The sequence below is a fragment of the Liolophura sinensis genome, chromosome 9, assembly GCF_032854445.1.
Source record: "Liolophura sinensis isolate JHLJ2023 chromosome 9, CUHK_Ljap_v2, whole genome shotgun sequence".
Lineage (NCBI taxonomy): Eukaryota > Metazoa > Mollusca > Polyplacophora > Chitonida > Chitonidae > Liolophura > Liolophura sinensis.
Window position 1 is genome coordinate 35,860,952 of NC_088303.1, and position 72,089 is coordinate 35,933,040.

The window sequence follows — 72,089 nt, forward strand, 5'->3', positions numbered from 1 at the left end:
TAAGTATTTCTAGACCAGTGATCTCTAATAAATTGTAATTAACATCACTGTATATTTTTAGTTATTTCTGCTTAAGCCATGGCGCTAGGGGCGTGTAATTTGCTATACTCTTCAACCATTTGCATGAACAGCTAGAATAAGTTCTAACTGAGGTAAACTGGCAAGAAGCCATATTGGTCTGGTTTTACTCCCATTGCTTTACGTCTTTAACTATATCACAGGCTATATTGTGGATACACGTTGGTTTCATTCATCGCGCCCATCATTGTGCCAGTGAGAAGCCGTATTCATTCACCTGCATAATATCAAAATGTGTTTTTCAGTTTGGTATGTGGACATTTGTTAAACGTGATATTATATTAAACAATTTTTGGGATATTTGTGTTGAAATTATTTTAAGAATGTCCAGATACATTTTTAACTATTACATATGTGCTACAGACATATACTAGTATGTATGTTGTCTTTAGTCGACTATTGCATAAACGTCTGCAAGGACATGGTTATATAAGTTGTAGCGCTTACCACCAAATCCTTTTGATGAAGTTTCAATAAAATAAGTTTAAGCTAAGCTAAATTAAACGATGTTTTCAAGGTAGTCTTCACAAACGGCAACATATACAGTATTGGGACGTCCACACATATCCTGATAACCACAATGCCGGTTACTGCAGCCTAACTTTTACATAACTAAGACTTCAAGATTTTGAAATTCATACGTGTTAATAGTTTTATCTTTTATTTATCGATGGGGTGTGCTGTCTTGTCTACACAGAGTCTATGCGCACTAACCCTGTAGTTTCGCTTATATTCCACTTAAAGTGTTGTTTTCGTAATTTTCAGCCGCTTGCAGTATAAGGATTAAGGTGGCAACCTCTGTTCCAGTTTTTGTTGGATCTGCTGCGTCGGCAAGGGACGGGGTTTGTCAGGTACCCGGCGAAGAGCGTTGGTTTTACTTCAGGTACCCGGCGAAGAGCGTTGGTTTTACTCCGGGCACTCCAGTTACCTCCGCCGGAGAAACTGGCCGCCTTCGTATGTAAATAAACACATGCTTGAGTACGGCATTAAACTCCGATCAAATGAGTAAATAAAGACAAGCATAAATATAGTATTACTTACAACCCATGGTCAACTGTTACAATCCATGATCAATTGTCACAGTCCATGGTCAATTGATAGCCTACAGCATATGTTCAGTTGGTACAGTCCGTTATCAATTGTTACAGACCATTTAAAATTGTTACAGTCCATGGTCAGGTGGATTTTACAGCCTATGGTCAATTGTTACAGCCTATGGTCAATTGTTACAGCCTATGATCAATTGTTACACCCTATGGCCAATTGTTACACCCTAATGTCACTCATAATACATAACCTGTATGACCGACTTCCTTGTATGATTTCAAAATAATCAATGACGGACAGTCTCTAGAAAGACAGTAATTTCAAACAGGCCTAAACAACATGAGGTCTCAATTATTCCGTTATGATCTGTTTTAATTTGTTGTAATTGTCTTGGTTGGTAATGGCCTTCAGGTATAACTTGACCTTGGGTCAGTACGGAAGCAATGTAGAGATAGCAATTAACAATCAATAACAAATGGTTATCTTGTGCCAAACTAACCTCAGCACCCACGTGTATGTGTGTGTCTTTTTCTGGTGCTTTGGGAAACACTGTAGAATTGAACCGCATATTTAATTCATTTATTCATTGCATTATTCTTTTACTGACAGTTCTCGAGAATATTTCAATTATATATTGCACTTGTGAAGTTAACAGGTGGGAGAATCTGGCTTACACAGACGGGGGTTGGGGGTGGTTACACCGTTAATACAATTCCTTTCACACCAATTTTCTATATCGTATCCGTGTTAAGAGATACACAAACGTTCCAAACGTAAACGTAAATTGATAAATTTCATAACCAAATACGCAACGAAATAACTGACGAATTTGTCTGTGCATAAATAAAATAGGTAATACAGCTTAATGAGAAATCTTTTATTATAAAGGAAAATAATACAGTACAACACTTGCACCTATATATGTGTGTATCGAGGTTTATATGCACAAAGTATATAAGGATAACAAAATTACAAATAAGTTATCATTAATTATCGAGATTAATCCGATCAGATCCAGTGCTGAAAGGTTTCGAGAACAGCATTTTAGGAAATCAGTTACTTTCACCGATGTATCGTGGCTAAAGTGTGATAAATTTAAAGGGTTCGATCAAAGACTCGAAATCAGCCTACTTCAGTCAAGATTTAATATGGCTGACCTGGAATAAGACAGCATTAGTTGTGTATATTGTGGTTCATTTCTGTTTAAAGTAAAAGATGCGGTCGCTGTGAGCTCAAGTCGGCTTCCTCTCCGGTCGTACGTGGCAAGGTCTGCCTTCCTGTGACGTCAGGGTTCCTGGACTCTGATGGTATGGTCCATAAAGCTCACCTTAGAATTCAGATGTTTGAATGCCTTTAACTCTCTTCACATAGAACTTTAAAAAAAATAAATGAAAACTTATAAAATAACAACTTATAAAATGTCGTGTTACACAGTTTGAATAATGATTTCATTTAAGTGCTTAAATAATTCCTTGGGTCTTTCCGGCATCATCAAAAACTGTCGACTGTTTCTTTTTACATGGTACTGTCCCAATTTCTTACTATAAACTGTGTGTTTTACTACTTCTTACGTGGCTTTTGTTGAACATTTCTTTGAGATTGGTATTGTGATCATTGACCTGGAACGTTCAGTACGGTTCCTGATTGGTATACGAATGTCTGTTATGAGGTTTATTCAGAATATGAATGCCTCTCTTATCAGATTTATAAGGAATACGAATATGTGTTGTGAGGTGTATAACGGATATGAATGATTCTCAGATGAGGTTTATAACACCCTTTTCAAGAACTTGTCTCAAAAAGGGCGGTGTCCAGATCTATGTTTCCAGGAATACTGCCGGCCAGGCGTTGACTATACACGCACGTACATATACGGCCTTTCGTCAGGTAAATGATGTGACAAGCCAACTAGCCGCTTTCAACATCAATTGTGAAGATTCCATATTCTAACATGAAGAAAATATTAGGTTTTCCCATAAATATATGCTGAAATATTGGCGTTTTGAATAACATACATGTCCACAGGACGTCTCCACAAATCCTTCATTTGAACTGTTTTTAAGTTTGCCTACTATTGAGAATGGTGCCAAAGAGCAAAACGTCCTTGGATTTGCCTTGGATCTATACACTCAGTGTTACGTCATCCCGCTGTGTAGCCGGCACCAAATAATGGCCCTGCATGACTTCAGCGGCTTCATGCGCAGTCGCTAGGTAAATACCTTACTCTAATAGACGTTGCCCACAGGACACCACACCAGAGCAAAATTAATTCTACCTAAACCTTTATCCAGGGCTAACCGAGCGGAATCTGACATCGACCATCTTCTACCCGATTGAGTCTACTGGAGCTATAATCCCTGGGGGGGTCCCATTCTAAAACGCACGTGATATCATCCTTTATATTTCAATAATTTCCGAGTGACGAAACTACAAAACTTGTAGACTAACTTTATTGTGAAATATAGCTCTGTGTGCATTGTGCTCATTTTATTTAAATGATTTAAGACGCACCACTGTCAGTTAACATCTTTTAAGAAATTGGAAGGCGTTCATTTTTTTATGGTAGGCATTGCGTTTAACCACAGTCATTCATTAATTCTTTCGTAAAATTTATTTATTGACTGATATGTGTTTTATGCCGTATACTCAATGGCGTTATAATGGGCGGAACATTCTTTGGTAAAAAGTCGTCATCGTGTGTTGCATAATGTTAGACGTTTTTCTCAGACTCGAATTGGTCGCTTTGTTTAATTATAAAGCTATAAAGAGCTTTATCGTTTAATGGTTGATAAACTTATATATATTAGATCGTGCTCGAAAATCGATACGATTGAACTCCGTATAATTGACACATTTGTACAACTGATTACCTCACAAATTATAGATTTTTATAGAATTGACCAAAAGAAAAAAACATGAAAGAGTGGTCTTCAGGACCGAAGGCTTCTTTTGGTTGCACTAATTTTGTCACTTAAATATATGGCTTACATACTTGCGTTCCAAATGTCAATTATATGATCTGGTATATGAGACAGAACCACGTTAGATAGGATGGACAACTAAAGGAACAACATGTACGCATATGTTTGGGGCGGGGTGGGTGTAATTAGAGTAGAAATCACAGATTCGCTCCATAGACACGTGGTTCCGTTCTGAAATGGACAAAAGTAAATAGGTCTGTGTGGTATACGTAATATCCGTGTGTCACCATAACTATAGCAAGATCCGTCACCCCTGTTATTTCACCACCACCATCCCCACCCACCCATGTCCTCCTCTCATAACACCACTGTCAGCACCACCAACAAACTACTCCCATTTCTCCACCCAGACCGTCGGTAGGCAAATTAAAAAGGCAATAATTTACGACTTTCATCCAAATGGCCACCAACTGTTTCGACCTGCTGTCATTCCTTCGGTACAGTTATTTCCTTGTAGCGTGCATCAATTAAACAGGTTAATGCTACACATGATATGCAGTGAGGAAATCTCTAAACTGCACTATACACATACATGCATAATACACACGTCTGTATAACCTGTAATATGTCGAAATAAATACAAATTATTGGTTTATGCTATATCAATAACTAGAACTGCGTTATCAGGAATGCATATAAATATAAATAAGTAATGGTTATGAGGAATGTAATTAAAGATAGTTTGCATTTTGCTACTAACAGTGCCTGTCTCCATACATTTAGGCTACAAATATATATGGCTATGCATTCAACAGTGGTCAACACAATATAACGTACCGGTAAAGTAAGCTATCTCAGACAATGGTTCACGTTTATTATTTACGAATCTTTTGAGAATAACCTAATTTGCAATTAACGCCTGTTGTTATAACGAAAGATTCGGCATGCATGTATGCTTTTACTATTTTGGACACCTTAATTCGTCAGCTTAAGGATTGAAATCGGTTATCTTGGATATCATAAGGCGAGGTAGAAGTAAACTTGCCAAGTGTTGAATGTCCATGTTAGCCTACTACAGAGCATATCTACTCCTACCACGAGATACAGTGATACGTGACTTGGGTTCCCCCACTACGACTCCTACAAACTGTCTTGCATGCGAATTAGAACACCAGTTTGCGCAAGTTACACCGTTTATGCATAGCCATATATGGGCCTAGGCCTATAAAGAATCGTCCACAAAGTCTGTCCACTTTGGAACTTCAGGTTGTCTGGAAAGCTTTATGCAATTCCATGCGTCCACTGAATGAGGCCTATCCATAGATCTAACAGCTAATATATTCCACGTTAGAAGCTGGTCGAAGATATAGCCCTATCTAGGTATGAGGCGTATATAGGCATGAATGTGACTATAGGATATTGGACTTTTGGTTCCGGTTCCCAATATACATATACACGGTGTATAGAATCGCCAGGAATGCAGGCCTAAATGGTCCACCCCATCCGACAGGTGTTTTTACGGCTATGTCTGCCCGATGAAAGACAAAGCGTTTAGGTAAACACGAGTGTTGAGCAGAAAGATAAAGATAGCCCGGTGACTATTGTGCGTCTACGAAGACTGTTGAATAAACTGGTCGCGGCGACTCTGGAATGTGAAGGAATGGTGGAGCCCTAGGCCGAATCGAGGCGCCACCTATCGCTATCAGCGGAGATTCGCGACACGCAAATCTACTCTCCGAATTTAGGAAGTTGCCTGTGCCCCAGAGTGATGACAACACAGACATTCGCCTGACACAGTCCACTGCATGACCTAAATGAAAGAATTCTAAGGTAAGTTAACCGATGTATTAGTCCATTTAACAGGCACCAGGTAAGTGCCGAGTGGTCTAGTTGGATAGAGGGACAAACTTTTGGAAACTCTCAAGTTCTCCGATCGGCAACTCAACTCGAAGCCACGGCATAAAGTTTCGGGCTCGCGCTGAGATTCTTCGCTGACAAAATGGCGGCCAGTGCCATGCGTAAACTTTGGTTCTCGTCAACTGATTCCTTCGGCGATCACACGATTCCTTCTCGCTGGGGCTTTTAATTTGGGCAAGTGAGTGTAATTAAGCTATTTTGTTACTATGGAGAAGATAAAGTTAACTGTGGGGCGGCTATATCGAGCATATGAGATGTACGGTGAGCGCTGTATTTGGAAGAGGGTGTGTGACCTGTGAGCATTGATACTGGCTCAGCCGGTCCTCGCTCACTCTTACACACTGAGGACTGCAGTCAGTCGTGTCCTATGTAACCTACATTTCACCGCCAACCACCGGCGCCCCATAGCAATCTACCTTTCAGATGCGCCCCGTAAATAGGCAGCCTTCCCTCCTGTTCATCACTATTCCATACATTTATTAAGCTCCCAAAATAGCGCCATTTACATAGTCACGGGACAATGTACTTGTTCATGGCCCCATCATCACCACAAGTCTATACATTAACGTTCAGTCTTATACTACATGTAAATCAGTGAAGTTACATATACGTCTGTGTAGGCACATACATAACTTCGTCAACACTTAGGCTCCTGCCTGCGTTGCAGTAAATTAGAAGATGACAAATGCCTTAATTAGATCTCTAAAGCTGCCAGTCAAGTCACCCAGCTAGGGTTTGGTAATAATCACATCTTAATATAAATTTTTTTTTTTTAGTTTATAGAATTTTTAAAAATTATTATCTGTTGTCGAATTTCTTGTGACTTCAGTATCTCATTCCTATTTAGTTTTTCTTTGTTAAGTTCTAGGTTAACTTATTGTCTGCTTTGGAATTTCTGTTCAACTACAATTATAAGCCACTTTCTTTGCAAATAAAATTTTCCTCCTACATTATGTTAAGTATACATTGTATGTACTTGAATTTCTTGTCACCCTTCCTGTGCAATTCTGCTAAGATGTACATTGAACTTTCAGCATTATTCACAATGTTTAAATAAAATATTAAAGCTTTAATTTGGTTCTCAAAATCTTCTGTGTCTTTTCATGTTGATCATCATGTGACGTCAGACATGTTTACATAAGTCTATTGTCTGTTGCATAAGCGCAGTAAACTCTGGTGTAGATAAGTGACAAATTTGCTGGACCACTTTTCAGAATCTATAATGTGAATCAAAACTGCCTAGAAAGTTTCCACTGAGCAGCATTCGGTGCAAGTGGGTGATATTCTACTGTATGTTTAGCTGCATTGGCTGTACCCGGTTTGTTGTAGCCCTCAGGCCTAGCAGTCGGTGCTCAGTTAAATTGGGCCATTATCAGTGTGCCACCCTACATGGCTTTGCACAGGCTGCCTTATCAGACCTTTTGAATGTCAACTGGGCCCCCATTTTGTGTGGAGAGGTAAATCCCAGCCCTGAGCAAGGTCCACAGCTCATCTCAGGCTGGCACTGTACAATGTTAGCTTTGTACGGGGTCACAGTCTAGAAGCACCTGAGATTCATACCTGTTAGGAGTGTTGCTCTAGTATATTTGTTCAGTCAGTCTGGCTATACCTGGACAGATTCTCTCCAGGCTATGGTTGGATGCTTGTAGCCATAGTGGCTGTTCCCTAGCTGGCTTCTCCCAACAGGCACTTGTACAAGTTTTGAACAGCCAGGGAAAGGCACTGCAGTATTCGAGACATCATTCAAGCGTACAGGAATTCAATATTCTATTGAAAAATGTCTCAGTAGAGTAGTTCACCATGTATTGCTTTTTTTGGCAGCAGGGATCTGGCAATTGACATTTAAGGAAACACCCATCTCAATGGCCTTTATACGATAGATATAAATTAAAAAAAAGAAAGAAAAAGAACCCAAAATTTGGTTGGACATATGTAGCTTCCTGTCATCAAGCCGTTCATCGTAAAATATGATGTTTAACAGATATACAGCACTTTTGGTGGACAGCTGAACATGCTGCAATAGCTTAGTTTCTTTAACTGTTTACTTGGCTCTATGGAATCTCGGCACATGTATAAATGTAAATTGTTGTTTCAAGAGTACTGTCACATGGCACATGCCAATTGCTACATGCACATGTCAGTATTAACAGTGATATAAAGGTCAGCAAGCAACATTAACTTTCCATGACACATAGATTTGCTTGTAAGGTACCAGTGTGGTCATGACTGTGGTCATCAACTGCATTTCCCATTCCTGTTCCTTCATTTCACATTTAGCGTATTACTTTCAAATGTTTGGAACAAAGGAAAAAGTTATATTTAGCCTAGCAATTTTTATATTGATCTGCTTGCAGTTGAAGAAGCCTGTTCGGAACAAGGAAGTGAATCTTAGATTCACCTTTGCATTACAATATTTTCATCAATACATTGATTAAAGCAACTGTTATTGATTATGAGCTGAGGAAGTACTACTGTTTACAGTCATCTAATTTTCCTCTACATTTACACATGTGTAGTTCTGTTGGTCATGAGAATTTTGTTGAAGTTGATTCAGTCAATGGAAAAATTGTATTAAAATAAATAATAATATCTGTCAGAAGTTTGTATTCCTGTCACCTCATTCTTGCTATTAGAGGAAGAATTTTTGATTCTTGGTGTTATCTTCAAAGAATATTTCCACTTGCACACAAAAATTTCGTATGCTGAAGTTGGGGAATAATTTGGAAATGAAATGTCCCATTATTTTACACCTTAAGATTCACATTTCTTGAAAGTTAGTGTTTTGGCCTTTTGTTGTCTTTTTTTATTATTAATGTTTTTTAAGATTCATGTACTAGTACATGTTGTCACTAAAGGAGTTGTTTCCTGCTCTTACTCTTTGTGGCGAACTGTGTGTTATCTCAAGACAACAACTTGCTCCACTGTCACATCATTCGTGGCTGCTGTGACAGTTTCGAAAGAGTCTAAGTCAGTCCAGATTGGGATCCAAGTCTTCTAAGTTAGCAATCTTGAAACTTTGTTGTTTGTTCTCAGCATAGTGATAGAAGCCAAAAGTACTGGTCAGCAAGTACCTTTATAATGTGACACTGGTGGTGTGTCGTGTCTGGTGCCATGACATGATGCACCAGCGAAACAGCAGAATAAGTGTAGCGGCATTCAGACACCCTGTACAAGCAAAGGTGATGGGCTGACAGAACAGAATTGAGACTGCCGTAGATATAAGATGACACCAACTGAACAGGATAGACATAGTGCTGAATGTCATGCTTTTGTAAACCTTAAAATGCAGATGTGTAGTGAAGAGATTTGTTATTGGTCTTAAAAGACAGTCAGGATGATACTCTGTAATCGAAGTTATAAGTTCAGAAGATTTTCATTAGAGATTGAAATAGAATGTAAAAAATATAATTGTAGTTTTTGTCCTTAAAACCCAGTTTAAATGATGCATGTACTTTAATATGAAATGAAAGAGTTCTTTGTATTTAGTTTTATGAAATAGGAGAAGTAAAATCAATTTTGATCAAATGTGAAGACTGAATTTTGTTCTGGGCCATAGAAGACTGCATGTCCTCTTTGACTGTGTATTGGCAGATGGAGATGCCATTATTCAGTGCTGCTTTACACTGGAATTCTCTGCCAGAGCTTATATGCACATATACATGTAAGACCTATTGAGATGAAAGGGATATCAAAGAGCAGTTTCAGGAACTTCACCATCTGTTCAAATTTACATGTAGTTTACCATGTACAGAAAAAATAATTACAGCTTTAGATTAGATCATTGTACAGACGGTATTTGTAAAATTGGAATTGGTGGACAGTGATAACCTTTGTTGTTTTTTTTTTCTGTTACACATAACGGGCAGAGTTTTTGGAGGCTATTTTTCATGATTTCTTTTTTTATCATCAGTGGTGTAATTATTTCATTCTTTTCAACTTTGAGTTATTCCTTGTGTGTGCCACTAAAAGACTTGACATACATCATACTCATGCAACCGTGCGCAGGCTATGACGTTTCCTCAATCCTAGCCGCATTTTATACATTATAAGGGTACCGTTTTGGAAGTTAAAAAATTTCCAGGGATGCTTTGAAAGAATAGGTTAATTTTCCCAAAATACATTATGATATGCAACCTGGCATCATAATAAACATTGAGGAATTATGGGGTTATACTTTGGTTACTTTTAAACAAGTCTTCAAGAAACTTACTTTTCTTGGTGCACCTACATATACATGAAGCTACATCTGTTTAGTTTAGTTTAGTTACTATATTAGTTTTTTCATTATGAAAGTACAAGTACTTAGTAGGCAATAAATTAAGAAATAGCTCTCTCAGCCAATAATGGAATATTTTCTTTGCAGTACATGTGCTTCATTTGTCATCTTTTCCAGAATCAACTGGTCAAAACTGTGGTAACTTCTTTAAATATTTACAGCCTATAAGGTTCCTAAGTTAATTCCACCATCAATATAATCCATTTGACCAGGTATCAGTCATGCGTGTGTCAGGGCGCGATGTCTTAGTTAGCAGTGAATAGATTAGAGATCAGGCTTAAGACTCTGGTCGTGTGTGAGGTATTGATACAGGGCCAGGGGATGAACAGTTATAGCACTATTAAACAGAGGGTAGGGACTGGGGAAGCCTCGGGCTGGGAAAAAGACCACATGTTGCATGGAGCAGCAAATGATGCCAGCTTGTCACAATGAGGATGTCGTCTTACATGTACACATGGTTAATTCCCTCAGAAAGACAGCTTAAGTCGGTTGTTACTACCCCAGTGTTGATGCCATTTCTGCTTCCCGCCAAGTGCCCCCATATATCTGCCTGAGAGACTGATTGAGCAGGGGCCCTTGCCTGTGGAGTGGCACGGGACAATCAATTGTATTTACTCCTGCCACGTAGTCAACACACAGCCTACAAGACAAGGCCTCTGTGAAAGTGTCACCCAATGGAAATGGTGGGCTAGATGGGCCAGGAAATTGTACCCGAACATCCTGTGTCTCCCCCCCCAATATTATAAAGTTCATATGTGCACAGCATTAGATTAACTGTGGAGGCCACTTAAACTGGGGAAGGGGGGGAAACTGGCCCTCTCGCAAACTGGAATTGCCTTTTCCTGGACTGGGAATAAATTATAGCAAGGTCTGTGGCTGACAAATTCAGGGGGAAAAAAGGTGCTAGGCACAATGTATGAATTTGGAATGATAATAAATATAAAACTTGGTGAGGGACATTTGCTGGCAGATAAACTGAATCAATAAAAGGACTGAGGTTATTAAGCAGGCACTCAGCATAAAGGATAGGCAGATTCAGATAGCTCTACAGAAACCTGTTGCTCATTGAGGCGCTCCACAGGTCTCGCAGAAGACATCACCCTCTGTCACACTCCTCTGGTCTAATATTCGCTCAGTTCAGAGAGGCTGGACAGGATGGCCTGTTTGAAGGTAGGTGTTGGAATAGTTTTCAAAACAAATTTCTGTCATTTGAAAACATTGCCAGGCTGAAGAATCCTGCTGAATGGTTGTGTTTGTTTGGGTTTGCTTATGCCATTATTTTGAGTGACAGGCTGACAATGGTGCCAATATAATACATGTATATAGTCTATGTATAGTTTGGTATGATGAAGGCATGTACACATTTCTATACAGTTGGATAATTTGGATTGGAGTGTATGTAATATATGGCAGCTATTTAGGCCATGATTCAATGTCCACAAGTTCCATTTATGCCTTGATACTTTGACACTACACATACCCACTTTCATGTTTGTTTTACCTACACACTTCTGGGTTCAAATGATATTGGCTTCATTGTTGCCTTGAATCATTTTGAATTTTTTTCAATTCAGGGACAGTAGTTAAGTTATGGACGGCAAATAGAATACATCACATAAATCAAAGACACATAACATTATTAGTTGACACTGCTGTGAACAAAGGAAATTGTATGTAAGTAAATTATAATGTGAAATAATATGGCAAAACCAATGTTTAGAAAAAGTGCAATAAGGAATATTCTGGTACATCTATTTTCCTTGATACTATAATATGTTTTTATTGTTTTAATGGGTTTGTACTTAATCATTGTGTTACTTCTCAGTGTCATTATTAGAAGCATAAATATATTTGAATACATGTTTTTGGATGGTATTTAAACTGCTTTTTCTTCTTGCTGGTTCACAGGAAAACTGCTTACACATGTACATTGTTCCTGTACATGTAGCTTTCAGGAAAAGGATTTTGTTAATTATGAAATGGTTTCTGATGTTGATGCCTATTTTATGATGATGATGTAGTTGGTTCTGAATCTGAAGCACTAGAGTTTACGCTAAAGCCAGAGTTTAAAAATAAAATATTGAATTAGTAGCTCAATAGTTAGAAATTGTCTGGGATGAACTAAACTTCAATTTCTGTTGAAATCAGGTTGTCCTTTTTTCACTTGTGCACTATTCTTGTGTATTATGAAAACTTTATCACAACATATAAGCGTTGTCTGACCTTGCCGCAGGCCTAGCTTTGGTAAAAGTTAAACTCCACGTACATGTTAAGACAGAAGTGCATAGGTACATGTATATGTACTTGGAGCAACTATGGAATTGTGATTTATATGTGAATTGTATGTTGGTATTACCACCAAGTTGTCAGTTAAAGGGCTTTGGGATTTATGATTCTCTGCACACAAGGATTGATTTTTGCCTTGGGTTTGATACCAGTATATGTTCACGTACTAATAATGGCTGTCCCTCACCGCGTGTGGGGGCCTTGGTGACAAGAAGTGGACGACAACGGCCATGTGGCCGATTGCATAGCGTAATACTTTGTGAAAGACTGTTTGTCTTAAAGAAGTATGGGGTGTATGTCACACATGGAAACGTCTGTCATTAACTTGCTGAAGGTCGGTGATTTGCCCTGGGCTCTCCAGTTTTCTCCACCCATAAAATAAAACAGATATGTAAATAATTAAAAGTGGTTAAATTCAAGAAAGGGTGGAGCGCTCCCTTCCAACTTCTCCGTCTCCTTCTCTGTCTCCCCCCCCCCCCCCCCCCCCCCCACTTCCTAAATGTAGTGCAGCTGATTGGCCTCTGACCAGTAATTGAGGTTATGGGCTCGAGTCCAGCTCTCACTGGTACAGCTGTGCTTTTAATTCCTGAGGTTTGGCAGGCGCCTGGTGATGCCCAGTGGGTAAATCTGAATATTTAATTCTTTTGAGTGACAGATTCTTGAATATGGTGCATAGAGGAAAATCTGTTCTAAAGGTTAATTGGAAAAATTAGATTTTAAGTGAAGAAATTAAAGGAAATGAAAACACAGGGACGCGAATTCTACTCCATAAGTTTGGAATATGTTTGTATTCATTTTAAAGCATTGCAAGTTATCAAGTGTTAGCAAATTATTATAGTGCAGTTGAAACGAGTAGACCTTTGTTTTTGTGGATAGATGAAGAAAATGTGTCTGAAAGTTTTTTTGGAGTTTCTTAAAGATACAGTATATAATATTAATTTCTGGAATGGCTGTTGCTTAGGTTACAAGAAGTTCAGAAAATGAGAACAGGATGTTGGAAAATCCCAATTTCTGGTGGCATTTCCATTACAGACAATATTAGTTTTTCCTGCTCTCTCTTTTAGGCCAATGTGTTACTAATCCATCTCTGTTTGGCATGGTGAAATTGGATATGTTCTGCAGGTCTGCTAGCCACAGAATTCCATCGTAGACACTCTGACTTTAGACCTGATCTACATGCACATGTACTTCCAGAAGTGCCTAAGCTGGACTGGTATTCATTGGTTGGCAGGCAACACACTTTTGGGGGTTGATTCGTTGCCACAAAAACGTTTAGGCGTGCTCTAAAGGCAAAGTCTTTGACTCCAGTCGACTTTTTTCTGTCTGTACAATGTAGGCTTCTGTTGGAGCTAGTAGCTTGTAGCATTTCCTTTTGGCCTAGGTATGCCTGGAGTTATTTTTACACATGGTGCCTCGGTGCCTCTGCCATAAGGTCCTATCTTGGATCCAGACTAGCTCTTGGAGAACTCCGAAATTAAAGATTGGTGGTGCTAGCAATGTGCGAAAAATACAGGATTCCAGACTGAACGGTTAGTCTGTGCTAGCTTCCTCCGCTGCTCTGCCCAGACATACATGTAGCTGGCACTTGGTGAGCACATGTGGAACTCGGTTCTGGAGATATGGGGGGTAGCCTCCAAAAAATTAGCCAAATACATTTGGGGGGTTTTGAGTGTTAGTAATCGACCTTAGTTTGGGTGACTTTCTAGCTGCTCCTGTGTCTCTACTACCCCCTAACAGCAGTGCTCACAGATTGACTTTTGAGGTATGTAAGGATTGTAAGTAGGTGCAGTTTAGATTTAGAATATTTATTTACATTGTTACATTATTGTCTACATAGCCATGATTTAATACATACCTGTGCAACTAACAGTGAGCATGTACTGAAGGCAGTGCATTTATTCTTGCTTTTTTATTATTTATTTCTTTTCATTATTTGCTTGGGAAGGATGTATTGATGGCGGAGGTTGAGTGTTGCAAGCATTTGCAAAAGCTCATTCTATTGGATTGTTAATGGTAATGATGGTCAGTTTTATGGCTGAAGGAAACAGTAGTACCTGAAGTAAACCACTGACCTTTGGCAAGTTACTGACAAACTTTCCTAAGTGCCATGTATAGATGAGCACACGCAAGTGGTATTGAACAAACTTTTCATAGTGCCAACAACAAGAGCAGCATTGTTGGCCACTTGTAGTCACCAAGGTCTGAAGAGCAGTGGGAATCTGAAGGGCTCTGTCAGAGGTCAGTTTTGTACCTAGTACTTGGTTTGCGATGGCAGTTGAAAAGAAACACCTTCATGATCGGTGAAAGAGCTGTTATATTTTGACCTATGTTGATAAATTCTTGATTAGTTTAAAATTATGCCTGTATTTAACATTGACATGTACAAAATCATTCTCAGACCATGTGAATACGGCCCATACTTACGGCCGTTCTTTCTTTGTAGAGTAGATTCAGTGATAAATATAGATATAATTTTAAACGAATTAAGACTTTAGTAACATAGGTGAAATGTTAGTTCTTTGAAAGGTCATAAGATGATGGCCTGCTCCCCATGAGTCTCTAACATGACTGGTACATACATAACATGCATGATACTCAGCTAAGCAGATGCCTCATTGAAAACTTGTGTACTTTATGAGGAACTCAACACTGATGTACATGGACATGTATACTATTATGTCCATGCCTTTAACAGTTGGCAGTTGGTATAATACATCTTTCAAGAATGTCACATTTTGTCGTCGTCGTCCTGTGCACAGCTTAACCGTAAACTACATTTAAGTGTTCACAATTAAATGCGACAGACGTGCGTCCGCCCATACATATATGTAGCTGTTTTCCAACATTTCCAATACCATTGTGACCAGGCATGTGTTTGGTGTGTTGAAAAAAAGTTATCCTTTACCCAGAACTGTTACATGGCGGATCAATAAAAGGCAAATAGCAACAGGTAACCAGCTCGTGAAACCGTATGAATGGCTGGTTCATGTTGTTTTTGTTGGGATGCCGTGGTCCTCGTGAAGTCGTGACCAAGATACAATATGTAATATTGTTGGAAAGGCAATATAGAGCACACACACACTGTAGTATGAGCATTGCTTCTGTGTTTTTTTTTTTTTTTTGAGGAAATCAGGGCCAGCCTTAAAAATTCATTAATTTGATGTAACTTGACCCTATCGGATAAAATAGGGTTGATTGCTTCACATTTTTTTTTTTTTTTAAATTATGGGTAGCCAGTAATGAAAGAAATAGGAAATTTAAAGAAATCAACATTGTGAGAAAGTTCTCAATCAAAAGTTTGTAGTAGGGCTTTTTTTTTCAAGGGAATCCTTCTTGTTTTGCCTATTGAATAGATTTTTGATGATGACCGTAATTGTGGAAACTTCATCGGCATGATCTCAAAATGAGCTTATGATTTCAGATAACATAAGACTTACCAAGACATTGCCTGGAAGCGTGATTAGTTTCCTGCACACATGTTAGCACTAACATCATGAAATTCTGTAGTAGAAGAAGGCAAAGAATTTTCCAAGAATGCAAGTACTTGTATAACTTAAAAACCTTTTGCCAACTTGATCAGTTTGTTACATAAGTTGGTATATATTGTCAGACACCATGTATTGAAAGTAGTTTAACTTTTCTGATGTATTGAGGTGCTAAACCATTCTGGTACAGATCCAGCAGTAGTTATAAAAGTGGGATTTGATTAATGTCGGGGTAAAGGGTAATGAGTTCACAGCTTTATTTGTATATCTGTAAAACTGCTTTACTTTAATATTCCCTCGAATCAAATGTGAAGTCAGATATGTTCCATATACACGTTTTGGAATAATTGTATGTGGTGTTTATCAAAGCTGAACTAGCTCCAGCCAAACCTGATGCTGTAATAAAGTTGGCATCTGTTCAAAATGTTAATACCAGAAGCTGTTCAGTGTGTGGGACACTTTGAGTTCTAAAGTTAACATTGATCGTCGACATCCTGTCTGTATTGATTCCTCCCGTAGCCACGGCCAGCCTGTATGTGTGAGCCAGGTACTGTCGGCGACACGGCCAGACAATGTAGCTCGTTACGAAGTCTACGCCAGGGAACCGCGAAGTCAACACACCTAGAATTCAATACTTCACATCTGTTGCTTCTACAGCCAAGACTAGCCTGCCAAAGGTGGGCTGATTTCAATAGCATGGATTTTTTTGCCTCCCTCAAATCCTTGCCCCTTGGCACATCCCCTCTCAATCACAATGAGACAGGACAAGCTCTATTGTTAGTTAAGCTGTCAGACCAGTCTATTATTCCAAGTCAGGGGCTTATGAACCATTTCATCTCTCTGTTGTATTGTCCTACCTGTAGGCCAATCCATAGTGTTTGAACTTTCCCCAGTTGGAAAGGTAATCTGAAGATGGCAACAGATGCCGACTCCCAATCTCAGTGACCCGAAGTGATATTGGAAAATGGATTTCTAGCCAAATACAAAGCCATCTATCATGTGCTTGGTTAGAAGCCGGTCTGATAGCCTCACTTATTATTGGGCCTGCATGTGTGTGGATTTTATCCATGGCCAATGGCCATGTAGCTCTTGTCAACACTACTGGCAAGTTGGAATCACATGGCATATCCTTATTGGATAGGGATATTAGATTGATTGGGAGTTCACTGCTGGGACTCAACAGTTGGCTGCAGTGTTGAGTGGCTGTGGAAAGTTGCTACAGTGAGAGGCTGGGCTCTTAGTGATTATCAGAGTAGAAGGGGTTGTTCCTGTATGGGACAGGGGAAGTAGAGTGGGAGCCAATATGGTAAGTAAAGTTTCAGCATTTCCTGCTTTGGGTTAATGACACATGGCTGGCAGGGTCACTTAGTTCTGCGCCTTAGGTTGACTGGTTCTATATACACCCTTCACATATACATGCTGTTCTGTTATCTGTGCCTATTAATTTAGATTTCCAATTAAGTAAAACTCATTTGTTTCAGATACATATGTTTGTGAATAAAATAGTACACAAGAGGCTTAAAGTTACAATATATGACTGTCCCAATAGCCCAAGCTGTAAAGCTGTGGTTCGGTGGTGATGAACCAATAAAATTGTATTTGACCGAGTAACTGTAGAAAGCATGCTTGGATGATTACCATGCATGCACAAATCACTGCTTACAAATCGGGAGGTACATGCAGTTCTTATTTTGCATTCATACATGAATTTTTGCTGATATGTGATGATCACATGGTACATTTATAAACAGCGCAGTATAGTAATTTAATTAGTCAAAGACATCCTAACTAGTATAACACTAGTACAGCAAACATGTAAGTTTGTGTTGTTGAAGAAGAAATTCTACATTATGGAGTATCTGTAGAACTAGGTCTCAGTTAACTGTACATGTGGCAACCACTGCCAACAAAATGTCCATGTTGCCTTGCACAAAAATATTTGACCGATGGACTGACTGGCAGACAGACAGACATAACAATGGATTATGTTTTGGAGAGCTGTTTGTTGATGCTAAAAATCCTGTTGTGGCCAGTATTCTCTTGGTATGGTCACGTGTCCCTTTGCAAGCAGCTCAGTGTTATAAATCTAACTTCATTAGAAGACTTCAGCTGAAATGGCAGTGCGATCAAAATGGAATTTCCACTGAACAGTGTTGATATTTTTGGTATTGAAAGAGGGCAGGACAATATGTTACCCTTGTGTCGGCTAATTGTAGATGTTATTTCAAGCTGGCACCGTTGCTGCATGTTTTATCAATTAGATCGCTGAAGCCTACATTGTACGTGTACAGTGCCAGCATGGTGCCAGCAGCCTATTTTCAGCAGCTTCACCATATTCCATGGAAATTACTGTGCGATAGGCGTAACCAGCATGTGATCTCTCACTTAACATATAATGGTGTGCAATTAATGCCAGCAGTAATTGGTTGTCCGCCCATGTTACCTTGTTGTCTCATTTGTGCTTTTTATTTTTAACCGTTCAAAGAATAACAATGGAATTCATATGTAAATCCCTTTCCTTTCTCCGATCCTGCAGTATAGATCTTCAAATGATCTGTCTTGATGAAGTGTGACCAGTCAGAGTTTGTGTGCCCACAAACGTATAGGTGTAGTAATGTTGGAATTCAGGGGCTGAAGTGTTTATATTAAGCTTTTCATTTTATAATGCATGTATATGTATGTACTTTTGACTACCTGTTTCAGAATAACTGCATGATACATATGTATTATGTGGCTGAGTAAAAGGTCTGAAAATGTGATCCAAATTTTGACCATAGCATGTGTAAACATCAGCAGATATTGCATTGATATACCAACATATACAGGTGTATTCTGACCAAAAATGTGGAAAATCGTAAGTCCATCTAATTTCAACTTCTGTAGGCTGATTAGTCTTTCCTGGCAACAACTACTTCTTTACAACATGTGATGAATAAAGTTGGTTTTGTTTTGCCACAGTTACGGTGCGACCAGTTTTTAAGGTGGAGTGGTAGTCCCAGACACTCCATGCTGGTATACCAGCATAATTAGATGGCATGAAATTCCATTTACCATCCATTTAGAGCACCAGGAAACAGGCTGAGCTCATTGTTTGCCTTGTGTCAAACTGGAAATCAAATATGGGGAAGTAAAGTGGGCAGGATTTAACACTAGGGATTGTAATGGCTTTACCATGATTCACCAACTACAGACCTCTGCATATACACACATATAGCTTTGGATTACCCTCCACTACAGCTTAAGTGGTTTTATGTGCGGCTCTGTGCTAGTCTGATACTGCCATTGTTTCCAGAAAAGCCATAAACTTTTGATCTAGTTAATGACATCTACATGCCCTGACTTCATGTTTTAGCGAAAGTGGTGTCATTATTTAGCATGTGGATGTTGGAAATACACATTTATATGTTAATATGATTAGAAGTCTGTAATCTTTAGATATTGTTCTAAAGATTGTGAACCTAGTTAAACGAAATTTTGAAAGTTTTTCTTTCTTGAATTCATCAGCAGAATTCCAGCTTTATAATCCAAATCTTCTTCATTTTGAATAACTGCATGCACTCGTATTAAAAAAAAGGTCTGGGATCGCCTGTTTTTCATGAAGTGTATCCAGTTTTGACACCAGTTTTGGGGGTCAGGCAAGGGGGAACTTTTGGACCGTTTTTATTTGGTTGTGCTGGAGCTAACTGGGCTGCATGTACACTAGTAATACAATACAATAGTTTGGGCAGTAATTCCAGCTTTCATTGGACTGGATTGTCATGCTGTGCCAGCAGATGACCTATATATATGTATATATATATATATATAGCTGTCAAACCATGCCAATAAATACTCTGCCCACTATATATATATGTAGATATTCATGGAGTTTATAGGATACAATGTGTTCTACTTGTGAGGCCAAACCATTTGCTAAACTAGGCCTGCATGTGTATGGTGGGCTGAATATTTCATCCACCCCGTGGATAATTTCAAAATGAGGGTTGCTGGTCCTTATTGAAGTAAATCTGCTAGTTGGGTGAATCCCTTCCTGCTCCAAGCCCTTGGTTTCCTCTGGCTGTTAATAACCCACTGCTCATTTTACCCTTTGTCTCCACCACTGAGTGGCTGGCACTCCTGTGCTTTGCCTGCCCCCTGGTCACTGAGCCGTGACGTCTGGAATTCATGATAAGAAGGAAATGTCTCCAGCAGGATGCACAATAGACCTGTTGAGTGGAGATACTGCAAGGCACTTATGATCCTGGCTTAGCCTGTGTTGCCCTTCTTAACGGCCAATTTCTCCCAAGCCAGATTGACAAGTTTTCTTCACAATGTAAGTCCTGAATTTCAGCTATTAATTCTCAGTTTTCTCATTTTTTTCTCAGATTTGATTTTGACCAGTTTTTCTATGGTGTCAGGTATATCTACACCTGCAGGTAAGGCACGGGAGACCACCTGTTAAGACAAGGTTCTTGTTCAACACAACGTACCATACACATTACCTGGTACATAAGCTGTTCAGCTGTCTCAAGTGCTAAACATTTTATAAGATTGAGTCTTCAATAGGGTATAGATGTTTGTTTCAGTATGGCGAAATGGTTGACAGTGTAACCATTCAGTTATTTACCATTAAATTGAAAAAATGCCTTTACAAAAAAATGTTGTATGCATACTTGTAACATTAATTAGGTAGACAATGTTATATGTGTACACTGTATATTACAGATCAGTTTCATGGATAAATTTTTTTGTATTTGAGCTTAGCCACGTTTGTTATGTCCTTCTGACTATATATGGTAGTGGGTGTGTCCTCTGTGTAGACAACTAGTCTCTCGAGTATAGGTGTGTAGTCAGACCTGTGCTTTCATACACAGACTCAACATGTGTGGTTCTTTCAGGACACGAATGACCTAATCATGGAGACAGCAATGGCAACCAGCAGTGTGGGTGGTAGCCTAGGGTCAAAGGTGAACTTAGTGTACACACCGTCATCATTGTTGAGGATGTTACTCAGTGAGGCAATCAGTACCGATAATAAAGAGTGGAAAAATCTGTATTCCCTTAGACTCCAATTTACCACATATGTAAAAACATAAAACACGAAGTTCTGGTTTGATTGTTGTTATGATTTATAAGCTTTTGTAATGGTCATATTTGTATCTATTTGTTTAGAAGATCAGACTATTAGCACACCTATGTAATGGTGCATGTATATCATGAGTTTTGTTAGAGTTGCAAATCGGCTGGTTCTTGGTACATGTAAGGTTTGGTTGTTGGAAGCTGCTTCAGGGCAAGGGAGATAACTCTTTGGTTTTAAGTACCTTGAGCGCACAGCCAAGATAAAAGCTCATATCAAGGATGTGATTACATGGATTTCAAGGAACAGGCTTAAGTGTAACAGGTTACAGCTCTATTCAGTATCCGTTTTCTAGCCATATCCTGAAAGTGAAAAGATTCAAAACTCCCTATCCTTAAAATAAAACTTTTACCAGCTGTAGGTGAAATTTGATGTTTTTTTCTAACCATATCCAGAAAGCCAAAATTTCAGAATTAAGAATTCCTAGATGCTATCCTTAAACTAAATGTTTGCACTGATTTGGGGATGGTCGTGGGTTTCCCTTTGGGGTGTCAAGTTTTCTACCACCATAATGCGGGCCGCAGTTGTATAAGTGCAGTATTCTTGAGTACAGCGTAATACATCAGTCACGTAAATAAATAAATAAAAATATATTTATTTGTTAACATACATGTAATTTACCAGCTTAAACAGACTGCAGATAATGAAATTAACAGCAGCTTTCCATACATGTACCGTCATTTTCTGTATTTTCTTTTCATGTCCCAAAAGACATATCGTGATTGTATTCTCTTTTGTACAGCATATACTTTCTAACATTTCTAACGTGTATGCTGATGCTTCTCTGTGTAGTGAAGGTATATTTAAAAGGAGATACATATTTGTAACGCCATGTTGGGTAAAACATGTTAATTACGATAGCAGAGAATGATCAGATAATAACAGACAGGAAATTTCTGGCCCTGTCTTACTATTATTGTGGAGGTATAGGACAAAGATGGCAGTAGATGCTGATAGATAGAGGTAGATGCTAGGGTTTATAAATGGCTGCGGGCAGGTACATGCTTTTATCCAGCTGAGTCAACTTGTACAAGACAGGTATGGCTAAGTCACGCCAAGTCCATCCTTCAAAGCTCCTGCTCGACATGTACCTGTGTAGCTCAGTTTTTATACCGGCTGACCTCCGCATCCCTAACTATAAATCTGGCATTACACTGATACTGGGCCCACATGAATACTTGTGGCTGTGTGTGTGCTCTTCTAATGATTCGACAACCAAGTTGGAAATTAATGATGCACATTATTAAAAAAAAAAAACAAGGAAGAAAAGGGTTATGAGAGAGAGAGTAAAGCAAGCTTCTTAGCTATCGGTATTCAAATATATATTTTGACTTTAGGGCTGGTAGTATCTGGAAAAACAAAAAGGAACTTTTCATATTAAATTCTTGTATTTCGATTAACATTGCCTTGGGGCAGGTGGGATGTCAAGCAAGGAGGGATTTGGTAGCTGGGAAGTCATTGAGCACCTGTGTTAACAGTTCGGCTCTACATGAGACTTTCCCCATGTTTTTAATATTCATTATATCACTCTCTCTGTTAATGGGCGGTCTCCTTGGTGCTTGAGGCAACGAGTTTAGCTACAAAATAGACATTGAATCATTTGTGCTTTGAATTGAAAATTGAGTTTCTCAGAGACTTGCCTTACACCCCATTAAATGAGCGGAATTTCCATTAATTACGAAAAAAAAATTGTATGTCTAAGACTGAAAGCGTTACTTTGTTTTCTGGCTGTGCATATATGCCACTTGTGAACTCGAGTGGAACAGACTGCCAGCTCTGTATGCTAAATTTCCTCACCTTTGTTACTTTTTTTTCGGTCCGCGTTTCTAGTTATTGAGAAGGTACTCCATATTCATCAGTCTTCTATCTGCGTCAATCTTTGAACGCGGGAAACTGTTTTTCTGGAAAGTAGGAAAACCAGTTCTGCACCTCTCCCTTCCCAAGCAGCGTGGAATAAAATACACACACGTAGTGTACAGTTTTGGGGGTGTTTGGTCTGACTGTCTCATGTGTACTACCAGCATTAGCCTGGGATTCTTACAGGAACTTGACAGACTAAGTACTTGGTCAGGCAAATAGAGACTTGAAAGTGTACAAAATGCAAAGGAATTATTGCTTTAGCAGTTTTTGTATTGACAAAACACTATACCTTTGTTCTTGAATGTACATGTATGTCATATACAGGTATATGTATGTTTATGGTGATGCCATTCCATGCATTCCATCAAGCCAAGACCATCATTGTCATAGCAACCAATAGGTATTATATACCAAATGAATGCAAGTAAAAAAAAAAAAGAGAGAGAATAAGTTAAGACTGGTGTTGATGGTGATGATTCATTGTTGTTATCTGTGTGTTATCTGTGGTAATATACGCATCAAGATTAAAAAGTCTGCTTTAAACAGCTCTTTATCAGCTTAACTCCATGATCATGTTCGTGTTACTCTGGCTGGGCTAGATTGAACAGACAGAGGTATTTAAATGTTACAATATAGACATAAGCTGCTGAACTGAAAGGAACTGAAAAAAAATGTCTGTAATCTGGCGGCGTTAAATTCCCCAGAAATGCCACAGGCCTTGTTCCTACCTTTGAGATGGGGATATGTGCACCAGGAAAAGATTTGATATTATTCATGTATAGTGTAACTTCTGAACATACATATTGTAAGCCCCATCTTTTCTGACAGTGTTGAGCGAGTAGACAGAACTGGTTTTGGTGGCAGTTTGTGTGTAGTTTGTCCCCATGAGTTCCCTCCACACACTTCCTTAATGGACAAGGATTACGTGCGTTCTCGGTAATCTCTGACATTTATTTGAAACGACAGTGTCAATGTTCAGCCACTCACTGGCTCCACATTGGCTTGTTTAAAAGTTTTGTTGTCCTTTTTTTTTGGATGTACATTTATTGTAATTCAAAATTTTGTCAGGCCTAGCTCTGGCTGGTGTCACAATCTCTTATATAGACAGGCCTTCTGAGTCATTGAAAATGGCAGTTGAGGTGTGCCGCTTCACAAAAGAAAATGTTTTCACTCCAGAATAAAATTAAACAGGTATTTTTGCCAAGCAGTGTGAAGTTTCACAAAAAAATCCTTGATAAATTGCATGGAAGAAGCAAAGGTCAATTGTGCAAGAAGGTTCAGGTGATGGAACTGAAAGGGTATGGAAATGAAAAGAGTAGAGATTTTGTCCAATTTCAGCAAAGATTCGTGTTTGTACAACAAAAAGTGTGCAACTTTTAGATAAAGGTACCATATATGTACATTGGAGGATTCTGGTCTTTTTTTTATTATGTCTGTTGGTAATATTTTTTCTAGAAATCAATATCCATTCCCCTGAATAACTTTGTTGCTTGAGAGGTAATCAAGTAAGATTATTTTTTTTTAATATGTGTGTGTGCATGTTTTTTTTTTTTTCTCTTTTTCCTCTGGTTCCATTGCTATCAAGCTTTGGCCTGGTTTAACTCCTTTAAGTAAAACTTCAATTTGGAACTTCAATCAGTGTCAGAGCAGCAGATTTTTTTTTTACCTTGGACATGTCAGATAACAAACAACTCCCTTAGTTTTTGTGATGTCTGAGAAGTGAACTTCTTCTGGCAGCGGGGACTGAAGTAGACGTGAACCCGCAGACATGTTTGTGTCGTCTCAGACGGAAGACCCAAAAATGTCGTCCACTGCGAAGTTTCACAGGAATTTAACTGACCTAGGTAGCTGGGATGGCGCCTGATTTTGGGGGGAATTCTTGCCTTTGTGCGTGCTGCGAATTGCCGGCCCCCATTGTCTGAAACGTGTTCTTTGGGCTGTGGAGATACCCTAACCTCAGCTTTGGCTCCATGGCTATGTGATCTACCAGCTTTTCACGCAGCCTCTTTCCTGGTTCATAGCCTTTGTGATTTTTCTTTCATGTAGATTGACTCAAAACATAATTTACATGCCTAGGTGCTATGAATATGTCTGGGCTATTTTTCAGAGCTTTAGCTTTTTTTTGTTCTGTGTTTTTTTTTTTTTTTTCTTAGAGGTGTAAATAAAGCACTTTCTATATATTACATATTACATGCTAAATACACATGACTTGAGAAGGAAGCAAATTGATTTGCACATTTTCTACATTCATTGTGTGTTAGACTATATTTTTAAATGCAAGACTCCGGCAGAATTATTTTTCAGTGCCAAAATTATCTTCTGACAGGTATATGTAGTCGTCTTTTCCACTTACCCTTCTCACAAGAACTGGGATATACTTGTATAGTAGTAATAGTCACAGATATGTTTAATCACCATTGAAATTCAGAAGGAAAAACATGTCATATTTATATTTCTTCTTATTTGTTCAACGTTTTGATATGTAAATGTAAATGGCAATGTTGTATACACATAGGATCCTTGATATTAGTAAATTTACTTGTATTTTGAAGATCCAAGACCAGTTGACTGGGTTAGCCAACTTCACTGAAACTTAAATTTAAAAAAAAAATTAATGTAGCCGTGTTCAGACTTCACGTGTTGCAAAGTCTAAACATCTGAGAAGGTTGCAGGCAGTAAAATTACACATGTACATGTTGTTACAACAGTTGTCAAGTGTATAGTGAAATGTCCTCATTTATTAATTGACCTTACGTGTACATTTATTAAGTTGCTAAAAATGTTGTTGGAATCAGAACATGAGACCAGAATGTGACTGGAATTAACATCTTAGAAGATTTCAGAAGAAGTACTCATTCTTCAGTCCTATAACCTAGACCATTTTACATGTACTGTGAGCAGTATGTTCGTGTGACATTTATGTTCATCGTGTACATGTAAAATACTCTGGGTTATAGGATTGAAGAATGAGTACTTAGTGGTATAGATGTAGTTTTGAAGAACAAATGTTTCTGCTTTTAAACTTAATCTGCAAAGAAGCCCATGTAGAGCTTGTCCATATCTGTTAACTATAATGAACTTTAACAAAATGTTCTACATTTTGACAGGATAAATGCCACAGTGTTAGTCATCCAAAGTATTTCTTTGAAGTGGACTAGCAAATTAATGTTTGGAAATTCCAGTTCTTGTCAGATATGTCTGCTTTGATTTTTGTAATTTTCCTCTCTCTCCTCTTTTTTTTTTATGCTCCTATTTCTTATATTCTAATTCTTGTTGTTAAACACATGCTTCATGTGACCCTGAAGTAGTTACAGGAGAGTGGCGAGTTTTCAACAAGGTAGCAGCCCAGTGTTTATACCTCATTAAAAAAAAAATGAAATAAAGTCAAAACTATCCAGAAAACAAACTTGAGAAGTCTTCTCAAAGATTTGTGCATTACAAGGAACAGAAGATAGCTATTTCAGAAAACATCAGTGTGTCAGTATTGTGGTTTAAGATAGAAAAAAAAAAATGAAACAACTTCTGTGATATGCTTGGAGGACTGAAGATCTGCATTGTTGATTAGAAGACTGAGCGGGAAAATTATCTCTTTATATGAGTTTTTTGAAGAGGGGATCGCTTTCTTATACGTTAATATCACAAAATCTGTTGGCCCAGGAATATCAGTCAAAAGAACTGCCTGTTATATTTGACATCTTGTACTCACCCCCCCCCCCCCTCTTTAATAAAATGTTCCTTATCATGTATGTGTAAATATTTGGGTTTTTCGCATTTTTTTCTGATGGGTTCATGCATGTATGCACTCCTGACATAGTTTTATAGAGATGTGATATTTATTTTTAGTAAGTCTGTACAGATGTCAAACAATATTTTAATACCCAATGGGGAGGGATAAGTATCGAGTGTACTGGTACATCAACGAGGTGATGGCTGTGTTCGTATTTTGGTACATGTTTTGGAGCTATGTTGAAACCACTGAATATGACATGTGTAAAGCAGTGATTCAATGGTATTTATGAGAGGTTTCTTTGCCCTCTCTGGGTCTTTGTTCTCACACATGAAACTGTTTCTGAAAGTTCATCAATTGATTTCCGTGGGTGTCAAAATCAGCTGAAATCCCTTGAGAAGGAAACGGCTTTGTTTTCCTGTCCCTGACTAGTGTTGGTGTTGAAGCGGTTGTTGCTTGCTTGTGCTGGCACTCCTGATTTCCTTAGACTCTTCTCCTGGCAACTATTTAAAAGGTGTCATCACATAATTTACACAGCATGTTTTCCTAATAGATTATCCCTTGTCAACAGGCCCATTGGCCTAGTTAAACAGACTGGTCTGAAGTGCCGTGTACTCATCTGCTTAACCCTGGCAAAGCCTTCCCCACACTACCCTGTCATGTTTTATGGTTCCAGATTGGATCATTCCTGTCATTTCTCAAACTATATATTTCGAGATTTTGTTGGCTTTCAGGTTTGTGAAAGTGAAAACTGAAAAGAAGGCATTCTCAAAATAACCGAACTGTTTGCCTGTAAGGCTGTTTTTCTCCATGGCGTCGGCCGTCCTGAGCTTAAAATATTGAACATGTTAACTCTTGCCTGTATGACATATTATGACATGGCTAGCTTGGAAGAATTAAGAAATTATGTTACAACAAAGAGTTATATTTCTGTAATTGTGCATGTAAGATTCAGGGCGTAGTCTTCTTTGCGCATAATCAAAATGGAGTTACTTCTGAATAAAGAGCCTCATTGTGATTCATCAGATACATCTAGACAAAATTTTATCTGAGTAGTGATGGAAAAAGGGAATGCCATTGCACACATTGTAGAGTTGCCACAATTAAGCCGAGCTTCAGTATTCTGTAGTTTCTATATGGTGCATAAAGCTGATTCACATTCCCATGACTTTGGAGTCTGAAATCAGCAAACCTCATCAATGGAAGTAGCCTGGGGGAGAAGCCATTAAAACAAGCCGATAAACACATTTTCTGTGTCGCTTTCGGCAGGCAGAAACAAAAGACCCACTGAGGAAAATAGACCGCAATTTCTCTCACCTTCAATTTTAATTCCTTGGTTTTTTCGCTCAAAAAAAGCTTGCCCCATGATGATTAAGCTGAACAAAAAACGTATTTAAAACCAATGAGTCAACTTGTTGAAGTACAAATAGCCTATGGTGCTCAATTTGCCATCACATTTGTTACTCTTGTAACAGTAATAATAGTCAATTACTGCCATATCTGTAACCCATCACATTACGTAAAAACTGTGTGATAAATTTAGTACATACATTGTAGTTACATATAGAACAGGCAATGTGAACTTTGGAAATATTTTACGGGTTACAGGTCTCACTGATCTTTTGATTTGCATCTCGATTCAAAGACTGCAAGTAGAGCAAAACAAATATAATTAAGCCATCAAACTTAGTTTAAGGTGTTAAAATAAATTCATTTGGAAGTGTATTTACAGGATGTCTGTAGAGTAAAATGTCAGTGTTACCTGGAAAAAAAGAGAATAGAAGCAAAGCATTTATGTTAACACATAAATGTACATATATGGCATGGAGACAAAAATACATATTCTCCATTTGTCGTTTTCAGTCCCTGTTTAAGTCTGATGTCATTGTCATGGTATCATGATCATTGTTTTGATAAACTCTCAGGTAAACAAAATCTAATAGGTTAGGATTACATGTAACTCTTACATCATCATCAGCTTGCGCACCAGAGTTGACCTGGTTGATATGTAAAACCTAAATGTATTAATGTGTATCAGTAAGTCTAACTTGACAGATTGGCCAATCTGATGAAATGGCATATTGGAAGTGCTGTACCTGCTGTTGATTTGGGATATCATAATGCCGGTTAAACTGGCTGTACTTTGATACATCGTTCAATGTCCAGGATGGCTTTATTCTACCTGTGCGACAGCGGAGGATGGGCGTTGTGGAGAATCAGAGAAGTTGAGAGATTATTACAGACCGTGAACAGAACCAGCGATGACTGCGTCAAACATAAATTGCACTTTAACTTGTCCAAAGTTCAAAGTAGTTTGAAAGTGTGTCAAGTTGAGATTAGCTGGTGCCAGGTAAATTCTGCTAGGACTGGAGTACTGTAGTCTCGCGACCAGCAATCTGACAAACTGTAGATCATCTTTGAGGTGCTTCAGTACCAATACTTTGTTACCTGTTTATTGTAGCTCACTGGATGAATTCTTCGACATTTTTGTGTGTTATCTGTCATTTAATTTTGCTGTTTAGTTTATGCATGGACAGACAGAACTTACTTTCTACAAAAAACAAAAAAAATTCATGGAACAATTTTTTTCTTCAAGAATTGTTGACTCACAAAAGAAACTTTGCAAAAATGATTTTTTGGAAATGTTGTTGGATGTACGTGTTCAAGTGGCATGGTTAGACTGTCCAAGATTCATTTGTTTCATACATGTGTAGTATATAAAGTTTGATACTACAGTGATGTTTATTTGAAAACCCATATTCAGTTATTCATTAATTGGGTATTCCAAGCTGATGCAGGTGATTTTGCTACCAGTACTAGACAGTCCAGCATTATGCTACAGGTAGCTATCTGCAATTCTGTCATTGCATTGTTTTGCATATTCAAGTGAAAACTTAGAATGGAAGAGCTGAATAAATCACTTCAAAGCTTTAAAGATGAAAGTGCTTTAATGAAGCTGCATGTAGATGACTGAAGTGCCGAGGCCATTTACAAGCTTGCGTGACACGAGTGACGGGAAAGTTTATTTATTTATTTTTTTTTCACAAACATGAAGATTGAAGAATCATGAATGCAAGTTCTCTTTGCATCTTTCTCGAGTCATTGTCAGAGCTGAGCCTTCTTTAAAAAACATTCACATTTATTAGGCTGTTTAATAAAGGCTAAAAGCAAATTGTTGTTGTGTTGCATACTTGTAAGTATATACTAGTCTGGTGAATTTGAATAGATAAAGAACTGTTCCCAACAAAAGTGGAAAATGGTTGAACAATCTGCTCGCACATCTGCTTCCTTGGTGCACCTATAAGCTATGTGTAATTCCCTGCTCACTCAACTGTGACCAGCCTGGTACATGTAGTTTGGAGTGCAGATATTTTCCCAGCGATTGCGTTTTTCATACCTGTGTCAGTGCCAGTGACGATAAATTTCAATTGGCCAGGTATCTTCTTGCCCCAATATGTGACTGATATCATGTGAAGTAGAGGCTAAAAATACCCAGCAGAGGCGAAGGCTTTGTCACGAGTGCTGGCATTACTTTACATTTTGCCATGTATCTGTGCCGCACCAAAACCTGTTGAAATTGTGTTGACACCCAGCGTTTAGCCTGTCTTTACTGAGGAATCCCAGAAAAATAGGTGGGGGAGTAGAAAACAATTTCGGCAGAAGCGAGGGTGGAAGAGAAAGATAAAAAAAACTTTAGGAAAGCGACTAGAGACATGTTGACGTCAAACGAATAAGGTGCGATTGGCCTGGGTAGAAGCATGCTAACAGAGGCAGTGCCTGGAGGCGGGGAGGAGTGCATCTAATTCTGCCCCAAACCTCCTCCCCCCTCCCCAACCACCACACACACACACACACTCAGGGCCAGGCTAAAGGCTTGTCTGCAGACCAGCTCACCTGTGGCACTGTAATCAGCAGCAGGTAACTACAGCACCATTTCGTGTTGACACACACCTGGATTACATTGCCTTGACATTTCTCTCCCAGTGTCTTCCACCGCTCAGCGGCCCGTTTTGAAATGGTGAGTCTTTTCTTCATTACAGTTTAGCTTGCACTGTAAAAGGTGCAACTAGGCCGGAGAATATGGTTTATGTACCTCACAGGCTAACATTGCTGTATTCAACAGGTCTCGCGTCTTTCATGTGACTTCTTTATTTCCGCTCTACTAGAGGTGAATTCTGAGTATGTTATAAGCTTAGGCAATGTAAATTATCATATGCATGACTTGTGTGTACTTTTTTTTTTCTTTTTAAGTTTTTTCACAATGGCACCATAATTACCAGAAAGGCTAAATGGTTAATGGAGACTGAATATGATGTGTTATTTATGCCATGTGGTCTGGGTGAGAATAATTTGGCTATGTTCCTGGGTTGTAGAGAGGATGTAGTATGGTAGACTGGTTAGTTTAATTGTACAATGCCAGTGACATTCAAAGGAAAATACCAGCCAGGTACAATTGTTGTCATTGTTTTTAACTTTGCTAACAAGTTGTGTGGGTGAACAAGCTCTTTGTCTTAGAGTTTGTCTGTCGGGGGTTTTGTAGCCGTCTTTTGTCACAAAGAAAAAAATTGTTAATTAAGTCTGTATATATATGCATGCAGTCACCCTAAAGAGAAAAGTCATTTGAGCATTAAGTAGATAGCACAGCGATATTGGCAGTAATTTATGCACATTTTAGGGGGTGACGGCACATTTCTATACAAGGGAACCCTATGTTGGTACAGTGGCTTTGACATACCTATTGATTTACACAGACATGTCTGCTGCCACCGTGTCTCACCTATGTCACTGACGATGATGGCGGGGCACAAAGGGGAGGAAATCAGTATTCCTGGCAGCTCTCGGCTGAAATAGGAGCAGGCTGGGTTCTCAGGAAACTGGTTTGGTCTGAGTGTGGTCGCTGTGCCCAAGTCTGTCCTAATGTTTAAAGTAATGGGCAGGGTGTCAAGCATGCTTTCTGCTCACAGACTGCGAGTAGACTGACAGCGGCCAGCGTTGGCAGCCCAAATCTCCAGGTCAATACCTGTACAGCCTTTGATGTGTGCTTCATTTCCCCCTTTACAGGTGCCCCATCCAACTCTGCCACAGTCGATTCAGTAATTTATGAGTGAGGCCCCAGTGTGGGGTTGTTGACTGTCAAAACTTTACCAAATGTGAAAAAGACCTAAGAAGGCAGCAAACTGGCCAAGTGTCGTGTGAAAGGCCTAAGTACAGTGGGATGAGGGGGGGGGGGATGTTTTGCTAGAGAGAGAGTTGCTGCCCATTTTTTGTGAGACTATACCGACCGTATTCCTATGGTCTGTCCCATGATGCTATAAGGTTGACTTTGTGCATTGGACATGTAAGTGCTGCTTTAATAAATGTACCAGCACTGGTAAACTAGAAAGAATCCATCTCTTTGCCATTTACATGGAGTGAATGATATGTGTAGAAGATGTTGTTTTTTTTTCTTTCCTCTTTATTATTGCTTCAGCTGACAGGTGACAGGTAGAGACTGTGTGTACATGTGTATTGTACTATATCATGCCTGATAGAAAAATACCTAGCAACTCAACAGTTGTACACTGTAACCTTATTATATTGTCATGTGTTAATATTACATCAAAATTATCACAACTGGCAACTGACTTTCCTGTTTCCTGTTAGACATTGTTTATGGTGTTTATGGGAAATTTGTGTATTTGTTTCATTTGACACAAAACCCAAGCAGAAATACATGTATGAACTGACATATGATCCATGTATGCATTTTGGCAGTCTTCATTGCTGTAATACATGTACATTAGTATTGTATGATTCAGCTCCGTCTGATTGTTAATTAGAATCCAGGTAATTAAAAAAAAAATTAAAAAAGAAACAACAAATAAATGTATAATATTAAATGTATGGACATAGGGCATTATATGTTTTCTACGGAAGATGTCTGAACTACCAAGTAAATGTCCATTTACACCTGGTTATTGTCAAGGTGTGCTCTTCTGGGGCAAGTTGACATTTCTCTCCTAAGGCATATTCATGCACAATGCATGAAATTATAACGGCATACATACATGTATATCTATTTATATGTATGGGTGTAAATGAAGACAGCATATGGATTGGGAGTATTTGCACATGCATTTGTAATTACTTCTAAGCCTGAAGAACATGATAAGGAAGTAATTTCCTATGTGTTGGAATAATTTCGACAGGAATGTGACTTTATATGGGCATTTACATGCACTCTGGTACTTGAGTGTATCTGTATACCTGTGTGTATTTTGGTTTAATGGCAACAGGTGTGATGACTCATTTGCATCCAGGTATAATTGATCAGAATAATGCTTATAGTCATTTGCAGTGTTAAATGTCTTGGGGATGTATTCGGTTCATGAGTTTGAGGAAAAAGGTGAATGAGAATGACTTACTAATAGCACTCTTTAGGAGGAATTAATTATTGAAACCCTGTCAATTGGATTTATTGCTGGAATCCTACCAGTAGGATTTCTTGCTGGAACCCTACAAGCAGGATTATTGCTGACACCCTGCAAATGGTTTTTATTGCTGTAACAGTGTCAGTGAGATTACTTTGTCTGAAACCATGTTAATGGATTCATTGTTAGAACCGTGTTGTTAAAAGCACGGTGAATTATTGGGATTAAACTTTGCTTCCCCCCCCCCCCCCCCCCCCCATGAGTTGGATACACAAGGAACCTTTTAAGTGGGATTAATTGTTTGATAAGTGGGGTTGATCATTGGAACACCATAACTAGGATTTATTTTTTTGATACCCATAAGTGAGATTAATTATTGAAGCCCCAAAACTATAATTGTTGGATCCCTGTAAGTGGGATTGATTGTTTGAACCCCAGTAGGATTGATTTTTGGAACCCCATAGCTAGAATTGATTGTTGGAAACCCATTGCTAGGATTGATTATTGGAGCCACATTTAGTAGGATTGACTAATGGAACCCCATTAGTGGGATTGATTGTTGGTACCCCATAAGTGGTTTGATTATTGGAACCCCATAAGTAAGATCGATTGTTGGAACCCAAGTATAATTGATTGTTGAAAGTCCGTGAAAAGGATTGATTGTTAGAAAACCACAAGTGGGGATAATCAGATGTAATAGTAACATGATTCCAAGTCCTTGCGGTTTCCATGTGGACCATTTGTGCCTGGAGCACCCGGACTAAACACCACATTTAACAATCGAATGGGTCAGGCAAATTTGGCTGAGATTATATTTAAGTGATCAGACCACTGATTCTTCTGAATGAGGAATTATTGCCTGGGGAGGTTAGAATCAGTGACCTTTGACTAAACCCTGGTGAAATTCCACCTGTATGCATCGCCACGCTAGGCTGGGCTTCCATGCACAAGTCTTCACTGGGTTCACCAAAGATGGTCTCAGTCACCCTTTGAACTTTTGTACACTAACCTCTTCTCCCTTGGGGTGTAATGAAAGAATGGTTGGGAGAAAGACGACAGAGTCCTTAAATAATACATCTTGGGTACAACCTTTTGTATGTATATCCAAGGGTACTTTTAAAGACATGGATATTTGTTTTGAGTACTTTTGACACAGACAAGTAAATGTTGTTGTGGAATGGTTTTCAAATGAAGCAGGGTTTATTCATTGTTAGCCAGAATTAAGCGGCAGCTGTTCAGATCGTCATGGTTATTAACGGACATTTAAAAATTTTCTCTTTACCCTCTGTTGTTATTTTGTGTTCCATTGGAACAAAAAATGAATATGTATTTTTATATAAGAAACATGAATATATGTATGTGAACAGATTCTGGAGTCAGGAATGAGCAATTTTGCTTTTACCCACAAGTATTAATCTAAATCAAATGCACATATAGCCTGTCACTTTATAGGGCTTTCACTGCAAAATGGTAATAGTGTTATTAACATGGTCAGGTTGAAAATAAATCATGGATACAAGTTATAGGCACCATGAACTGTATGTACTAGTATGCCTTCTAAATCTCCAGAAGAATATATATGCATATTGAATAAACATGGTCGTGTGCTCTTCACTAGAGATACGCAAAAACATGTTTATGGAAATGAGTGTTTGAAATGGTCCAGTGCTGGGCCTGGGTTTCTATGTAATTAATGCATGGAGGATTTGCATACATGCATCGTTTCAATCCTTGACACACCTGGCCTGTGGAAATATGCAGATGAGCAGGTGTCTTCATGGCCTGATGGACTGAAATTGGTTTTGGCATGTGCTTACGCACCCTGGGTCAACAGGCTTAACATATACATGCAGGCATGCCTGTTGCATTACAGGGACTTAAAATCATCTTGTTGTATTTCGGGACAGCGAAAATGATTCTCACGAACTTTCACCGCTCTTTGAGTTCTCATGCATATTGGTTGTGTGTTCGCTGAAGTCTAATTCCCCTCTAATGATAGGTCGGCCCACATGCCCGTGAAATATGATGGTTCCGCCCTGTCGTACTATTAGCATAAATTCAGTCATCCATGAAATTTGATGAGTTTTTGGCACTATATAACTACAAAGTAGGTAAATGGGCTCGAATGCATGATGAATCAGATACAGTAAAATGCCAGTGAAGTTTTATCATTTGTTTTTTGCCTACAAAGTAGACACTATATTTTTTGAATAATTTTGGAGGCCAATGAAAGCTATCAGCTTATCGCCACATTTTAACCCCTCCTCTTTCTCTCTCTCCCCCCTGCTGTCACTTTTTTCTGTCCCGCACAACAAAGGCTTTGTTAAGTGAGTACAACACTTGAGAACACTCGTCTTTTTATCGTACATTGGTAGCTTTGTCTTTGGGTCACATGAGCAGAATGCTAATCAATGTGGAATCTGCCCCATGTGAGGTGAACATCGGTGCTGTGATCAGAGTCTGTGTACCTGAGAACAGGTGCTCGACATAGAGCAGTGGACGATCATATCAAGTGGCCTCAGCTGATCACACGGCAATATTGGAAATTGATAGCACATGACATGGATATAGCCCACAGGCAGGCAGGCCTCAGCTGGGACAAGATTTCTGCAAACGTTAGCTGCGAATAAAGTCAATCACTGTGAGAAAGGAAATAGTAGATGTGAACTGTTAAGGATTTCACGGTCTCTGGCCAGTGGTCAGTGGTGTGTGACACTGGCTTCTTATCCTTGGGCAGCCAAGAAGTTCCCAAAATAAGACTGGAATGTGTGTCAAGGAGTGAAAAAAAAGAACATTGCCTGTAATAGCTTTTCTCTCTTGGAAGGCCACGACTGTTTGCTTTATCTCGTTTTTACCTTCACATTAAAGCTGATACTGGTTTTTGTCAGTCAGTCACCTTCAGCTTTTCCTCCCTTCTTATCCATATGACCAAGTTTTTTTAGATCTCTATCATTGACTGTCCATTCACTGTACTTTTAGTCTCATTTCCAATTTATTTTAGGGTACTAAAATTTATCTTTTCATCCAAAGGAGTTGAAACAATGAGACTTACATTTGAGCTTTCTGTTGATTATCTCAGATGTCTATATTTGTCTACTTAAACATCAGTATTGCTCATGCTAAGCTGGGGCAAAATAACGATTTGTTTCTTTGGAGACCTAACATGACGTGTAGAGAACATGACTCTTTTGAGGACCAATCTGACATCTGTAATATTAATTTAAATCTGTATAGGTCTTTAGTGAAAAATAGATAAGCTGTTAGATTCAAAGGTATCATCTGTAGTTATTCAAGTCGCCATAAGCAGCCTGAGCATACACGAGGCTCTAGAATGTGGACTACACTTTTGTTTTGGTTTCACCCAAAACTGTAGAAACAGTGAATAAACAGTCTTCAGACATATGTGTACATATACACACACTAACATTAGTGTGGATAATGTCATTGGCAGATTATGGATGCCTGTGGAGTGAACATGTGTTAGGCTTCAATATTTATTATTTAGGGTTGGGACAAGTGGTTGCTATCTCCCCCATGGTAGCCTCAGTGAGAGTCAGATTGGCAGGGCCTATATGTGGAGCTAATGTAGTGAGCTGGACAGTTGTCTGATGCTGTAGTTAAACATGTCTGGTCATGAACCACAGATAATTTTCTAAGCTTTTGCCAGTACTTTGCCATAAACCTGACCTTGGTCAAAGCTCTTCATCCTACATTCCTCCAAAAACCATCGCTATTCTAGGTATGAACGACTTGTTCAGGTGGTAAAAAAAAAACCTCCAAAATTCCAGAATGTAAATAATGTCGCCACCATAAAGGCATGTTTTAAGCATTTTCTACAAAGTTGAATTTTCGTGCTCAGTTATAATTCACTGAAGGGAAGAATTTCTAGTTACCAGTTAGAATTAATGTAGATATTCTTTAAAAAAGTTCATCCTTTTGAAGTCTTGCTAAAACTGTTAGGTTGCATTTTTCATGTACCCATGGGTCTGGCATTTTTTGGGAAGTTTATATGGGGCGGTCAGTAGCCTTCCACTTGACAGTGGCCTCTGTAGACCTTTATCATATTGACACAAGACTTTGGCACAAACTCTGACTGGCTGTGGTCGCAGCCTGTGCTATCTTAAATTATTCGTAGCTGGTACTTGTACGTTGTTCCCTCTCAGGTTGCCACCATTCCACGAATCCAAGGCTCGATCTGGATGCTGGTCAAAGGGCCAACTCTGGAGTGTTCACCTGCATATCAGAGTCCAAGTCCAGAGCAGAATGTAACCTGTGAAGATAAACAGTTGTGTATCAGGCACCAGATCTCGGCTCATAAGGCTAACGTGTCACACCTCCATGTTAATGTTAACAACTTCATGTACACACATTGTGTCTCCTTTTACCGAGTTCATTGTCAGGTTTATGGATTTTTTTATTTATCCCAGATTACCTGTTGTTAATGAAAACATCAAAAATGTACACCATGTTTTGTGGAATATCACGTCCGTCTCTCCACTAATGGAAGTCAAGAATTACTCCATGAGGTATAATAATAAAACTTATATACCCTCTATGTACTCTGAAGTAAAGACAGTTCCAATACTGCATAGGCAGCTGAGCATATAGCACATGTAGAAATACAGGTACAGTGCCCTCTGCAGACAGGTGATTGAAATGTCGATGTACCATTTTAGTTGAATCTTTTTTCTTATATTGTAAACATGATTCCTTTGTATGGTTCCACATGAAATTAATTATATTTAGAGCTGATGATAAGATTCGAGGACCATGATCGTTGCCTTCCAGGCTGCATGGTTTGTTAGACTGGGTTGTCTGGGGCTACATGTAGATTCATATGTCCAGTGTGAGTCCCTCTAAAGGCAAGTCTGCCATAGTAAAATATAACTACAGAAATACCTCAATTACCGATAATATACAGTACAGGTAATAAGTTGAAATTGTGGCCTGATATGTATGTTCATGATTAAACTTCTTTCACAGCCTTTGGCTTGTCCCTCAGGTGCAATTGCACTCAAGAGCACTGGTCAGCAAATGATTAAATTGTCTCAGTAGTGCTGCATGATTCACTACATGCTGTCTATTTCCTGTTTACATTCTGCTGTGGCTAATTTTGTGACATAATGAACGCTATCCGTGTACACACGAAAGGATAGGCTTGACTTCATCTGTATTAATAGCAATACAACCACAGGATGGCCTATTGAAACTTCTGAAAAAGTATGATTATTTCTGTTGGAAAGATTTATCTCTTCACATCACACAATATTTATCTGCGTTCAAATGAAGTTCAAGTTTAATTTGGTTTATGCTTTAATTTTAGGCAATGGAGCAAATTTGTACATGAGTACATCTGTGTTAATGACTGTGCTGTAAATCTTTGTGTGGGTGTTAGAATTAAGTCAACAGAACATTTGTTATTATATGCGTGTAACTTGGTAAGCCTAATGGAAAAGAAGTGTCTGCGTTAAAACTGAGTGTTTTTCATGAAACATTTGTGATTCTCTGCTCACGTTTTGCGTTGGGTTGCAATCCACTTATGGATGCTCTCCCATTGTGATGTACAGGTTAGGAGGTCTGCGATCATCAACCTTCACAGCTTCTCGTCACATAGACCAGAGCCACTTAGGCGACTTTGCACCAGACACTACTCCGACGCTCTCCAAAGCGACCCGGCAGTTTGGGACCAGTGTGTGTCCTGGTAGTGGTGGTTCACAAGTTGACTTTGAACTATCAGGCCGTGTGTGACAGTGACCATTCTCTGGGAGATTAGGGGGCTGCATTGCGAGGATAAGGCGGTACCTATGTGTATCTCTCGCTCGCTCTCTCTCTCTCTTGTGCCTGTGCTACTGAGAGGCTGTATGTACCAGCTCATGATGTTACCCCACAGGAAATCGGCTCTCGCTCAAACAGACTTTTCTTTAACAGGCTTTCCAAATCCATGGTAATGCTGATTGTTACAATTCAGATCTTGTCATCCTTTGTTATAATGCGCTTCCCATTACAATGTAATCTCTACGCGCTCTATGTGGTTGGGGGTGGGGGTGGGTGGTGGGGTGGGGTTGGGTGGTGGGCTGGGGGTGGGGGGAAGGGATGGTGCTGATGAATGGTCAGGGTGTACATGCAGTTCCATTACTTTGTATATATGACCATAATATGATATTATGATGCATGGACACATTATGTATGTTTGCTATAAATCTGTGGACAGAAGGCCGTTCTATTTTACATGTAGATAGAAACCTATCATTATAGGTTGATGTACATACATGTATTTTGACAAAATCTTATGTGACAAATGGAACTAGTGCTTGTTTCCATGGCAATGATCCCATGTTTTCATAATTACGCTACATTGTATTTCCTCAAACTTTTTGTATATGAAAGAGTAACTTTCAACACCATTTATGTACATTTTTTGATTTGATTTTGGAGACAAAAACTACATTAGTTGGGCTGGCCAGTTTGAAGGCTTTGCAAAGTGTATAATTTTATTTATAGTCTACACAGAATAATGCCCCCAGAATAAGCTTAAATAAACATCTCTCAAACATGTGAATAGGTTGAAAAACTACAGTTACATTTGGAATGACGAGGGTCCATTGTAATAATAAAACAGACAAAGCGCGCATGTGTGGTTGGTAATTATGAGTCTTCGTCCAATGTACACACAATGTTAATGTTTGTAGGACTTGGTACTGGCAGAAGTAAGTAATGCTTATCCACTTAAAGATTGAAAAGAATGTGGATTGCATGTGCTCCAGTGACTCAGAAAGATTTTATCGGTTAAAAAGAACTACATGTATTCTTCTGTAAAGCTGAAGATTGGTGATCAGGACTTAGTTATGTACCAGACAGAGAAGAGGTCAGAAAGATTTCACTGACTGTAATCTGTAGACACTCCCATAATAACGTAGCATTATGGTAAAAACTTGACTATTAATAATACTTGAGCAGCGGTTCTGTACTGAGTTGACAGACGGATAATAAATTAAGCATTTCCGGCTGTTGTCATTAAGCAGAATTGGGAATAGCCTCTTTGTGAGATTGACGATGGAGGACACCTGTTGATTTCCACAGGTACTGTACCTGTCTTGTTAGAGAAAAGTGGATTAAAATTTGCCATTAGCCCAATGCACTTCACAAACCGCTGCGAGTGATGGTGACAAGTCACGAACCTGAGCAACAATTGTTTTAGGACGGTGAAAATGTTGGCCGGCTGGAAACAAAGAGCTCACGTATTTTGAGCACATGATTCACTTTGTCTCTGTGCTACTCCGGACTCTCGTATGATCAGAGAGTGGTCACCAACGTAGACACGACTTTATGCCTACATGCTACTTGACATGATCTGGCAAAGAACCACAGGGTATTTTTGATCATGCCTTTCCTTGGCAACCAACAAGGAATGCGGTCCGTTTTTTTGTGTCTTTGTGTCGTGTAGCGAAGTTGTTAAATGTTGGGTTAAAAAGAGATGGGGAAGGCCATTGTAATATATGTATATATACATATATATATTCCTTTATTAAACAGCTACGGACATACATGCACTCCCAGTCTTATCCTTGTCACAACGTGTGAATATCACTAGACATCCTCACGTGTACATGTAAAAGGTGTATTGATCCCAGCAAATCTTCCTCACACTGCATTTGTGAACAAATTTGCATGTTCATTATTGAAAATTAATTACTTTGCTTCCATTTACCATTTTGGCTAAATGTTATTTTGTGAATCTGGTCATTTAATAGAAATTATATCTTTATACCGTATATCTTTAGGAAAGTCTACTGATGTGCAGGCATGCATGGATACAATGATATAGACATGTAAGTTCATAAGTACTGTAATATTGTTGGATCGCTGTGTGTCTGCAATTCTTTTTGAGAAAGTGACCAGAAATAACTTAGTTTGCATTATAAACAAGGTAACAATTTGCAGATTTAAAGAAGTTAAAGGAAAGTTCCTATTTTTAATGTAGCTGGGGAAAAATTTTTTTAATTTTTTGTCAGTTATACGTTGAAAAAAAAAAAATAAAGGAGAAAAAATATTTATATTTCGATGAATTTCTGCAATTCTTGTTTTCTTAGAATTATGAAGTTGGAAAAATTGTATTTTCTGAGAAGCGTATTAATGATAACTGAGCGGAGAAGTGTTTTGTACATTAAATTCCAAGGACTGTCACAGTGAGTGGGTATTTTGTGAGTGGCAGGCTGTACCAGTTGGTTGCCCCTAAAATGAAACCCTAAAAATACCAGTGTTCCCTAGTCAGTTTTATTTAGCCAAGGTTTGACCTCTATTTAAGCAAATGGCATTTTATTTATAGGATGGTAAAGAGAAGAATGTTTGATTCAACACAGGAACTCCTGAGAACTGATACAGGGAAAAAACACTGACGGCAGGTGAAAAAAATCTGGCACCTGAAGATATGAGGGAAAGAAAAAAAGACGTGGGGGAATCATAAATTCCGTTAGAGAGTAAAGAACCTGTTTTAGTGTTAGGAATTGTATTGCTGATTGATGCCAGTCTAGCAATACAAGTGACAAGCTGAAATGAAGGGGAGAAACAATGAACATAGCTGGGAGCAAATTAGGCATTAATTATAACTTAGGGTGGGGAAACAAACCGTTCAAGCTAAAAACGGAGAAGTTCGTTATCCCACGTACAAAACGAGGTTTTGATGGAAACCGCCTAAGGCCGTTGAAGGAACCTTGACTGACTCAATACTCAGTCTTTTTCATTTCTGATTAAGCACATCAGCTCGTCACACAAAGATACCTATACAGTCCAGTGATTCATGACTCGTGGAATAATGTTTGTTTTTGGTCGGGATGTTTTTTTTCACATATTTCAGCTAGTATAGGCATCTCTGTTATTCAATGCAGAGGAGTAATTTAAAATCTCATGAAGGATAAGATTGCTATCATACTGTATCAGGGTAGGAAATACCTGGCGTACGTGACGTCATTGCATGTCAATGTTTAATTTGGGAGTACTATATATCCCCAGTCTGAGGCTCATTATAAAGTGGCATATTGCCTTGAAGAATGTGCTCTATTGGTTTTCACCTGACTTTTTGTTCAGTTCGTTCAGCCATGAAAACATTAAGCATCCCATGTCATGAAGGCATTAAACAAACAAGATTTTCATTGTGCCCTTATGAAATTGGTTCCGCCTCGCTGATTTTTCATGTTTTTTTTTCTTCTCAAGTTCCTGTTAACAATGGGATTTCAAAGCCTCAGAATAGGGGGCGACTCCTGTTTTGCATCGCATGGAAATGTTGCAGCATAGCATAAGAACTAATGTGACACAAAAACTGGTCGTAGCAACTCTTAGGCTGAGATGTCTGTAGAGAGAAAAACTTTTTGCATCATAAGGCTCATGAATAAAAGCCTGAATGTATGGAATAACCAGTTTACGAAGGACGATACACATTGTACAATGGGCGAGGTAGATTTCCTCACAGATAGACATTCTTATGTGACCAGATTTGAATCGGAATCTTTTGAAATCGTGTTCGTGTAAACTCCATGACTTCAATAGCCTAAGCAAGAAATGACCTAAATGTACCCTCTTAGCATTGGTTCACGGGAGTGCTAGATATTCTTTTATTGCCTTTTTTTCCATCATCCGTCAAATTTATTTGATTATTATACAGGACCGATTATATCAGTGTAGTGACTTTTGGAAGGCTTTACTCATAATCTCCTGTTTAACATTTGATTCAACTCCTTGTTGACTAGAACTTAGAGCAGTCCAGCTCTGGAACATGTAACTTGTCAAGTGTTCCCGTCAAACTATGGTAAGTGCAGATTTTCCAGAATAATTCGTTTATTTTGTTGGTGTTTGATCACCCTATTCTTCCTATATATTGAAGTTTAGATGAACAGATGGACGAAATCAGACTCAGGGGCCACCTGACCTGCCAGCCTGTGTAATACTTTCGCTGCATGTACACATAAGATGGCTATATCTGGATTTGAACACACAACTCCGATGGTCACTGATACTACACTGGTACATGTAATGTACATGATAATCTTTTGGAGCTATAAATTAATTAGCAGGGGAAGAGAGGGAGGTATTTTTAAAGTTTAGAGGGACATTCACATATATGTATGTTTATTAGCTGTCTTGTTTTTATGTGTTAATACTACTAGCCACAGCGGTACCAGCGTAGTGTGACTAGTTTCCTGACTGTGTCTTTGTGTTCAAGTGCTAACCGCTTAAAGCGGAGGACCGTCATGCCTGACTGATAGAGTGCTGCCCACTGAACTGAAGTTCTCTAGAGGTCACAGGTCGGAAACCTACCTCAGCATTTGTTACGTGTCCTATGTTTGCCAAGCCTGACTTCGTCATTTTTTTTCCTCTCTGTCTCCAAAGAACCTGTTAGCTCTACAAGGATGTGAAAGTCATTTCCTTTTGCGAGCCCAACGGGATTGCCAGTGCTCACCGCTCGCCGTACCAGTGATGCGATACGCTTGATTACTTACATCTACATTCAAAGCTGTGCCTCAAAGTGTTCAGAGTCTGCCTGAGTCGTTGGAGCTCTTAGACTGACAAAAGTTTTTATGGGACATCCAGTAAAACAACTGCCGAGGGATACAGAAGGTTGTTTCGCTTGTTTGACCTGTTCTTTGTTGAACCCTGCTGGAACCGTCTGTTAATGACTGTCTTGAAGCAGTATACATACGAAACGTCATAGGGGATGAGCTGGCAATGTTTCTTCAGGTATCTACATGTACTTGTCTTATTATGATTCATGAAAGTAACTCCTTAAGGCTTTCGGGTAGTACATGAACAAGGATCACACATTAAGTTATGTTGGAGACACCATTATTTTCCTCACTTTGTATTCCGGCCACAAAACTGCCTTTTGGAGACCCACAATATGATGGTCATATAATCGGTGATGATTTCAGGTTGGTGTTATAATACTGGTTGATAATATATGTACATGTACCTTGAATTCTTTGTTTCGAGAACCAAGACAAAAAGCTGACATCATGACGTAGCTTTATCGTTATGAGGAAAACATGTCTTTTTCTTATCTGTTTCTTCATCTGCATTCCAAAAGTGACGCCCTTTCATCCTTGAAGGTGTGTTGCAAGTCATGGCTCATTGAGACATCTTATATGCGTTGCCTCAGGCACAATTGTAGATGTTAAGGTGTAACATGTGTGTGTGTAATACCTTATTCAGAAGTGTGTGTATTCTATAACAGGATGTGTACACTTTATTCTGAAAGACGTCATGTTACTTTCTTAGATTTCATTGGATGGCTTATCTCACAAGGCTCACAAGTATGATTTGGAGTGTCGAGGAGTGTCAATTCAGCTCTCATATCCAATTGTTAAAATGTTTCCAAGGAACAATGTTGTACAATTGTAGTTTGTTTTTAACTAATTATTCTTGTTCCAAATAAAGTCCATATCTGGGGATTTGTACAAACCAAGTGGTTTTACTAAAGTGACATTTAATCACTTCTTTGTGTTAAAGGAAATATCTGAAATTTATGGAGTACATCCTGGTCTATTTGGTTCTGTTTATTTGCAGAATTATTCTTGTGACATACTTAAAACAATAGTTTTCTACAGTAACACTTTACGTGGATGTGAGCAGGCAAATTGCATTGTAAGCCCATTGATTTAAATTTTTTACCATTGTGTTTTGAGTAGGAAACTTTTTGTCTGTTTTTTGTCCTTTTGTCAGGTAAAGTTTGACTGGTTTGACTTTGTCTACATGCGGATGGACTTAGTGAAAAGTTTCAAGACTTTACAAAATTAGATATTGGCCTGAAGGTGTTGCAATGATTTTGTGAGATAAAAAGATAAAAGGTTAATAACCAAAAGGACAAGGTGTGTATTTATACACTGACTGCTGGCCGACTCAGGTCAGCAGGGCTATTATTAGAGGCTAGCTGCCTCCTGTGGTGAGGCCATGTCCCACAGCCTGCTCAGTACTAGTCATTGGGATGTCATTTCCACGAGGCTCTAGTGGAGGGGGTCTCAACTATCAACTTCTCTAACTTTTTTAATTATTCAGTGGTGAAGCTCAAGAAAAATGTACGGTCACCTTGTTACTTTTATGTTTGAAGACATTTTCGGCCGTTTTCCATTTTTTTTTTGAGAGATCATTAATCATTCAGCAGAAAATACATGTCTATATATGTGCATGTCAATTGTGTCATATTTTCACGAAAGTCCAGTGAGAATAATGCAAAGTTGAATTAGTGGGCGGTCAATTTTGGTAGTTCATGTGCGTGAAACAAATAGCCACATTTTATTTAGTACACATGTTATTTTTAATCTGAATATAGTAGTTAATTTCCCACACTGGACAATTTATGAATTGTCTCTGATGTACACTGAGTTATTCTACATACGTGTTCATCAATTGTCTCTATGCACAGGGTTATTCTGTAATGCTTATTCACGAATTGTCTCTGTACACTGAGTTATTCTATAACATGTATGTACATGTATATACAAAGACATACAAGTGGCAGAAGGAGTGTATAGTGTACATGTAGATCCACTTCAGTGCACCTTGCAACATATATATATATATGCAGATACCTTCATCTCATACATGAATATAGCTTTTCCTTTGTGATAATACTTCATGTGGTGACAAAATGTCAGTTTGTTGTGACAGGCACGCTGATGTCCAAAATTACAGAGGCTCCCATTACCAGGTCATAGCTCAAGGATTTATGAATTCATAAGAATTGGTAATAGATTTGAAGAGATCGAGGCTAAGAATAGCAAATCATGCAGGCGAGTCTATCAATCTAATGATAAATCTTGGTTGTCGACCTGGAGAACATCTTTTGTGAAAATACACGTGCACTCCCTGCACGTCATTTTTGTATGGGGAACTTGAATGTCAATAGTTGTGATCCACAAGCCTTATGTCTACATGTAGTAGTTTTGTTTGGGAGAGAGAAAGAGGGGAAGGGCGTGGTTAGTATTTCATAATTTGCCATGTATTTTTCTACTTAGCATTTATCAGCACAATACCTCCAGATGTTCTAAATGAGACTCTTGTTTTGTTTGCTGATTATAATTTATAGGAAAACAAAGCCCCGAAAACTTTTATCCATATGTTTGATCTGATCAATTTTATTTGTTATGCTCAACACTTGCCGTCTTGTTTATGTTCTTGAGTCTGTTATTTGAAAATTTGAATGCATGGAAACTTTTTGTTCTGTTTACCAAGGTAATCAGATAAGGCAATAAATGATATTAAATTTGTTAGATTAGATTAGTAAGCAATTCTAATGTATATCTTGTTTTGTGTGTTACCAGGAGGGTTCCAGAGGACGAGGGTGTCTGCTGCCGAGAGGATGGGAGACACAGGGCAGGACAATGTTGACGCACTGACCTCACAGGAGAAAAAGTCTCGTGGCCGAAATCGATTCTGCAAGACCTGCAAATTCTCCAGCACAGATGCTAAGGAGTTCCAACATCATCAGATGTATGCTCATAATGCAGAGGAGAACAAAGCCCTTGATAAAGAAATTCAATCCCAAAAATTAGAACCAAGGCGGAAATCCTTAAATGCTGCCAGCAGAAGCCCAAGGCGATCGAAAGACGATTCAGACAATTTATCAACTTCCAGAAGCCCTACTGCTGACCTTAAACAGCAGGGCGAGCACAACGCTAAAATTAATGGAACAGATGAGGAAATTGAACAAATGAAGCTTACAAACATGGATGACTCGTTAACGAAGAAGAATCCTGCTGTTCCTGTCAAAAGAACAGGAAACATTCAGACCAGGAATTACGTCTGTGCCAAATGCACCTTTGACACAACCAGTGCCCAGGTGTTCCTTCATCACCAGGTGGATGAACATCAAGAGAACATTTCCATTTTCGAATGTGATTTATGTGACTATGCAACGAAATACAAACAAAAGCTACCTCGCCATCGAAAACTTCATTTCACGGCTCGTGAAGGTGGCGACACACCAGACATGGACTTTTCTGCAGTTTCTGCAATTTCTGAAACTGATGCCTTAGACGATCAAAATGACTCAACAGACGTTGTCGATGGTGTTGTTAATATGCAGTCCGGTAAGACAGCAGCTGCCAACTCCAATGGAATCATCGAACTTGGCCTTGAAGATTTGGAGGGCAGTGACAAACCAGATGAAAGTGATGCAGCAGAAATGCTTCAGAGTGAAATTGAGGAAGAAACTCCTGAGCCTGAGCTAGAGTCCTCAGCAGCTGCTACACCTGCTGCTGCATCAACACCAACTCCAAGTGCTGACACTCCAGTAAGAAAGAAAGCTCCCAGACAGGAGGTGGACCCACGCAAATATGTTGTCATTCGCAGTGACAAAGGAGTCAAATTTGCCTGTTCAAGGTGCACCAGTATTTATAGCTGGCGGAAATCTCTCAACAAACATTGGAAAGAAAAGCATCCTGGCGATCTTCCTGATGCTAAAGTTAAGGCTAAAAAACTTGCTGAACTAAGCGAAAGTGAAGCCTATGGCTCCCCAGGGGATGTTTCTGCCACACTTGTTCGTGGAAAACATAACTTCAGCAGCTTTGGACCTCCCATGACTTCTTCACCAGTTTTAAACATTCCACGATCCCGATCTTCCACGCCCTTATCCGGCTCTGGCATGCCAACAAATGGATCTACATACCATCAGGCAAGCTATCAAACCCAGGATGGTTATCCTGCACACCCAATGCCTAATGTCATTGGACCATTCGTAACCAATTCCATCAGACCAACATACATCAACGAATCCGCCGTTGGCGAGGATCTGTCCTCTGCTAAAGATATCATGGCCAAAATGCAACCAGAGATCTTAGACTTGTCCAGATCTTCCAAGCAAGAGTATGAAGAGGATTCTGAAAACTTAGATGAAAGCCTGCAAAACGAACCCCTTGATTTCTCCATCAAGCAAGCTTCAGGTGAAAGTGAAAGCAGCAGTGTGCGAACTTTGCTGGAGAATGGTTCCCTGGATGGACATTACCTTTACAACAGAATGCATATAAAGACTGAGCCTGCCTGGTCAGGAGACGAGAATGACAACTTCAAGCGGGACAACTTCAATGTGGCCAAAGGCACGCAGGGTTCACCTCAGAAAAGCCCTCGTAACCATGTCCTTCAGTGCTCCCGTTGTGCTTACGTGGCTAAAACGCTTGTTGATTACAGTGCTCATATGGGCATTCATTTGAACAAAAGAGCTTTCAAATGTGCAGAATGTCAGGAGCATTTCAGTGCAGTGGAAGAGCTGAACAGTCACTTTGCCGAAAATCACTCCGAAAAAATTCTCAAGCACAAAGAAGCTATCCAGAAAATCCCTCATGGACTGCTCCAAACTTATCACCTACTGAATGTTCCTGTAAACAAACTGTCCACCCTTTCTAATAACAGCTACACTCAAACAGGCGACAAGCAGTTAAAATGCAATATGTGTGGGTTTGTAGCTCGCTGGCCAGCTGAACTGCAGAAACATGCCGTTTCCCATTCCGAAGAACGCCCATTTGTGTGTATGGTGTGTGGGTCTACCTACAAGTGGAAGTGGGATCTTGTAAAACATTTTGAGAAAAGCCACCATACTCTACCCAACCCTTACAAACGCCGAGATCCGGGATCCCAACAGTCTCCTTCCTCTTCCTTCTCTACATCTACTGCAGCAGCTCTACTTGACAATGACAGAAGCCTCCCTGCTATGGAAGAGGACTCTGGTAACTCTGACACTGAACCAAATAAGAAGAGAAGAAGACTGTCGGATTCGGATCTCTCTCAGCTGAAAGCCAGAGCCAGTGAGTCTGAGGGAACTGGCATCAACGCAGACTCCAACAACAATGAAGATGAAGATGAACTGACTGATGACTGCAAAATTCTTTCACAAGAATATGAAAATGAATATCTTGCAGCACTAGAAATGCGTCGACTGGCACCATCAGAAATTGAGGCCATGAACCAGATTAGAATGGCAAGTGAGGGCAGACCCGAAGGTATGGAGGGCATAGAATTTGACCCAGAAGATCCAGAACCATACATGCAGTACTGCAGACCTATCAATGAAGCCACACAGAAAATCATTGCAGAAACCTTAAGACAACGAATCAGTCAAGGAAGGTTTCCAAATATGAATGACGAGAAGGCACTCTCAGGAGACCCGTCATCTAGTGCTGATATCCTACTTCCATACAAATGCCCTTCGTGTGAGTACAGAGCACGGTGGCCATCTGAAATAACACAGCATATGAAGAACCACTCTGATGAGAAGCCATTTAGATGCCCAAGGTGCAGTTATCGTAGCAAGTGGAAATGGGATGTTGTCAAACATTTAAAACGTTGTGGAGGAGGAACCATTAAAGATGTTATTGACACGTCTGTAGACGAACAGAAGATGGATCTGTGTGGTGGAAATGTGGTTCTCAGTGTGCCGAAATTGGATGGATCAAAACAATCCACATCCCAACCACTGTCGTATCTAGTCGGATCATTCCCTAATTCTCAAGGCCAGAACCAAGCCATTTCTTTACTATCCTCCGGACGATCTGTGCTGAAATCTCCATGCCCAAATGTGACTGTATTACCCCCAAATGCTAGTGGTTTGGTAGGAATCCCCTCTGCTAGTCTTCTGCAGAATTCACCTGAAGGGGCTTTAAGCCCAAACTCTGCACATGGAGGTGCGGTTCAGAAAGCTGTAAAGCAGCCTGTTTTCAGAGGGCTTATCAATGGAGGAATGTATCACTGCCTGCACTGTCAATTTGTCGGGCATAGCCCAGCTGAACTAAAGAGACACTCCATGATTCACTCTGAAGAAAGACCATTTACTTGTTCTACTTGTGGGTACAGCAGCAAGTGGAAGGGGGACCTGAAAAAGCATCTGAGGACGTACAACCATGCTGGAATTATCGCTGGACCTCCAACAAACCGGCCTATTCTCCCCAGACCTGATCCATCGGACGATGAATCACCTTCCAACCTAAGTCAAACTGATGATGGCAAAACTGGTGATGGTTTATCCATGATCTTTCATGATAAGATACTTTTCAAATGCAAGACATGCCCTTATGTGACCTACAAGAAAAGCTCTTACGACGCCCATTTGAAAACTCATGGTGCTTCAGGGTCAAGCGAGGGACCATCGAAATTCAAGTGCAAGCAGTGCCAGTTTCAAGCTCAGGACTTGTCCACATTTCTGCAGCACAGACTAACCCATACGCAAGCAGCGCAGATGACAGTTCCAACCAAGAAACCTGTTGCGTCGCAGTCCTTTGACAATGAGGTGTCGTCCAGAACCATACATTTGAAATACAGACGGAGGCCAGTCAAACAGTTCAAATGCAGCAAATGTCCTTACGTGTGCTTCAAGAGGAGTGGGCTAGACTCGCACGAAGCCATGCATGAACCCAGAGGTGTAGATGCTCACACATGCCTGTTTTGCGACTACAATGTATACAACAGAAGTCTTCTCATGCAGCATATGAGGCTTCATTCTGAGTATGACCCAGCCATTCATGAACTTGTGGGCGAAGGTGAAAGCGACAGTCCCCCAGATGTGCAAGAGGAATGCAGTGAACCTAGTGAAGAAATTATTGACTTGACTCCTAATACGAATTATGTTTACAATGTAAACATGCGTGAGGCCACAAGTTCTGTGCAGTCTCCCATTAAGCAAGCCACCTCAAGCAAAAGACTGGCATGTGAATGGTGCAGCGCATCTTTTGATCATTTGCTAAACCTGTTTCAGCATGCTCAGATGATGCATCCACAAGAATTGAGTGCCCAAGAGAAGGCTCCAATGGATTTCTCCCAGACTTCCAGTCATCCTTTGGACTTCTCTCAGAAAACCCAGCCTCAGACTGTCCCACCTCACAGGGTTAAGCCAGGAGTGTCCTTGCTTACTGGCACAGTGCAAGGTAACTTCATGGGGAATCAAACATTTGCCACACCAAAAACCTACCAGCCTATCATGCCCAAGAAAATGGACACAAGCTCCAACCAAAGTGATGTGGACAAGCAACCATGGCTGATTAATGCAAGGAAAACAACTCGCTCTCCTGTGGCAGCAAGAAAGAGCACAAGTCCTGCCAAGCGCAGCCCCAGACACCAGTGCTCTAAGTGCCCATTCATTGCCAGTAACTTGTTCTCCTACTACAGACACATGGAGCGACATGGCAGCAATTGTAAACATACTTGCTCTTATTGTGACTACAGCATTAATCGCCTGAACCTTCTGTATCAACACATGAAGGGAGCCCACAATATCTACTGGTATTCTGGAGATGGGAAAAACAGTGGCCCAGACTTAAAACAGCTTGCCATTGCAGATAAGAATCAGAATGCTAATAATGAAGTGTCCAGGACACCAACTCCCTCAACCGTCAGCCCATCCCCAACAGGATCCACATATTCACAGGACATGGATCCTCATCTCACATCTGTGAGTCCTAGCAGCTCTCTTGGCCCTGAGCCAGCTGAAGAGGTGCCGCTCGACTTCAACCTGGAGAAGGCAGTGATGAATGTCGACTTCAAAAAAAGGCTTCCTGTAGGGAGCATTCGTAAGCCAGGGGCAAAGCCTACTTTGGTGATTGTTGAAGAGACCAACTGGCGTGGTATTCCCATCCAAATCTGCTTCCTTGATGGCCGCAAAAATTATAAATGCCCTCTTTGTAACTACATAAGTAATAATGCTGCAAATGCTACAAACCATGTCCGCCAGCATGGCACCAACCGAAGATACAGGTGCGACTATTGTAATTATAGTGTAGATAACCTGAGACTGGTCTATCATCACATGGAATCAATTCATAGAAATTGTCCTTACAATACAGTGGAAAGGATTGAGAAATCTGGGGGGCAGATAGAGAGCATTGATGACTCGGTGATGAATGATGATGCCAGTTCAGTTGGCACAGCAGAGGACATCGCCAACAATGTCCTGGATACCAAAGTTATTTCCCAGCTTGAAACGGCCCTAAGTCAAAATCCAACAGTTAAGTTGTCCAAAGATGAGCCGCCACGAAGAAGCATCAAGTGTTCTTTCTGCCCATTCCGTGCAAAAAATAAAGATTCCTACACCAAGCACCTTGAAATGCATGAACTGAGTGGAAGGTACAAGTGCAAGCATTGCAGCTATAGTGCAGATCGCCTTAACCTGATGACACAACATTCCCGTGTGCACCCAGCCTCTGAGGGCTCAGGTCTAGGTAACTGTATTGAGATCTCACATACAGCAGCCAGAGGAGTTGCCAAACACAGCATTAACATGAATTCTAGGATTAACGGAAGGATCAGATATAGGTGTTCCAGATGTCCATTCAAGACTTTCTGTAAGAGTAACATCATAAAACACCGACGACAGCATCTGATGAATGGCAAGTACAAGTGCCCGAAATGCAACTACAGTGCAATGAGATGGTATGTCCTCCAGCAACATCTGAAATTTCATGAAGCAGACGATCCGACCAAGCAAAGCCCCAGTAACAAGGACAGTTTCCAAGACTTTATTCTTGACCCAAATGATGAGAAAGCGGCTGAAGCTTTACGTCAGGCTGAACCAGGAACTCTTCCTGATGCTGAACAACAAGAGCAGGAATTGATGATGTCTGCAGATGGTGCTGGAGAAGGCATGGAGTTTGACTCAGAACAAGACCTGGAAGGTTTGGAAAATGGGGACCTAGATGCCATGGAAACAGATCATCCATTCCAGGAAGGTGATGAATTGGAGCCAGGTAGTCTAGAGTGTAAGGAATGTCCCTTTACAGCCTTGACTGTGACTGATTATCGCAAACATTCCCGCCTTCACAAGTTGGCCTTGAAGTTCCGCTGTGATTTGTGCTCTTACAGCATCGACAGGCTTAATGTACTGTTGGAACATCGACAGCTGCACTTAGGCGACCCTGATTATGTCCAAGATATGCCCACTGAATCGCTGCTAAACCCGGACTACACAGAAAAGGGAAGAAAGGTTTCAAGCCCAGATTCTGGTGACTCTGGAGAGGAGAAGTTGATGGTGAAGAGTGGTAGCATGTCTGAGGAAAGCAAGAGGTTTACTTGCTCCATGTGCCCTCATCAGTGTAACAAAGTAAGGAATCTGAATGCACATATGGCTCGCCACGGTCAGAACGGCAAGTTCATCTGTGACTGCTGCAGCTGGAGCTCTAACCGGTTAAATCTGGTTTATCAACACAGACAAGTACATTCCAAAGAGCCGGACTTTGACCAGAACCCTGAAGACATCAAGTTCCTCAATCGTCAATATGCTCTCGGCGAAAGTGTTTCACCATCCCTGGAACAGAGTGAGGATAGCACTGGTGAAACAGGCCTTGAGGAGGAGGAGGAGGAGGATGGAAATGAGGATGAAGCCCACATTGAACTGGTGCGAGGAGGATCAACACCCTCGGAGACAACCAGCATGCAGATACCACGCATCCAAAGGCAGTACAACTGTCACCTTTGTCCATTTTCTTGCAACAGTAAGAGCAGCTTTGCCTACCACAAGAACCTCCATGTGATTAGAGCGAAGTACACCTGCACCAACTGTTCATATAGTGTGGCACGTTGGAATCTATTACGTCAACACATGAGGCTGCATGAAAACCCTGTAGATGAAACAGTGTCTACAAAGCAGAGGCTGAAATGTCCTCTCTGCCCATATCACACTCGTAGCAAGGAGCTGTTGGATGCCCATATCACAATGCATTCCTCCGGCAAAAAACACTCTTGTGACTTCTGCAACTTCAGCTCAGACCAGTATAGTCTTCTGCAGCAACATTTGAAAGTCCATTCCACTATTACTATCGAAGCCAAAGACGGTCCTGAGATGAAGAATGAAATTAAGGTATTTGAACCTCCGGAGTCTGGCATGAGCAGAAGCCTCCTCTATTTCCGTGGCAATAAGGGAGTCAGTGAAGAAACAACGGACAGCCCTGACCCTGAGTTTAAGTGCGAGAGATGCCCTTACAGTGCTTCAACAAAACAGGAAATGGATGCCCATGAAGACCATCACAACGTCAAAAGTGAAGCCGATTGTCCATTTTGCGACTTCAGTTGCACGCAGATTGACGAGCTCTTAGAGCATGCGAGACTTCATTTTCCCAGCACACAAATGGACATGTCCACTCTACAAAACTTGCTGTCCAAAAATGAGAAGAAGAAGAATGAAACTGTGGCAAAATTGTCCCAGTCCAAAAAGGAGCTGGCAGCAGACAACACATCTGCAGAGACATCGACTGACAAGACCATGGAGACAGGCAAGGCCAATGCAGAGAAGGATGATAAAACTGCTGATGAAAATGCAGGCATGCAAGATCAGAAAGAGGCTACTCGATCACAGAGAACAAAGGTGTATGTGTGCCAGTATTGTGATCGAGAATTTGAAGAGAAGGCGTTGATGCGTGATCATGAGAAACAGCATCTCATTGGCTCTCAATACTAAGCTAGTGTATAAGGTGTGCAGTTGTGTTTGGGACTGTGCAGAAACAATGTGATAATGAGACAAGAAGAACTACTGAACTTATCAGTACCAAACCTAGCACAGCTCTGACAGCTGAGTAAACTGGTGCCTTAAGTGTCCAGTGAAGATCTTTTTTTGTGCTGAACTATTCATCCTGTGCTATTTTCTTAAGACTTTTACAAGCATTGTGCACTTTTAGGACTTCCGCTTTTCAAGCACAAGAGTGAACTGGTGCCTTTTATTTAAGACTGTTTCCTTGACAAGACTGAGACTTTGACAGGAATTTAGCTCTTCCAATTGATCAGATTTATATTATATATCATCATCCAAGATGTTTTGTGGATAATAATGTGCCTTCTGAGGAAATTTTAACTTCCCTGTGAACATTCTTCCAAGATATCCTCACTTCCCTATGACATTTTGACTTTGAAGTGGGTATGTGTGTGTTCACTTTACAGCAGTTGATTCCAGGCCTTCACTGAGTAAAGTGTAGATAATGTTTCTTTGTGATTCACGCATTGTTTGAGACCTGAACTACACACCCAGTTTGAAAGGCAGAAAGGACTAAAGTGACATAAGGCAATGAAGACTCATTCCAGAAAAATGGACCTGTACCTGTAAAGGTGCACAACTTTATGAACAATATGCAAAAGAACACTTCCAGAAAACTTATATATGTACATGTATATATATATATATGCAAGCCTGCTAAAGCCCACAGGGGAATGCAGGGCGGTTTTAGTCTTTTACTTTGTTATACTTTTAGTTCGGGAATAGAGGATGAGCTTTAGTTATACGTTTATAAATATGATCACTGATTTGTGCAATGTTTATTTGTTATTGGCAATAATTAGAGAACACCGTGTAGGTGTTCAGAGTTTTCTACAAATGTTGAAATTTTTCTTGTTTTTTTTTTTTTTTTGTTATTATTCATCTAGGCTAGAGTCTTCATGATAGAATCTTATATCATATATAGTTTCTTTTTTAATTTTCTTGAAACTGCTGCAGTTTTGGATGCAAAAAATGTAGAAGGTAGATCAAACACGTGCAGAGTGGCAGTTAATCCCTGGCTTTATAATACATCAGCTTCACCTTATAATATATGCTTCCCTCACCAAATATGCCATAATTTTGAAATGGAAAATCACATGAATTATGTGGAACTGATGCATCAATTGAGATGTCAGTAGAGGTTATGGATGTAGGCATGAATGTGTGGTTGTGTATATATATATATATATATATATATTTTATGCATAAGAAATATTCGTGGTTATTCATATTGAGCAGGATTTTGAAATATCCATTCTTGAGGAGGATCGCAGTAGAGTTGGAACTTAAATGGTGAATTTCTAATATTTTAAACCTGGTCAACTTTTTAAGAGGATTTTCAATTGTTTTTAGAGCTTATGAGTATTCATTTGTGTTACATCTTTACTTTAATTTAGAAGAACAAAGTGAATCTATTATCAGACATGACTTCATGTAAATTTTTGTTGTTGTGCAAGTTATCACTTTTTTTTTTTGTACATACATATTGTAAGTTTTATTTATCTACATAAAATTAGAGTTTTGCATGTTAAATGTCACTTTTGTTATCTCATTGAATAGATACATGGAGGCTACTTATGTTCATGTACCCTAGCTGTAATGGTTATTTGCATGTTTCTTTTTGTATTCAAGTGAACCCTTTGTGTGTGAATTTATTTACTCTCTGTCTTTTTGACTTTGTTGAATACATGCTTATCATATTTACCAAAATGGCAGGGATAGATTAAACTTTAACCTTACCAAATCATGGATAGGGCATGGATTGTCAAAAAAATAAGGAATTTTGGAGTTCATGTCCATTCACACATCAAACCCTGTTTGTTTTGTCATTAAAATAGTACTTTCACTTCAACAAGTACATACATATGTTATAGTTGTGGATAAGAACAATATTTTCAGTCTTCAGTCCTATAGATAAAGTGATTATTTCACTGTATTACTTCTGGTGAAAGGATCATTCTCCTTTGTTATATTTCTGAACAATACATTTTGAAAAGAAAAAGCTTGTAACATTCCCTTTCAAGTTCTGTGATAAGGAACAAATTACACCTTTGATCAAATGTGCCTCTGATCAGTGTGTCTTGGAGAATGACATGAGCATATATAATGTATGCTATTTAGTTTTTTGGTATATATTCTGAATTCATCATCAGTAAAAATGTCTTCCTCTCAACTTGCCTTGATTACATATGCATGAGCATCATATATTTACATGTATAAAGAAAGTCACATGGATGTACATGTAGGGATATATCTAAAAGGTTTTATGCAACACCATCAAAGAAAACAAGCCTGTATAATGTATTTGTTATATTTTGGGGGAAGGGGGGGGGGGGACTTTGGTCCATTTTTATAATAACATTTTTACTGCTGTAATTTTCTAAATGCCTTTCATACTGCTTGGAGTATTGCGGACCACTGTGCCTTGTGTAGTCACCTGTCCTCGTTAAAAGGCGAAGTCCAATAAGTCAGACCGATCTGCATTGAAGCTGTTAGGTACTTGAATGCAACATTGATTTAAATGTGGGAATTTCATGTAAGCTGTTTTATGTGCATGTACAGTGTATATGCTGTAGTCCTTTCATAATTGTCTGAGCCCAATATCCCTGCCTTCGCCTGCACAGGTTGAGAAAATAGTGTACTGGTACCTCACAGGCTTGCCCATGTATATTTTGGATAATGTGTCCTGCAAGTCAAACCATTTTTGCAAATATTGATCCCATTATCTCCTCGTGTACAAGTACTCCAGATTTTTGAAAGATTTATTATAACCTATTTTTGGGGGAATGAGCATCGAAAAAAAGTTCCGTCTTCTGAACACAGATGGTGTAACTAGTTTTGTAGATACATATTAGATAGACATATATATTCTGTGCCTTAAACTAAATGCCGTTCATCTTCACTTGCAAATCAGATTAACATGTTCATCATGCATAATTATTTTTTTTTTTGTATCCATGTTCATAGGAAAGGTATCAAGCAATACAGATAGACTATACATGTACTTACTAGGATTGTATGAACAATGGAATGTGAGAGAATATTTCTGGCTATGGTGGAAGGTGTTTGTTTTTTTTAATGATTCATTTACTGAATAAAATAACTTATTGTCAAAAACTTTGTTTCCGTATTTGTTTCCTGTAATGTCACATTTGACAGTTTCATTAGTTCCCTTGTTGTTTGCGAGGCCTTGGTGACGAGCAGTCTGCAGTGACACTGCAGGAATTGCATGCGCCACCTTACCACGATTACAGATCACTTGTCTTGAATCCACAAATATGGCGTGCAAGTTGATGACTGCTACTTCTTTTGTAGGCAAAGGCCAGTCGTTCACCCAAGACACTCCTGTTTCTGCCACCCATTGAAATGACCACTATCCTATAAATGATGAATTATGAATAATGGAGTAAAAGCAATCTAATCAATAAATTAGTGCTGTGGAAAACAAGAAAAATTAGAAAGCAGACTATAGCATTATTCCCGACGAGGTGAACCTTAAAAAGACTTAAGATCTGTCCATCGCCCGAACTTGGCAGCCAGCATTTAGTGAAAAGAGCCAGCTCCTCTAGCCTATGATAAAGGCTCACTCTGACCAGTGTGGTATGTTACCGTGGCCAGGACGCAAGTCCAAAGTATCTTTTTCTCCCTATAACTGTTGGGTTGGTGGACCCTTCCTGTAATGAGGGGACACTGCTTACAGGCTGATTTATGTTTATATGGATGTTCAGCTCAAAGCAAACAACCCTGGTGAAGTACAGCGTCAAATACAGTAGACGACCATTCTTAAAATATGTAAGGCTCTGAACAAGGGTAAAGGGAGATAACCATTACAGGAGCCATTATTATCTGCATGGGTTGACATAACCCTGCTCTGGTTTGGAACTCTACACTTAAAAAACTTAACAAAACCACAAGGGCATATAAAACAGGGCTCTCTGTATGTACCTACGTATATATAGTACCTATATACTAGCACATAGTGCACAATAACGCAAATATATAACCTTACCGATTAAACCTCTAAACCTATACATGTATGTGCAAGTACTTGTGAGTTAGGGTGGCACTTTAAACAAGTCAATCAGACTGTATATACGTCACCATCAATGTTATTTCCTTGATAACATGATGATGTAGCGCTGTAAATTGGATACGTTTTGTGCATCACTAAAACAGCATCAAAAGGACACCATGCATACACGACTGATGACACCCATTCCCCCTAATGTATACTGACAAGATGGCTTCCAGTAGCTTACCTGTTGACATATAACCAACCTCTGTGGTGTGCTGAATGAGGAAATATAGCCACAATTTACCAGTTTCAAAGACTTCCACCTGACATGCCTTGGCAATGACCTCATACCTTCCATAATCAGGCAGACACTGTTGGTCTGCTTTACAAAGATGTTGCTGGGCCTCTGTGACTGAGTGGGTTAGCATGCTAGCACATGCCAGTCATATGTGTGGGAAGGTCTTTCAGCTACCTGCAAATCTGTCCCATTTCATCCCACCACAAGGCTGCCCACCGTCTTATAAGTTAAACATTCTTTAGTACAGTTTAACTTATATGACAGTAAATAATTTATTTATTTGATTGGTGTTTTATACCATACTCAAGAATCACGGCGACCAGCATTATGGTGGGAGGAAACCGGGCAGAGCCCGGGGGAAACCCACGACCCTACACAGGTTGCTAGCAGACCTTCCCACTTATGGCCCCAATTAAATAAATAACTACAAGGTCTAAAGGTCTACCATGGTGAAATATGTCTTCACTGTAACAGTTACTTGTCTGATTGGTGTTTTATGCCAGGGGGAAACCCCATGACCATCCTCAGGTTAGTGACAGACCTTCACACGTACGGCCAGAAGGAAGCCGGCATGTGTTGGACTCTCGACTGTATGTTGTTAATGATGTTACACCAGGCACAAGTGGTAACTGCTAACATTGAACAGTTATATTACCCCAATACTGTGCAAGTTCTGCATTGATGTAATATGTCGTCGTCAATGATAACTGGGAGTAAACCGTGGCCACATGGTTAAGGTGTCTACCTTTCAAACGCTAGGTCAAATAAGGTGTGATGACAATATCATTCTCGGATAGGTAATTTTCGCCTTAATGGCAACAAGCAGTCAGAGGTGCTTTCTCCTGCATGGTGCTTTCTCCTGTAATGGGAGTTTGCTGGAGGCCACTTGCCTTCCACCACATAAACATATTTCACACGGAAAACTTCCCTAAGATAACTTGCCAAAGGTTGGTGGTTTACTTCAGGCACTCCAGATTCTTCCGTTCATAATATATTGATTGGCTGACGCTGTGTAAGTGAAAAAAATCCTTAATGATGGCAAAATCTAGGCAAAAAAAAGCACAAAAAAATAAAAAATCAACAACAAATTTACACTGATACTGCCACGCATTTATCAGAGTTAAAAGTTACTACAACAAGCAAGTAATCACACTGAATTTGAATTTTCATGATAATACCCAAACACTGACATGTGTGTAAAAATACATTCATTTATTTTTTAAAAACTTTTTTAAAGATAACTAAATGTATTTACATGTTTGAATTCTGTGATGGGAAAAATTCCACTTCACAATTTACATATATGCAGATTGTTCTGTAGTCTAACATCCTATAATTTCTGCTTATAATCAGGCTTAGTTCTCAGAGTAATTCACCACTGTTGTTGATTTCCCCGTACCTCCCATGTTACTTTTCACCTCATCTGCTTCCCACTGCCATACAGTGATTCCGCAATTCTTTCCCCCTTCCCACTGGAATATCCAATGCAATGATATTATCCTGAACATAACTATCCTGAACTATTTGATCTGAACAAAATCAAGGTCATCTTGGTGTAATCCACAAATGTTGGTCATCCACCTATCTAGCAACTACTTCAGTTCAAAGTCACAAGGCCATACTGATGGTAGGAAATTTTTTTGAAAAACAAAGGGACTTCACAGAAATTAGAATGGAGAGATAAAAAAAAAAGAAGCTATTATTAAAATTCAGAGTTTTGAAGGGTTGGTTGAATGGTACCTAACAAACATTTTAACGATGGCTCCAGTATAAATAACAGCAGGCCATAAAAAGTTGCTGACAGAAACTGCAAATGTCTTTCATGTTAATGAAAGAGAATTGAGAATGGCAGACAGATGAGAACTGTCAACAAATGCCATACAAAACCAATTTGTCAAGCCATAAAGTTCATTTACTCCAGATTATTCTAATACACAACTGTTCACAGTTACCCACTCTACCTCAGGCAACACACAAGAACCCACATCAAAGAAAGTTATCCAAGCTTTGTTCCCATGCCAGATTAGTTTCGTGGCCAGAAAATGGTGAAGATCCTGGGAGGAACAATATTCCAGTCAAAAAAGATCAGTACCACACAATGGGGAGGTTACTCTGATGATCATCTTTTCTTCTCCATCTGCAAATAGAACACAAAAATATGATAGCAAAAAATTGTATTACAGAACATTAACAACACAAATAAATGACTGTAATTCTTCAACCATTTCGCATGTTTGCAAGGTGTTCATTCAAGCATATTCTGAGGGAATTATTCTGTGTTGACTGATAAAATTATACTTTTTGTGAAACCATGAAACTGACCAATCAAACCAATATAGTTTTGTCTCCAAAATGAGCCCAAAAGTGTCCATACATTGCACTGAAAGTTGCTCTTTTATACATGTGAAATGGTTGAGGAATTCGGGTAAATATTTATCAATATTCGTTTAAACTTTCTGTCTATTGAGGTGTGCCCTGAATAATGACAACAGTGTATCAAATGTAATTACTAATGGAACTTGAAGACATTAAACAAATTATGACCATACAATAATATTTTGGCATGGATTGAATTCTTCATTTTTGTATTTATTTTTATGCATCAAATGAAGAGCATGCATAAAAAAATCAATGATCTATTGACTATAAATGGAAAAATATGATATTTATAAGAAACGTTAGCCTTTTTTGCAAAAAACTTACAATATGCGCACATTTTAAAGACTCTAAAATGATGTGTATGTTAGTAGTATGAAAGTAGTATAAACGAATTAAGAGTGTTATATTACTTCACTTCAACTCCTGTATAAGATGTTTTTCATGCACATGTATTCCAGCAGGGACTTACTGATTTCCTCACACAGTCTTTCAAAGCCTTGAATTCTTTAGTACAATCATCCTTCTTTAAATCTCCTTTCACTGACACACATTTGGCATATGAGGATGCCTGAAACAAACAGGGATTCCAGGGTAACATTATTTTGATATATTACATCCCTATCCCAAACAGGGATGTAATATTATTTTGATATATTACATCCCTATCCCAACAGTCATATAAATTTTATAACATTAGGACCTTTATGCAAACTTACTATCAATATTGTAGTTATCCCTATTGAGCTGGTATAGTATTCTCTGACTCAGCCCACCCCAACCTTCTGTTCTTCACCACAACATAGAATGGCTAGATGTCTGACTAGAGGTTGAGTAGCCATGATTATGGTCTATCCTAATACGTCTCAGCCTACACGGATTAGGCAGCCAGCATGCGCTGGACTTGAACTCATGGCAACTGCACTGGTGAGTGGCTCCTAAATGAGTGTGACATTTGCATGCTAAGCACTAATTGACCACAGAGGCTTTGCTGTGCTTTCACTTTGTAGCTCTCCGTCTATCAACATGAATAAAAAGCAAAAAATGTATAACAAGAAATTATACTGGAATTGATTAGTCCTGGATGACTGTTAGCTTTTTTATATTTGTTCTGGCACTTGCATAGTCATGGCTGGGTCCTATTCACCACTGTAGGCTGCTTCGAAAAGTTTCAGAAAACAGTTGGTTAAGTAACCTTCCCGGCCTGTCCAGTTATTCCTTTACAATGCTTAGGGTCATAGAGTACCAGATTGATGAAATCCCAAGCTGTTGATCATGGAGCGGTGATTCCAAGTTCCCAAAATGGCCGCTGTCTTCTGTCTGTTATGGTGCTTGATGCGTGGTTCCAGGTCCTCATGACTTCACAAGGTAGGAGTGTGCAGCCCAGGAACCCAGATGGTGTGTATGAAATGCGCCCATTTGAGTGAAGTTCAAGCGAGAGTAGAAATTTGGGGTGATCTACAACTCAGGATTTTATCAGTCTGGTGCTTTAGGACCTAGTTTGAGGTAGCTCTGATGTGGCTCAGAGGCAAAATTTTACTCTGCCGATAATGGCCCCAAACCAATGTCAGAGATGCAGTTATCGGACCTTTTGTAATACATTGAGGCTGTCATTACAATGGATCACTTTGAGCATCACCAAAGAATCTCACACCCGTGCAACCTTGGAAATAAGTCATCAATGCTGTGCTTGCAATAAACTGACATACAAAAAGATAACGAACATGAGTGTCTATAACATTTGGTCGCTTAAACATATTTGACGAGAAACTTTTGCCTCATAAACAAAGACAAACTGCGCGACGGTAACTGCAACAGGTTTTTAAATGGAGCGCACTCTGCCACTGATTTGGGATCCTACTTGGCCGAATAAAATTTTGCTAAACCCAACGTCAGAGCAATCTCGGACTATCTAAGAACTGTAAAGGAGTAACTGGACATGCAGACCGGAAAGGTTAGTAATAAACTTTAGAAACTTTATGAAGCATCCTACAGTGTCGAATAGGACCCAGCCATGGTTACATGAGCGCCAGAACAAATATATAAAAGCGAACATAATCATCCAGGGCGAAGATTGTGTCGATCCAGGTTGAAGACAGTGATAAGTTGACAATGAATGTATAAGGAGCAGGTCATCAAGATTAGCAACTTTGTCTCATAGCTGCTAGTCCATCTAGATTCACTCAGTGTTCTATTTTAAATTTCTGACATCCATCGTAAAAAAGATGGACTAGCAGTTCACAGGCATAGACAACGGAGTGGCAATATACTATTCTGGGTCCATATTTCGTCACACAATGTAGAAGCCTGTTACCTCAAAGCTGCACTGAATAAAATGGTAGGGAAGTTGTGCCAGTCTTTCTCTGGCTTTTCTTGTAGACTGCATCTCCCCTATGGCATCTCAACCGTCCTCTGTCAAATACGAGAGGAGGACAAGTCCATTTTTCAAATCTGCACCACTCTGTCAACAACCTTCCACTCTCAGCTAAATTTACCCAAAATGTCAGGAGAGCGCCACCACCCTTGCAGGAATGCTCAGCAGAAATACAGTACGGTACATACTTGCTACCAGTATTCGTGGGCCATTTCATGTTGATCTTGAAGGCTAGTAGAAAGGTCTTTTGAAATTTGTTTGGAGGGTAAGATGAAATCTTACTGAAAAAATAAAAAGTAATATTTCAGTTTATTGTTTCTCAGTTGGCTTCCTAAAATGCACTCGCACTTTTTGCACAGGGGCATCTTTTTCACCTTGTGAACTAAGTGTTTGTTCCCATGCACTGGGGCCTCCGTGACCTTGTGGTTAGCCTGCTAGAGCAGAACAATGACCAGGAACCTTTCACCAATACGTCGTTGTGAGTTCAAGTCCAGCTCATGCTGGCTTCCTGGGAAGGTATCACTGGCAGCAACCTGCGAACCTGTTCCCTCCGAGCTTTGTTCAGTTTCTTCCCACCATAGTGTAGTCAAAGATTGCTCAGATTTTAATTTTGGCAAGGTTTTGTGCGGGCAGGGATGGCCCCAAACCGATCGGTTGGCCAAACAAAAACCTAACGTCTGTGCAATATCTCAGACTAACCATAACGCTGGCCTCTGTGGTAAAAGTGAAATACTCATGAGTACAGCATAGTCCGAGGGGAAATTGCCCAATACTAGCTGGTGGTCAAATCATTTAAGGCGTAGGAGTCAAATTATCCAAGGCAAATTGTCCAAGATAGGCGTGTATAGGGCTGAATCTTCAAAGACTAATGACTGAAGATGGTTTCCTATAGGGCCAGTTTATATTGGAGACAAGATCCTTGAGGCCTCTCACCAACACGGTCTCTGTCAGTTCAAGTCCAGCTCATACTGGCTTCCTTTGCAGCCGTAGGTGAGAAGGTCTGCCAGTAGCCTGCTGATGGCCGTGGGTTTCCCCCTGTTTACTCCCACCATGATGTTGGCTGCCTTCGTATATGTGAAATATTCTAGAGTATGTCGTAAAACATCAATCAAATAACGAGTACCTGTATAGGACACAAGAAAAATCAGTGATCTACCTACATGTTACACTCATTTTTTGATCCACAGTTTTATTCCTTACGTAGAATTCCTTGGTAAATATGTCAAAACCACAGATCGAGGCCCTCATCTCCTCATACTTCAGATTGATCTATGAACTCATACTATAGTATGTGACTATACTAGTATGTGATAAATATGTACATGTATTTAAAGATCAAACTAGGATAGCAGTAATTGAGAGCTCATGTGGTCAGTGCAAGAGGATTCGCCCATCTGATTCTTCATATCTCCATCTATGGGTTAACTTGCCACAATCATGGGAATGAATGCTGCTTCAGCAATGATGCAGCCATATATATTTATTTATTAGATTGGTGTTTTACACCGTACTCAAGAATATTTCACTTATACGACGGCGACCAGCATTATGGTGGGAGGAAACCCTAATGGCCTAATAAATACAGATTAAAATATCATTATGGAGGATTCGACTCTGTAGCTTGTACCATATACAGCTTCATCCACAGATATGTTTTGAAAATAGATTTTATACTATAATTCTATTTATTTGATGTTTTACGCCGTACTCAAGAATATTTCACTTATACGACGGCGACCAGCATTATGGTGGGAGGAAACCCTAATGGCCTAATAAATACAGATTAAAATACCATTATGGAGGATTCGACTCTGTAGCTTGTACAATATACAGCTTCATCCACAGATATGTTTTGAAAATAGATTTTATACTATAATTCTATTTATTTGATGTTTTACGCCGTACTCAAGAATATTTCACTTATACGACGGCGACCAGCATTATGGTGGGAGGAAACCCTAATCGCCTAATAAATACAGATTATAATAGACAACAGCTTCATGCCTTTGAACCATTTAAAACAACAATCTTTGGAGATTTGTCCGATATAAGACAATTTCTCTCTTGGAAGATTTTACCATACCTACAGTATTTCCACTGCTCATAAACGTAACCAGTATTTATTTAAGCATGCTATTCTTGCTGTAGTACATCATAAAGCCCCATTCAAATAAATAATATATGGTAGACTAAATAACATTCACATCATTTATAGGGCCTACTTGTTTGTCTAATATTTGTGGTACCTGGTGATGGCACTTCAGAGCTTTCTTCTATCTCCTACACCCCATCAACAATTTTTATAAACAATTTGGTATGTGCCTTGTACATGAGTGTACAAGTAAAATAAAACTGCTTGTACAATGGTTGAATGTGTGGGTAACAGCTGTTAGGCTAGGGCTTAAATGCCACACACTGCAGACAAGTAATAAATAAGCAAGGATTTATTTTATTTGATTGCTGTTATACACCGTAGTCTAGAATGTTTTACTTATAAGACAGTGGCCAGCATTATGGTGGGAGGAAACCAGGCAGAGCCCGTCTGAAACCCACGACCATTGGCAAACTGGTAGCAGACCTCACATATGACCGGAGAAGCCTGCATGAGCTGAACTTGAACTCACACCAACCGCATTGGTGAGAGGCACCCTGAATTATTGCATCAAGGTGACACACTATCTATTCGGCCACAGAGGCTTTAAATAAGCAAGGAAGCAAAAGTACAAGAAACTCTCACTAAGCTTGGACAACACTACGTCTTGCGAATTTACCATGGTGACCTAACATATCTTTTCACGAAATGTTGCCATGAAGGTGCAGGGAGATCCGACAATACAGTTACAAGCACTGAAAATGAAAAGAAAAAAGAAACAAACGAAATAACAAAGAAAAAGCAGAACAAGATTAAAATGTTTTAAAGGATATATATTGTGGCTTGTTTTATTGACTAAAATTTGTCTACATTGATGAGCATGGTATAAATGAGAAAATGACATGTTATACAATAGTGATGTATAATATGACACTGATTCAGATATTTTCATCCTTGGTTTAAAACTGGCTGTGCCAATTCTAATTACCAGTGGATAGAGCATATTTGACAGTTTAAAATACTTCAACATTATGTTTTTTTTTACAATGATTGCTTATTTTCCCCTCAGAGTGTTATGACTATGACAAAAGTAACACTAATATATGAATGCCAATAGTTCATTCCTTAAGTTTTATTCTACATGAACTTCTTCACTACCAGCATACAATACTCTGTTTATGAATGTACTAATTAGGACCCATGCTTATTTTATAAAAACAAATTGCTTCCTGTCAACTGCAGTATTACAGAACATTTGATTCAAGGGTTATTGCCCTTGCCCACCACAATTGGCATATATAACGTTGTGAAATAAATGATTTCATGCCAGTGACCAAAGCTCCACATGTAAACTCAAGAATGTCACAATGTTATACGTGGTCAGGGCGATGTCCTGTAAATAATGTAAAGGCTTTAGAAGTCTGTGACTTGTCTGGCACTGTAAACCAACCATTTTACATCAGAGTTCAACAATACATGTGCAGTAAATTTCTTCTTTTGTAGTACAAAAAAAAACATGAATTTTCATAAGAATAATATGATTACCTTGCAACCAACAATGTACCCATAAAAACAATGGGCTAAGCCAAAGCTGTCAACAAATCGTCCATGAGCCAATCGACTTAATAGTCTATTGGCTTATGGGCGAATTGACGACACTTAATGCATTTGTCTTCAGTTTGAAATCACGTTTTAGTACATACTGGATAACAAACAAGTAAAACCACAGAAACAGTACCATAAAATATCAATTTAATAATGATACAATTTTTGTTTTTTCAAACTATTTTATATCGTTACTTTACATAAAAATTGGGTTGTGGAAAATATCAACACAACCGTTCTTTCTGGTAATGGAATTCCACAGTTTTGGTGGGCAGTGTAAAAGGTTTTAAACAGAAAAGATCTTGCTTGTAAGACACATATACCAAAGACTTGGTAAACACTTTCAAAAGAGAAAAATTTTTGTTATTCAATTGCTTCTACCATTTCATTTTCTTCACACCAAATTTAAGATCTTTAGTTGCAGAATATTTTTAAAAACATCATGCTAACATGCCAAACAAGAGGAATTGCTGAAGGTTATAATACACCATGACAAACCTTTCCAGAACCCAAATAAAAAAACTATCATTTAGCACAAAAAAATTAGCGTCCAATTTAAAGAAAAACCATTAGGTATAAAAAGTATCGACTCCTTTATCGCTGTGATTGACTATCAACCAAGGCTTGTGTCCTTGGTTAGTTGATGCGAAAATTTATTTCATATCAGAATTTCATTTAACAAATGATCTCTTTGTCTAAAATAATAGCCTAGTATTCGTTCTATCTTAGTAACAATGTATTAAAAAAAAAAAGATTATACCTTTATCTACATTTAATCCACGTCTTGTTGTCTTTGTTTCTTTGTTCCTTAACAATCTGTATCTTTATTATTTATGCAGTCATCTTAACATCTGATATACAATCTTGTATTATCTCTTATTCAGTTATATAAACAACCATGGTATTTCAAACATTAAAATCAAAACACTGTTACATAACACATATAACAGTCCAAATAAGCAAAAATAAATTTGATCCAAAAGTTTCAAGCTTTATGCCATTTTCACCAAGTCAAATTGCTTGTAACTTTGTAACTGATGTTGTCTAGGTTACAGCATTATTTTTTTTAAAAATTTACTAAAAAGGTTGCTAAAAGTGGCACCTTGCTTCACCAGTCACCTTATCTAAAATTATCAACCAGACTGCCAGTGGTGATGTAAAGAATGTTCAACCACAGAAGTTATGGCCTATGCCCTGTAAAGTGTTTTTGTTAAAAAAAAAAAAAAAAAAAAAAAAACACAAGCCAGTGGTTTGTGAGAGTAAATCCAATGGCAACATTCTCATGTAACCCCTCACATCACAAAACTCTTCAAATCTTCAGGATTTCGTTAAAAATCTGACATGCACCACACAAGATTGCGTAAATATTCTCTATAACAAAAATTAGGAAAAATAATCTAAAATGATTATAAACAAACACTTTGAATGCTACTCACATCTTTGCTGGTGTAACCCAGTTTTTCTACAATACGCTTAGCTAAACCTATCCCACATCACTATACAGATCTGTATTCAAAAAAAAAAGAAAAAAAAAAGTTCTCAAATATGCTGATCAGAGAAAAAAAGGAGATCAAATAAGCCAAAACTAGTCCAGCAACCCGTCTGGGGTAAATACCAATTTCTTAAGTATTGAGTAATTTATTAAAAATGAAGCAGAATATTGCAGACGTGTGTGAAGCATTATGAGCCTAAAGTGATTGATACGTTAAAAGCCATTTGAAATGATCATGATTCATGTGTCCAGAGCTGCTGCCTTCAACTGTAGAGAGGGGAAGTCCCTGAAATACAAGAAAATAAAACACAATATAGTACTCATAAAATATGTAATATTTAAAGTGATGCATCCAAATATCAAGAACACATCTACTGGATCCACACAGAGGCTACAATCTGGACGGTCAAGCATACGTGTTGTGTGCTATATTAACAAGCAGCAAATGTACGAAATGAATGCATTTTGACTAACATCTCAGAAATTCCAGGGAAAAAGCTGATGATGAACTATGATAAAACCACATTTTACATCTTTTGGACTGGTAGCTATTACGTCTTTTTTTAATTATCTATGCAGGTTGCAGGCGAAGTGGTTAAGGGCATTTGTTTCTTTGTGCTGTCTGACATTCGCTGAAGGCCACTTGTCTACCACAAATATGGTGTCAGTGCATCTCTGCCTCAGTAACTAGTAACAAAGGTCAACTGTACTTTGGTTTCTTCCACTCATTAAACTGATTGAAAACGATAAAGTAAATAAATAAATGTATTTATGAATTAAATATTAAAATATCTGCATCCACGGTAATAGCTATTCTTTGGGCTAGCAGGCAAGTGCTGACAACAAGCTCTGCCTATTTAACTCACCGGGAAACAGTTACACAGATAAAACAGTAATTCAGGATTAAATCTTAATAGCAATCTCATTCAAATACAACATACAAGATTGGGATTTAAGTCTTGACAAAGCAATACACTTTTCACTTTAACAAGTGTATAAAGACTTCAGCCCTGTATTAACTTTAGTTTGGTCTTCAGTTTCTTCTCTTTCATGCAGCCCTTGAAATTTTTGAAACTTTGAAGTGGCAATAAATTGCAACTGCAACGGCATTTTTAAAAATGCTTAAGACACCAAATAAAAGTAGTCCATTTGCTCCATAAATTTCCCTGCACAGCCTGCAGTAAAGTTTTATTACATCTCCATTTTCATCTATATGAATTTTCATTGTACCCAATTACTGTGTTCAGATTCTACCCATCAACAACCCCCCCCCCCCCCCCTCCAAAAAAAAACAGAGAATTGCGTAAATCAACATAACAGCCTCCAAAGACAAGTCTTTCATTATTGAACAAATCACAAATCGAATTAATACGCACTAAATAAAACTGGAATGAATATTTCAATCTTATCCATAAAAATCCGCAAAGGCACAGACATACACTTTAGCTGAGTTTACCTTACATAGTAATTATTTTAGTTTTGTGACTGAGGATTCCATACAATAACAATTGTATTTTGCCGTGACAACATTCATTGACCAGACAAGAAGTGAGGAGGATTTTTGGGCTGAGGGCATAAAAATCTGTGTCATGAAGAGCACAGCTCCTAATGATACATGTACGTTACAGCCCTTGGCGCATTGGTAAATATTTAATTATTTGCAATTTTCAATCTTTACAGGCATGTATGATAAAAATGAAGTACGAGTAAAATGTTAATTTAAACAAGAACATAATCTGCGCTGGTTTTTAGAATTAGTGACCACTGGTTACATAGGTGAGTGCATGACCATCTAAGACCCACTGTTTCATTGGTAGTCCTACATGTTTGTTATCCTGATAGCTGTATGTTATGTAATGTAATTGCAATCACCACTCTTTCTGGGACTAATCTTGCATGTTAGATGCAATTTTCTCTTTTTCCATTTTACCTAGGTTAAGTATTCAAATGACTGCTGCCTGACTTGACCCTGTCAAACTGTCAAAATCCTGTCCTGAAGTATTTGCCGAATGCTGTCGCTAATTTTGGGAACTGTTTTTGTATGTATTCTGATGGGGCTGATACTGGGATTTAAGTACCGCTTAAGTTTTAAAACAGTTTTCCACCTCCAGAGCAATAAAGATACGACTCAGTCATAACAGGAAAATTTTTTTTAAAGAGACTATACCAGAGAACTGGTTTGAGCAAATCATGCACTTTCCGTAAAGGCCAACTTCAGTATATTACGATTTTCAGTTTTCACACAGCAATTATTTCAGGTTGTTCCAATTCAACCTGAATTACAAAAGATTATGTATATGTATGCATGGAAATTACGAAGCATTGTCATGTATGAGTGTAGGAGGCCACTCTGTAACATCTGTGCGAAAAGGACCCCTACTTTTTATTCCATTTTAGGCGAAAGCAATGGTAAAATCACAGAAAATTTGTTGTCTATGTATGGGAAAGCTGGTTAACTTTATTTGTGGTTGACTGGTTATAGGAAAGTTCTCAAGCTAAAGTTGAATATCTGATGATACTGTAATTCTTCAACCTTTTTGCATGTTTGCAAGGTGTTTATTCAAGCATATTCTGAAGGCATTATCCTGTGTTGACAGATAAAATTATCATTTTTTGTGCAGCACTGAAACTGACCAATCCATCCAATGTAGTTTTTTTCTTCAAAATCAAATTAAAAAATTACATAAATTGCAGTCAGTTTGTCTTGTGAAAAGGTTGAGGAGTTAGGGTATAGCATTATTGCTATATACATGGTAGAGAAATGCGGGGAAATGCAGTTTTCTTACCTAATTCATCTTCAACCACGTCATGCAAAGACATATATATATATAGATATATTGAAGGTATGGCTACAACAACAGAAATGAGGATAACAAAATCTAAGATTGTTTCAGCTTGGACTACTGTCACTGGACTTACCTGAGGCTGGAGTGAGCTAAAAGTATTCCTCAATGAGAAATGTGATCCCGATGACAACTAGACAGGCCACAAAGACGACAATGGGGATATCTGATCGGTGGACGCCAAACTTGGCCATCGGGCGGTAGGTGGTGAAGCTCCAGCCTGACGTCTCCTTTATGGCCCGGGGCTCTGACAGCGATTGTACTTTATGTTGAGAGGAGGAAGATCGGCTCTGCAGACTCTCCAGCATCTCTCGTCGTTTCTGTCCAAACCAGGATTGTGTGTCAGCAGCATCAACTTCATCCTTTACCTTGCGCTTAGTA

General features: G+C 39.1%; 2 protein-coding genes and 1 long non-coding RNA gene across 7 annotated transcripts in view; 1 reads left to right on the top strand and 2 right to left on the bottom strand.

Moving 5' to 3' along the window:
* The first annotated feature begins 5,766 nt into the window (after nt 1-5,766).
* LOC135475006 (uncharacterized) lies at nt 5,767-55,465 on the top strand. Of its 5 annotated transcripts, none has more exons than XM_064754729.1 (2): nt 5,767-5,876; nt 46,434-55,465. In XM_064754729.1, the coding sequence occupies exon 2, from the start codon at nt 46,472-46,474 to the stop codon at nt 54,542-54,544; it is 8,073 nt and encodes a 2,690-aa protein (XP_064610799.1). In that variant the 5' UTR covers nt 5,767-5,876; nt 46,434-46,471; the 3' UTR covers nt 54,545-55,465. The 5 variants fall into 5 exon arrangements, with proteins under 5 accessions (XP_064610799.1, XP_064610803.1, XP_064610802.1 ...); XM_064754733.1 differs by lacking the exon at nt 5,767-5,876 and adding an exon at nt 6,045-6,141; XM_064754732.1 differs by lacking the exon at nt 5,767-5,876 and adding an exon at nt 11,142-11,409.
* A 4,566-nt stretch (nt 55,466-60,031) lies between these two features.
* Nucleotides 60,032-63,787, bottom strand: LOC135475560 (uncharacterized). Its single transcript, XR_010445062.1, has 3 exons — nt 63,617-63,787; nt 61,775-61,873; nt 60,032-61,063 (listed from the first exon to the last, which is right to left on the bottom strand). It is a non-coding gene; the product is annotated as an uncharacterized LOC135475560 (long non-coding RNA).
* A 2,817-nt stretch (nt 63,788-66,604) lies between these two features.
* The window catches only part of LOC135475285 (chromodomain Y-like protein), a 14,721-nt gene continuing 9,236 nt past the window's right edge, over nt 66,605-72,089 (bottom strand). The window contains exons 4-5 of the mRNA XM_064755124.1: nt 71,785-72,089; nt 66,605-69,151 (exon numbers count right to left, since the gene is read on the bottom strand). The exon at nt 71,785-72,089 is cut by the window's right edge and continues 95 nt beyond it. Of these exons, the coding sequence (XP_064611194.1) occupies nt 71,801-72,089 (289 nt within the window). The 3' untranslated portion in view covers nt 66,605-69,151; nt 71,785-71,800. The remainder of the gene's footprint in view (nt 69,152-71,784) is intronic.

Coding starts and splice junctions, on each gene's coding strand:
- LOC135475006 (XM_064754729.1), top strand. CDS start 46,472: ATGGGAGACACAGGGCAGGACAATGTTGACGCACTGACCTCACAGGAG.